This window comes from Coregonus lavaretus, assembly GCF_964263955.1.
Source record: "Coregonus lavaretus genome assembly, chromosome: 16".
Taxonomy (NCBI): domain Eukaryota; kingdom Metazoa; phylum Chordata; class Actinopteri; order Salmoniformes; family Salmonidae; genus Coregonus; species Coregonus lavaretus.
The window spans coordinates 22,120,610-22,191,841 of NC_140003.1; the positions used below are offsets into that span (position 1 = coordinate 22,120,610).

The following is a 71,232-nucleotide window of genomic DNA, read 5'->3' on the forward strand; positions in this document are numbered from 1 at the left end:
TGGAGTGGCTAGCTAACACAGCTCAGCGAACAAAAAGAAGCCCCTTAGGGGAGTCTACAGCCAATCATCAGCCATGAAGATAGCTGTGGAAGGGTGTTGCCATGGCGAGCTGGATAAGATCTATGAGACAATAGGCTATCTGGAGCAGAAGGAAGGGGTGAAGGTAGACCTGCTGCTGTGTTGTGGAGACTTCCAGGCTGTGAGGAACGAGGGGGACATGAAGTGCATGGCTGTGCCGCAAAAGTACAGGCAGATGCAGACCTTCTACAAGTTAGTTCCTTCCTATCACCTCATCTCTGCTCCCTCTCTGTCTCTCCTATGTAGGTCCAGGAGTTTTTCCTGACCCACACATGAACTGATCCTGGATAAACTCTGGAACCTACCTTACCCTGAGAGATGGCTGTTGACCTCTATGGCTTTAGACGCCATAGGAATCAACAGCCATGTGGGTTAAACACAACCCTGTCAGTACTACTTATGGTTCCTTTAGTTTAAGGGACAGTCTGTTGTATTTCTGATGTTTGTGTCTTGGTTGTTGCAGGTACTACTCTGGAGAGAAGAAGGCTCCGGTCCTGACCATCTTCATCGGGGTGAATCATGAGGCCTCCAACCACCTCCAGGAGCTACCGTACGGGGGATGGGTGGCTCCCAACATTTACTACATGGGTAACTCTGGATACAAAGTTAACACGCATATTACAAGTTCCACAGATTGACATCTCAAGGCCACCTGCCCATCAGGAAATTCAGGAGCAGTTTTCACTTGCTTGAAAATGTTATTGTTCATCTAATAATAACAGTGTATGTGGTGTTCCATCAGGTTATGATGGCATTGTGTGCTACAAAGGAGTAAGGATTGGCGGCTTGTCTGGAATCTTCAAAGGGCATGATTACAGGAAAGGTGAGGTCAAAAAGCACTAGTAGATATATCCTCCTGTCCCTGCAAATGCGTTGCAGCCCAACCATCTTTAACATTGAATCAATGTCCTTCCTTAAAGGGCATTACGAGTTCCCTCCATATAACCCAGACACTCTACGCAGTGTTTACCACATCAGGAACATCGATGTCTTCAAACTCAAACAGGTGACTACCACTTACAAGGTTAATATATCATTATGTCCCCCCCCCCCATTATATCATATATGTCATCATGCCTCCCCTATTTTGCCACTAGATCCAGATGACTGTGGATGTCTTCCTGACCCATGACTGGCCTCGTGGGATCTACCATTATGGCAGCACGGGGGAGCTGCTGAGGAAGAAGAAGTTCCTGAGACAGGAGGTGGGTCCAACACACTGGGTAGTCCTGCAGCTGCAGAGCTCCTGGCCCATCTGCAGCCTAACTACTGGTTCTCTGCACACCTCCATGTCAAGTTTGCTGCCCTTATGCAGCACCCGGTGAGCTGAACTGACTATGGTTATGTAGAGACTGCTGTGGATATTCAGAGATGTGATTATTTCTGTTTAATCAGAATTACGATTCTTTATCCTGATTGTCATTGTTGTGTTGCTAGGTCACGGAACTGATATTTCCTATGCAGCACTGGTTATATTGCTGCTCTGTTTTTCCCTACAGGCCAAAGATGATGCTGCCGCCCGCACTACCAAATTCCTCTCACTGGATAAGTGCCTCCCCTACAGGGACTTCCTACAGGTGAGAGAGAGAGAGAAGATGATGACACGTGGCATGGATGGCAAGTGATTATGGTCTAGTTTCATAGATTCAGATTAAACTTTCTCCTGAATTTATGGAGAATCTGTTCATCTTGGTCTGTGAAACAGCTTGCTTGAAAGTCCTGTTTTGTGCTAGTAAGGGCTATAGGTGTGTTCTCTATGGTGCATGTCTGAGTTGATGCTGACTTGTAGGGTGTGTGTTTCAGATCGTAGAGGTAGCAGACAGGCCAGGATCGTCCCAGGGTCTGGAGTATGATCCAGAGTAGCTGGCCATCCTGAAGGCTACAGACAGCCTGCTGACTGTCAGCCCTAACTACTGGAACCCTCCACAGAACAACGGCCTGCACACAAGGTCAGATACTCACTCTGTCTCTATTCCTCTCTCTCTCTGTCTCTCTCTCTCTCTCTCTCATACATTCGACACCCACTACACACCCTGCTATCTCACTTATACACTTCTCTCTCACACACATGCATACATACAGTGGGGAGAACAAGTATTTGATACACTGCCGATTTTGCAGGTTTTCCTACTTACAAATGATTTAGAGGTCTATCATTTTTATCATAGGTACACTTCAACTGTGAGAGACGGAATCTAAAACAAAAATCCAGAAAATCACATTGTATGATTTTTAAGTAATTAATTTGCATTTTATTGCATGACATAAGTATTTGATCACCTACCAACCAGTAAGAATTCCGGCTCTCACAGACCTGTTTGTTTTTCTTTAAGAAGCCCTCCTGTTCTCCACTCATTACCTGTATTAACTGCACCTGTTTGAACTCGTTACCTGTATAAAAGACGCCTGTCCACACACTCAATCAAACAGACTCCAACCTCTCCACAATGGCCAAGACCAGAGAGCTGTGTAAGGACATCAGGGATAAAATTGTAGACCTGCACAGGGCTGGGATGGGCTACAGGACAATAGGCAAGCAGCTTGGTGAGAAGGCAACAACTGTTGGCGCAATTATTAGAAAATGGAAGAAGTTCAAGATGACAGTCAATCACCCTCCGTCTGGGGCTCCATGCAAGATCTCACCTCGTGGGGCACCAATGATCATGAGGAAGGTGAGGGATCAGCCCAGAACTACACGGCAGGACCTGGTCAATGACCTGAAGAGAGCTGGGACCACAGTCTCAAAGAAAACCATTAGTAACACACTACGCCGTCATGGATTAAAATCCTGCAGCGCACGCAAGGTCCCCCTGCTCAAGCCAGCGCATGTCCAGGCCCGTCTGAAGTTTGCCAATGACCATCTGGATGATCCAGAGGAGGAATGGGAGAAGGTCATGTGGTCTGATGAGACAAAAATAGAGCTTTTTGGTCTAAACTCCACTCGCCGTGTTTGGAGGAAGAAGAAGGATGAGTACAACCCCAAGAACACCATCCCAACCATAAAGCATGGAGGTGGAAACATCATTCTTTGGGGATGCTTTTCTGCAAAGGGGACAGGACGACTGCACCGTATTGAGGGGAGGATGGATGGGGCCATGTATTGCGAGATCTTGGCCAACAACCTCCTTCCCTCAGTAAGAGCATTGAAGATGGGTCGTGGCTGGGTCTTCCAGCATGACAACGACCCGAAACACACAGCCAGGGCAACTAAGGAGTGGCTCCGTAAGAAGCATCTCAAGGTCCTGGAGTGGCCTAGCCAGTCTCCAGACCTGAACCCAATAGAAAATCTTTGGAGGGAGCTGAAAGTCCGTATTGCCCAGCGACAGCCCCGAAACCTGAAGGATCTGGAGAAGGTCTGTATGGAGGAGTGGGCCAAAATCCCTGCTGCAGTGTGTGCAAACCTGGTCAGGTCCTACAGGAAACGTATGATCTCTGTAATTGCAAACAAAGGTTTCTGTACCAAATATTAAGTTCTGCTTTTCTGATGTATCAAATACTTATGTCATGCAATAAAATGCAAATTAATTACTTAAAAATCATACGTCTCTCACAGTTGAAGTGTACCTATGATAAAAATTACAGACCTCTACATGCTTTGTAAGTAGGAAAATCGGCAGTGTATCAAATACTTGTTCTCCCCACTGTATTTGCATATGTATACTTACAGACCACCCCTCACTTACGCACCCACACCAACTGGTGTAATGTGCTGGTCATGATCTCTGTGTCTAACTACTTCTGTATGTTGTCCAGGTGGGACTTCAGTGCGTCTGAGGCAGCCATGATGGAGGCTGTGGGTGAACTGGGAGGTGAGCTGTCCATCCCAGACAACTTCAGCCTGACCGTGCCAGCCTACGACCCTGCCTGGCCCCAGCCCAATGCCCACCCCAGCTACAGCACCAACCCCCAGACCACCAAGCTCTGTGCCACCCTGGGCCTCACAGACATCTATGCCCAGGTCGGGGGACAGATGGACACAGGAGCCCCAGAGCTGGAGGATGATGATGTCCAGAGTGGGGATGAACCCAGTGAGTACCCTAGTGACACCTCAGGTCTGTCCAGCTCCAACCCTGATGAGATCACCATAGAGGAAGAGTGGGATGAAGAAGAGGGGGAGGAGGGAGGAGAGAAAAATGGTAAGGGGGAGAGCCCTGATGCAGTGGTGCCTGAGGGGGAGACAGGGAACGCAGGAGGGAGACGGAACTCAGGGAGCCTCTCTAGAGAGCTACCCCCCAGTCGCATGGTCCTGTCCATGCCGGAGCCCAAATCCCGCTTCTCCCTCATGCCTGTCCCTCAACCTGCCTACCCCCTCTCACTCCTCACCCCTGGAAGGGGAAAAGGAGGGGGAGGAGCCCCATTTTCGGATCCCCAAGCGCACCAGTGGGGAGAAGGGGGACCCCAGCAGTACAGGCAGCAACCCCAGGATCAAACGCAGGAACCAGGTCATCTACACAGCAGTCGACGACAAGGAGAGTGAGGACTAGGGCTCGAACTTGACCCAGGTTTTGGTGGGAACTGTTGTGAAATATACAAGATTCTCATGATCTTCTTTCTTTATTGATATTGTCTGTTAATGGGAACCTATTGTCCTTCTTGATTGCAAACCAACAGAGAGCTGTTTTGTTAGGAAAGGGAGAGCGGAGAATCCCATGATGGAAATTTCTGTTTTTAAGTCGTCTAATTTCTGTTTTTGTAAATAATGAAATTATGGACAAACGTTTTTGTTTTTTTTACTAACAAAAAACTAGTTGGATTTCAGACACATTTTACTGAGTAGTGTTGTAGTGTGGGTCAAGTGCAAAAGGGATGTTGTAAACAAATAAAAAACTATGTCGTGTAAAGAACGCAGGTTGGCATTTATTTTCATGAATCTTGCCCTGGAGGCAGAACTGAGCGATTTCCGCTAGAAGGGCCAGCTGCAAAGTCAAAATGGTCTATGTTGTACAAATTCATGATAACAAAAACTTTTTTTTTTGTCTTAATTTAAGGTTAGGCATTAGGGTTTGCAGTGTGGTTAGGGTTAAAATCAGATTTTGACTGTGTGGTGGTGCCAGCTAGTGACCACTCTGCAGAACTGCCTCCAGAACAAGATTCATAACAAAAAATGCTAACCTGTGTAAAGAACATGAATATGTTTGTACACTAAATCAGGGTTTCCCAAACTGTCCTGTTCAAGCCTAACCCATGACAGAGGAGAGACAAGTGGCACCACTGAACTAAACAATTTATGATACAAGCCCTCAGTTATAATTCACTGCACACATGGCGCAATAGCACAGCTTTATTGAACAACATTTTACAGATGAGGACTTCATGATCATTATTACACGACACTAACCTGTGATCATAGAATAAGAGTTAATGAATGAGTGACTCATTGATTTATCAATTAATCATGATGACAGCCCATGAAACATTTAGCTTTTGAATTAAGTAGAGCTCGTCGCATAGGTTGGTGTCCTTAGCTAGCGATTCATTCCAGGGTAATGATACAAGTACTCTAGTTAGTAAAATCAACAACAAACCGTTTCAATAAAATGAGGTGAAAAATATACGGTGTATTTGACAAGAGCTCCTTACAACCGTACAAAGAGCAGAATTACAGTGTGCAGTAAGAGTTAATGGTTACAAGCTAATGTTGAGGTCCAGGGAAATGCTTTACTTTGACTTTTTAGCTGGGATGGCTAACTCTGGAAATTCCTTTGGTCTACTGAGTTAAGTGAATCAGCTTTTAGTTTTCTTGCACTTTATTTGTAGAACAATCTTCAAAATGTTCTTAAATTTGATGTCTTGGTGCATCTAGGGAAAATCAGAATGCTGATGGAGGACCTTATTACTGATGAATAACCATGTTTCCATCGACAGTTTTTATGAGAGTTGTCATACCGTATAAAAAAAAGTCACAACAGCTGTGATGGTAGTTTCGGGACAATTTTATAAATGCTGACAGATAATTTGTTCGTTCGGCATGGTGGGATCTTTTCTGTGTCTGTAAAATTAATCACGCAAGAAATGGTGGTGGAAACACTTTTATGCCTAAATATTGATAAAATAACCATATCGAAGTAAACGTGTAGTCACGCGATGATATGGTGTGTGGTCCTCCCACTATGACTAGGAAATCATGCAGTTTATTAGGCTACAGATGAAATAATATATTATGAACTTCACAGGGTGGTGAAAGTGCACAGTGATCTTGATGCTTCTTTCCAATAAATATCGAGGGTCTTATTCTGGTGACATGATCGACGCTTGACTGCCGTTTAACAAAAACAATTATTCTCGCTCTTATCCATAATATCATAATGTAGACTAGCCGCTTATTCACCTAGCTAGTTCTTTTAATTTTTATTACTGTTTTTCTTTCTTTCTGCTTCCATTTTGTATTTATATTTTGATATGTGTATTTTCTGTCATTCAGGGCGCATCGGTAAAAGAGACCTTGGTCTCTGTATGACTCCCTGATAAAATAACGGTTAAATAAAATAAATACAACATTTCACCTTCTGCCAATTGAACACCCCAAAGCAAACCCAAAGCAAACCCAAAACAAAGAACATAGGGGAAAAAATGGGAGTAGGCACTTCTTGTTTTGTTTTTTAAACCCCTCGTAAGCACCCTTATTCTTCTTAGCTAAGCCTTGGACACACATGCTAAATCCCTATCCTGTACACCACAGACACTCCTGTAGATCTGAAACAATTGGAAAGGTGGAAGTAATATGGCAAAAAGAATCCACCCATTTGGCCAGGTGACACAACTATCATAATGCATTAACCTATCTGATCTTCAGATCTACATAAAATGTCTAGGGGTTAGGGGTCAATTCTGAATCGATCTCCAGTGCTTTGAACAGCATCAGCTCATTAGTCATCAACGTTAAAAGCGTTTGTTTACAATGTCTTCAATTACATCAACTCTTAAGCAGTAAGACACAGGACAAATTAGGAACAGCAGAACATATCATGTAGATCATGGCCCTTACATTCACAACATGACAGGCCAGATACCAGATGCAATGGTTTCCTACCTACAGGACTGCAAGCCTAGAGGGGTTTGAGTAGCCTGGTCCCAGATCTGCTTGTGCTGTCTTGCCAACTCCTATAGTCATTGTCGAGCATAGGGAGACAGATCTGGGACCAGGCTAGGGTTTGAGATCAATACCAACTATAAGTTATCACTACGAGGGGCAAGGAGTTTCTCCTGACCAGGAGAAACTGTGGCCATGGATATCACTAATTGTGTACTAGACAGTGGATTGATTGTTAGAAACAGTGGCTGTTTTCAGTGAAAGCCAGACAGACATGGCATAGAGCAGACTCACTCAGTCCCAACAGTAAATAAATACTGCACTCTGGGTTCTTCAGTGTATATCTACATCTGTGGGTGGAAGAAAGATAGATGAGGAGGAGGAGGGGCCTGGATGATACCAGACTGGCACTGGCAGCATGATGTTTCACAACACCGCTGCTCTGAGGAGTAATAATAATAATAATATAGCCTAGGAGTAAAAATAAATAAGGGCATCAGAAGAGACAATGAACCGTGGTTATCCTCCCTCCATCTTTTGGGATTGTGGGTAACCTGTGCCATCTAACATGGGTTATTCTATCTGTAGGGACTGGGGAGTATCTGGAATGGCTCAGGCCAAGAGTTGTGTTAAGGTTGTCCAGGCTGCCTAGGGCTCATGGCAGAGGAGGGTGATGAGAGGGCATACAGCTCTGCCCTGCTGTGTGGAGCACAAATGGGTATAATATACTCATCCTTCAGACTCCCTCGCTCCATCTGTCCTTTCTTCCCTCTCTGCCACTCAAGAACTGCCACTGCAGCGATTGCATAATCAAATGGAATCATGATTGAAATTAATCGAGACAGACAAAACGTAAAACAACATCCGCGATTAGTGCTTAATACTATACAAAGTGTTGACTCTCGCGCTCTTTTTTCCCCCTCTTCATGTCTGTCAGTCTTTGTCAGACCTCTCTCTCTGTCTTAGTCCGAAACCCCCCTGGCGTTGGTTGGTGAGGGAAACACTCCCAAAAGACAACCGTCCAACTCAAACTCCCTCTTTCTTTCTTGCCCTCTTTCTATTTCTCTGTCTGTCTGTGGATGGGAGGGAGGGTGGTTGGGAGCAGGGATGGCAGGATGACGGTGAAGCGGTCCTAGTTCCCTCCTCCTCCTCCTCCTCCTCCTCCTCCACCACAGCAGGATCGGGTGTTGTGGGCTTCAGGATCCTGTAGGTTCACTCCCCGGTGTCGCGCTGCATGTGTCGGATTCTGGGTGTCTGTTTTGGGCATCTTTTTAGCTGCAGAGACAGTGGAACACACTTTGTTAGAGGCCAATTATAATGTTTGTTATTATTATTTTGACCTAGTTATAACTAGGGCCGGGAGTTTTTCTTGGTCATGTGATGTGGTCATGAAAAACGTTTTGGGTTATTAGGCCAATAGTTAATTTGAATCGAAATGTTTATCCCTATAAGTTGCCCTATAGATTGTCGGGAAAAGATGGAAGCTCACCAATGGCCAGGAAAAGTTCGTTGACATTCATGGCGGTCTTGGCAGAGGTCTCCATGAAGAGAAGTCCAGTGTCTTCAGAATAGGTCTGGGCCTCCTGTCAGACAGGCAACACATAATGGAAAGACTCCATCAGGCAACCATCCATCAGTATTGGGAATCCCCAGTTAGAATTTAAATGTGGTATAGCATTAAGTCATTGTATAGTGAAGGCCATAACATGTTACAAAGTACACTACCTCATACTCCACTAGTCTCTTCTCAGCCAGGTCCGCCTTGTTCCCTGCCAGAGCGATGACAATGTTGGGGCTAGCCTGCCTCTGTAGCTCCTTCACCCAGGCTTTAGCGCGCTCAAACGTCTCCTACAGGAGGGCAAAATAGAGCATAGGAGAGGGACAGAGAGGGGAGAGGAGGTGAGAAAGAGGAGAGTCAGATACAGTGCAACATTTAAATAACATGGCTATGTTAACATGATAGAGAGGGCTAAAGCTTCGATACAGTACAATACATAAATTGTTTACTCCTAAAGTTAGCCCTGAGCATGCATCTTTGTGATGCGCTGATGACTGTACCGGCTTGGTGATGTCAAAGACCACGATGGCAGCCTGTGCGCCGCGGTAGTACATGGGAGCCAGACTGTGGTAGCGCTCCTGTCCCGCTGTGTCCCAGATCTCAAACTTCACCGTAGTGTCGTCTAGACACACAGACTGGGCCAGGAACGCAGCTGAGAGAGGGAGAGAAAGAGGATGTAAAACTCATGATGTAAAACTCAGTCCTTTCATCTCAGACAACTCTCCCTCCTTGATCCAGGAAATCTCTCACAGTGTTTTTAACAGAAGTTTATGCTGCGGTACTCAAGGAGCAGAGTTGCCCAACCATGATCTGGGGCCAACAGTGTGCCCGTCAACTCTCCTCTCCCCTTATTCCCCTCCCCCATCACCTCCGATGGTGGTCTCCTGGAACTCATCAAACTGTCCCTTGACAAAGCGCAGAACTAGGCTGGACTTGCCCACTGCCATGTCTCCCAGTAGGACCAGTTTAAACTGGCATATCTTGGTCTGGGGCAGCGTGCTGTTGGGCCGGCCACTCCCTCTGGTAGCCATGGTGATGGTGGAGGGTGAGGCCTCCCAGTGGTCTCTGGGATGTGAAGTCTTTCTCTACCTCTCCTCTCCTCTTTTTCTGTCTACAGATGAGAGAGAATGACAATAGAGGGAACTGTTATGTAAGGCATTGCTGGTAATGGAAAAAGGAAAGAGTGGCTCACATGACGGCAAGTGTCATTCAGTCTGGACAGGTGGGTAATTGTTTCAGTCTGGACAGGTGGGTAATTGTTTCATCTGTATGACATGATTATTACGTGATCTGCAATAATGCCCATCCACACAAATCTAGGGTGACTGACAAAAAACACAGACAGAGGATGTTTTGAGCTGCCTGACAGCGAAGTGTGACTGTCATATTTCATTGTGTGTCGCCCTCTTTGTGCTAGCCTGCGAAAGTGCTATGTAAATAGCATTATATACCACCATAGGAGTCGTGGCACGGTCGAAACTATTGGTCCAATTGATAGGACAAAATGGTAATGTCTGTCCTTTGCACCAACAACGGGCATATGTTGATCTCCTACTCCCCACTGTCACATGCATCCAAATTCTGTAATTTCCAACTTTGTTGCATGGTTATGGTTATAAAAAATGTCTGACTTGTGACTACATGTCAACTGCATGAACTTTACAAAAATCATGTGCACAAAAGGTCATACAGTTGCTTTTCACCAACTGCACCATACAGCATCACCTGCATTGTAGAAGGCACTATTTGTCAACCAATCATTAGGGTGTTTTTGTTTGACCCACGCAAACGTGGCTAAATATGTGACTGAAACTGGAACCAACTTTGCACGGATTCTACAGCTACAGGAGTACAAATGAAACGTGATATTTGAGGCCCCTCTAACCAATGAATTGTACGTTATATTTCCAGTTTGTGAGTGTGTGATATGGGGGTATAGAAAAGTGTCTTTAGACATTTATACAGACACACTTTAATAAACAATAGCAGCTATGTTTACACTGCTATGTTGATCAGAGCCTTGCTGTTGTTAAACCACTACCGTGTCCGACTTTCGGCTGTCACAGATGCACCTCCCCCGACTTCACTCGCGGACTTTCGTCTACAGTCGGCTTCATTAGGCTTACCGCTCGAACACACCCATTGTCCTATCAGGGTAATGACTGTGTTTTACTTTCATCACCACCAGAGATCAAACCACGTATGTGGCTTTGCCATTGTTAATTATCTGCTACGCATTTAGCTGTATATTTTATTATACATCAGGGAATAAGAGTTATGCAGGTATTGTCCGTTGTATCTGTTAACTGGTGCATCTCCGTATATAATGGACTCCGTTGTAGCCCAGTCATTTTGCTGCGGATGAGCCAATTCGGCTCTGGTTCGACGCCCGTCTCTTGCAGCCTTGCTGCTCCACGTCCCATGTAGCCTACACCCGGGGAGTAGGAAAAACATAAATACATACCAGTGACAGTATCGGCGCTGTATCTGAAACGATCTAAGGTCCCAGTCTTGACTGTTGACAATTTATCAGCTGGTGAAACGACTGTTAACGTTTCCTGCAAATTCGCGCAGTCGCAGTCAATGCCGCATTCTCGATTTTCTTAAACGGATAGATAACTGCATTCCCCCACTCTCCCAAAAAGTATTTCATTTCGTAAAATATTTTTCATTACATAAACCGCATCTATGGAAGCACATTCCCGCCACCAAAAAAAAAACATTTAAAATGTCGTTAAAAAGGTCGTTACCAATAAAACGCCTCAATAAGGCGCAGAGCGTTTGATTTGCCTCCTGGGGGGCGAAGTCCACCAGCTCGAGAACGGTGTAATTGCAGACCGCAATTCTAGGCGTTTTCTGATATGGGCGTTTCTTGATATCAAGTAATACCCATTGACGCTCGTCATTAGTGATGGGAAGTTCGGCTCTCTTTACTGACTAATCTTTCGACTCATTTCGTTCGTTTGAGTCAGTAACACCCAGAGCATGCAGGACCCCCTACCTGCGAACGATGAACTGAAAACTCGAAAGAGTCATGATTCTACTTCAGCAACATATTTTGTTTTTTATTCAAATAAGTTAGGGTTTTCTAAAGTAAAATTCTATTAAATTTAAATTTAATCTGGACGCATTTCGGTAATGAGAATTTGGGATGAATTTTATTTTATTTTAAACTAGGCATCTTATTCTTCAATATGATAGTTGATTATTGCAGATGCATAATGGTTTTCTAACTCAATTTGCTACTGCGGGCTTATTGGAGCTGTCATTTGTGACTGAGACTTGTATAAAGATGTGCTTTAAACAATGTACATTTGTTGATTCTGAGGCATCCAAATAAGATTATTTCTAGCATAGCCACGGGAAGTAGGGGTGCTGAAGCACACCCTGAAAAAAAAAGGTGCACTGGGCCTTTACTAGTCCTGTATTAGCAGACGGATATAACCATCTGTAGCGCATGACCAGCACAGAGACAATTTGTGGAAGAGACTCCAGTACAGAGCTGCAACTGGTCCCAGTTTAACCACTCCTGGCATAGATACAGGAAGACGCTGATAAACTGCTGCTCCAATAGAAATCTCTGATCAGGCTATTCAGCAGTGTCATGGTGGCATTGGCTACCTTGTTGAGTGTCTTGGTTTGGAAACCTCTCTGGCAGGGTCCTATTGTCATGGAGCTGGGAGACCTAACATCACCATGGACACAGCATGAGCAACCCCAGGGTTAGGTGAGACGTGATCTCTGACCCCTGACCCTGTGACCGTCACCTGACCCCTGGTCTCTCTCCTCCCCCTCCCCCTCACTCCCCACCCACACCTCTCTCTCTCTCGCTGTTCTGTTTTGTTTGAACCTTACCCACCGCTTTGTGTTGCCACTCTCCCTCACTCCCGATTTTAGCTTGTCTAGACACTGCTCAGTGTAGTGCTGTGTTGGTTTGGGATGCATCCCAATACTCTAGCACCGCTTCCTTTCCAGGGCTCTGTGTCTCTCTCTCTCATTGACCTTCAAGGGCTAGAGCTGAACCCTGCTAATCAGGTCTAACCCCTCTCTTCCTGTGTATGATGTAACTTCCTGTAGCTACAGTACCAGTGAGGAGATCCAGGAAGTTCGCAGTAAGAGTGACCCCATCACTATGCTGAAGGAACGAGTGCTGTCCAACAACATGGCTACTGTGGAGGAGATAAAGGTACACATACCTTCACCAACACACACACACACACACACACACACACACACACAAACACACACACACACACACACACACACACACACACACACACACACAAACACATACACACACAGGTGGTTCAAGTACTCCAATAAATGTTATATTTTTTCTTCCTTCCCTTCTTTCTTTTCTTCCTTCCGTCCTTCCTCCCTCCCTACAGAATATAGATGTAGAGATCAGGAAGGTGATCAAGGATGTGGCCCAGTTTGCGATCTCTGTCCCTGAGCCGCCATTGGACGAGCTTTGCAACCACATATTCACCAACGAACCGCACATGGAGGTCAAACTAAAGTCTGTCAGCTAGACACAAACACACACACACACCAAACTACAATCCATCAGCTACACATTCCCTCTGACCCTTTGATACACCAACCCATGCGGGAAAGTCTACTCCTCCTCTCCTCTTCTCCTACTCTCATTCCCTTCTCTCATTATTTCTCAAAACGCACAATAGGTGATGAGATCGTGACCCTGTAGGTCAGAGTTCAGTCTGTAGCAGCATTCCAAACCAGTTCATTACCTCTGATCCTGTGATGTCACTGGGATTCATTCACAATGTACTACATAGCGTATAATATGTAGTTTTATGTCAGAGTTGGTGTGTATTCTCATCATACTGAGGGATCTATCTGTGAATGGGAGGTGAATTGCATTGGGCAGGCTTTTGTTCCAGCCCAGCACTAGTGTAACTGGTGTGAAATGGCTAGCTAGTTAGCGGTGCGCGCTAGTAGCATTTCAATCGGTGACGTCACTCGCTCTGAGACCTTGAAGTAGTTGTTTCCCTTGCTCTGCAAGGGCCACGGCTTTTGTGGAGCGATGGGTAACGGTGCTTCGAGGGTGACTGTTGTCGATGTGTAAAGAGGGTCCCTGGTTCAAGCCCAGGTAGGGGCGAGGAGAGGGACGGAAGGAACACTGTTACACTAGCACACCTGATTCAACATATCAACCTCTCATCAAGACATTGATAAGCTGTATCAGGTGTGTTAATGTTGATACAGTATGTAACTTACAAAGCTTGCACACCCTCTGGCTTGGGGGGTCTGGGTTAAACCAAGTGTGTCATGAAAAGCGCTTAAAATAAAATGCATTATTTATTATTGTGTTTGTTGTTTGTTTCTGATGACACTGGAGAGGTCTGTGTGCATGAGGGCTAATAATGTACCATGCCAGGTAGGTAAGTGCATTTTTCCTGCTCCCTGCATCACCACAAATCTCAAAATTGACTAGTCATAATTAGTGCTTATAACTAGTGTTTATATATACAGTATTTATATACAGTGGAGATCAGTGGTGTCGTGGAGGGTAAACGCAGTTTACACACCTTTTTTATTTTGTAAGAGGGTTTACCCACCTTTAGTGGAAAAATTCATTGAAGTATAGGGAGAGTTGCTTTATTCACCACGGATGGCAGAGTTTACATCAATGGTAGAGATCATGTTTTAAGATTGTGAGGTTTCAAGATGAGGATAGCTGAGATCATGTTCACACACAACACTCTCTCGCTCTCTCTTTAGAGATGCTGTCTTGGTAACTTTCTCTATCTCCAGTGCACTCATTTATCAACCGTGTGTACATTTCTTACTAAATTCTGCCATACGTGGGGATTCTAGGATGTGTGTGCGCCACAAAATATTAGGATTTATCAAACTGTCGCACGCAATACATAGGCATGTTTTCTTTGATATATCAGAGCCATATTATATTTGTGCGCTCGTGAACTAGCGCTACAACCCGGCTTGGAAAACGCCCTCCATTTACCTTTTATGGTAACAAAGAAACGCCCTCACTTGTTGTATGAAATGCATGCCGCCTATAGTGAGTACCAATTTATTGAACAATTTAAAAGTAAATGCTGCCTGCAGCCCACACTTCTATGCAAAAAAATAATAATTGTTGTTCAATATTTTGTTTATCAATACATGATTGCGTTTCTATCTCCTGCCTTAGTATAGGCTCTAAGATTAAATAGGCTATACTGTCATAGGCTACTGGTCTATTTACTTTCGAACATGGTTGGCTATTGAATGAGCAATTCATAAATGGTAGACTAATATTTGTCGTGGAGTGGGAATAAACCAGTCATGTCTGAAAAGGAAAGACATGCCCTGCAATATGATTATGATTTAGGCCTATATAATAAAAGTAAAATAAATATATTAGGCAACATGCTGCTATGCGATCTAATTACCAACGACAAATGCATCTGTTTATCATTAGGCCCAGGGACGGCCTGTTCAATAGGGCGATATGGGCGACGCACTGCCAAACGGGAAAAGGAAGGGATTTTTTTTCTAATCAATTATATCACGGCAACAGTAGTTATCAGTGTTGTAATCTATACGTCTGATCTGCCACAGTGCCACACTGCCACTAAATGTCGAATCAGGCTAAAGTCGTGCTTCAAATGGCTCCACCCCCTTTTGGGGCGATTTCAGTCAGATTGAAAATCGCCCAGAACTTCTGTCATAGACTCCCATGTAAAATCTATTTTTTTCAAATTTCAGAGCCTTCAATACAATCTCAATGGGTGTCTGTGGGCTTGCACTTACGCGCTTTCGTCATACGTTACGTAACCATGAACGTAACTGAGAAAAGAGTGGATTGTTTGAAAGAAGTTCCTTTTTGTCGGCGAACAAATGAAGATAAATTGGCAACGAAACAATTAGGACCTCCCAGACCAAATTTAATAATTCAACAGGTTTCTACTAAAGGCGGAAAGTCCTACACCCGAGGATTTTCCAAAAATTGGTACGAACGAAAAAAGACATTGCCACTCACTCAACTGGATGAGGAGGGATACAGGCTAGCTGTCCGCCGCCACAACGATGAGGTTAGTGTTGATAATCACAAGTTTACTGGATGTGGATATGGTGTAATAAAGGCAGTTTATTCAGAGGTAAATATATCTGGAATCGCGTTCACGGACCCGTTCGTCAAACTCTTAGGGAGCTATAAATTAAGCCCCATTACTTACCATATCAGATAAGAGAAATTGCTGCAGCTACATATATTTTACATCCTGGCCCTACATAGTTCACTATTTGCATCACTTACCAAAATATTACATGTGGTCATATATGCTTGGAAAGTGGAGATGCCATAGAACGTCAAAAAAGTAAACATTGCTGGAGACACATTGCCGTTTTGGAGAAGACATCGCGTTTGCTAGCGAAGAGATTTGTTGTGGCAAATGAACTTGGGCTGGGAATTGCCAGGAACCTCACGATAAGATATATGCATCAGCATTGCGAGTCTCATGATTCTATACGTATTGCGATTCGATACTGTGATTTTATTGCGCACCATATGTCTGTTGCAGAGGGATCAGAAAGCCATGAGAACGAGTTTTGATCAGTCATGGAAATAAAAGTGCTGAAAACAAATTGGCTCCCAATGTGAAAAGATTGAGAACAAGCTATGAAGGAACAATAATGGTGTTTTGGTGCAGGTACAGCCAACTAGCGCTAAAATATTGCGATATTGTCAATACAGTATATCGTAAAGTATCACTATGTAACTCGATTTCTTTCACCCCAATCCCTCAAATTAACGGTAAATAACTGAATTGTTTGCCCCACATTTAGCTAAGATGATTAGCTAGCCAGCTAAAATGTTTTAGTTAGTTAGCAGTCGCATCTACAATAGTTTACTGTCAATAACATGTCTCCAAAAATGACGTGGTGTCTCCAATTGTGTTGACATTTTACAATTGCAATGCGCATCCATGAGTATCCACTTTCTGTAGCTCAGCTGGTAGAGCATGGTGCTTGTAACGCCAAGGTAGTGGGTTCGATCCCCGGGACCACCCATACACAAAAATGTATGCACGCATGACTGTAAGTCGCTTTGGATAAAAGCGTCTGCTAAATGGCATATTATTATTATTATTATTATTATTATTATTATCTGAAGAGAGCCCCGAAACATTGTGTGCAGACATTTTATGCAATAAATGAAGTAGGTTCAATCTAGTAGTTCTGATCTTCTGATTGGTCCTGATGAGTTGGGCGAGGTCCCCTGCAGGCTACTGTCACTGTTGCATTGGCTCTGAGTCGGGTTCTCTGTCTTCAAATGTTCAGCCTAAGAGAGGGGATTTTTGTGTGTGTGTGTGTGTTTAACAGTGATGATGTGTGTGTGTGTGTGTTTGTGTGTGTGTGTGTCCTCAGAGCAAGAACTCGTGAGTTGGAAGAACTGAGAGGCCTATGGCGTGGGTGTTGTCCTTGGCCACCTGCTGACAAGGCTGACAAGATAGGACCCTTTTGTCCATTGTTATTGGATAGGAACAGAACTTATAACCAGCTCCTGACCTAAATAGATCTTAGCACAACATTTTACTCAACATATCATATTCCATATTCACTATAACAAATATATTTACTACGACATTAGCAAGAACCGCCACATCCTCAGCCGGCTAATCCAGTGTGTGAAGTTTTGCGGAGTGTTTGAGTTAGCTTTGCGAGGCAAAGATGAAACTGAGGGCTCCACCAACCCTGGTAAGCCAACACTTTTGAGATCAGTCAATAAATGCTTCTGGTATTGACTTATATGCTGCCCCTGTCTTCATGTTGTTGCTGGACATATCTTTTTTTAAATGTGTGTAGGTCACCTAAATCATCAGAAAAATTGCCCCTCCTGAGAATTTTTTCAGGAGCCGCCACTGATTAGGCCTATGTTTTAATTATGACTTTGTGGCTGTGGAAGCTAGTGATGACCAACTCTGAAGTCACCCCATTGAAGTTCAAATGTAAAATGGTTAAAGTAAGGGTAAAGATTAGGGTTAGTTATGGGTTATGGTTAAGGTCAGGGTTAGGGTTAGGGTAGGGAGAAGCACAAGTCAATTGTCCTCTCAGAGCATGTAGTCCGTTTGAAATGTAAGCTCCACCCTCACCATTGAGGCAACCAATCACATCATTTCTGCCTAGGGGGCAGATCTGCCTCCAGAACAAGATTCATGTATAAAAACGCTTACCTGCCTCTGGCGGGGATGGTGGTGCTGCCTGCAGGTCTTTTGACCTCACCCTCTCACCGTCCCCCCCTACTCACAAGGCAGGCAATACGCTTGACCTCATCTTTACTAGATGCTGTTCTTCTACTAATCTCACTGCAACTCCCCTCCAAGTCTCCGACCACTACTTTGTATCCTTTTCTCTCTCCCTCTCCTCCAACACTACTCACTCTGCCCCTACACAGATGGTAATGCGCCGTCGCAACCTTCGCTCTCTCTCTCCCGCTACTCTCTCCTCTTCCATCCTATCATCTCTTCCCTCTGCTCAATCCTTCTCCCTCCAATCTCCTGATTCTGCCTCCTCAACCCTCCTCTCCTCCCTTTCTGCATCCGTTGACTCTCTATGTCCCCTATCCTCCCGGCCGGCTCGGTCCTCCCCTCCAGCTCCGTGGCTTGATGACTCATTGCGAGCTCACAGAACAGAGCTCCGGGCAGCTGAGCGGAAATGGAAGAAAACTAGACTCCCTGCAGACCTGGCATCTTTTCACTCCCTCCTCTCTACATTTTCTTCATCTGTTTCTGCTGCTAAGGCCACTTTCTACCACTCTAAATTCCAAGCATCCGCCTCTAACCCTAGGAAGCTCTTTGCCACATTCTCCTCCCTGCAGATCCTCCTCTCCACCCTCTCCGAGCTGGGCATCTCTGGCGCGGCTCACTCTTGGATTGCGTCCTACCTGACCGGTCGCTCCTACCAAGTGGCGTGGCGAGAAGCTGTCTCCGCACCACGTGCTCTCACCACTGGTGTCCCCCAGGGCTCAGTTCTAGGCCCTCTCCTATTCTCGCTATACACCAAGTCACTTGGCTCTGTCATATCCTCACATGGCCTCTCCTATCATTGCTACGCTGACGACACACAACTAATCTTCTCCTTTCCCCCTTCTGATAACCAGGTGGCGAATCGCATCTCTGCATGTCTGGCAGACATATCAGTATGGATGACGGATCACCACCTCAAGCTGAACCTCGGCAAGACGGAGCTGCTCTTCCTCCCGGGGAAGGACTGCCCGTTCCATGATCTCGCCATCACGGTTGACAACTCCGTTGTGTCCTCCTCCCAGAGTGCGAAGAGCCTTGGCGTGACCCTGGACAACACCCTGTCGTTCTCCGCTAACATCAAGGCGGTGACCCGATCCTGTAGGTTCATGCTCTACAACATTCGGAGAGTACGACCCTGCCTTACACAGGAAGCGGCACAGGTCCTAATCCAGGCACTTGTCATCTCCCGTCTGGATTACTGCAACTCGCTGTTGGCTGGGCTCCCTGCCTGTGCCATTAAACCCCTACAACTCATCCAGAATGCCGCAGCCCGTCTGGTGTTCAACCTTCCCAAGTTCTCTCACGTCACCCCGCTCCTCCGCACACTCCACTGGCTTCCAGTTGAAGCTCGCATCTGCTACAAGACCATGGTGCTTGCCTACGGAGCTGTGAGGGGAACGGCACCTCCGTACCTTCAGGCTCTGATCAGTCCCTACACCCAAACGAGGGCACTGCGTTCATCCACCTCTGGCCTGCTGGCTTCCCTACCTCTGCGGAAGCATTGTTCCCGCTCAGCCCAGTCAAAACTGTTCGCTGCTCTGGCACCCCAATGGTGGAACAAGCTCCCTCACGACGCCAGGACAGCGGAGTCACTCACCACCTTCCGGAGACATTTGAAACCCCACCTCTTTAAGAAATACCTGGGATAGGATAAAGTAATCCTTCTACCCCCCCCCCCCCCCCCCCCAAAAAAAAATACATAAATAAATAAATAAATTGTAAAGTGGTTATCCCACTGGCTATAAGGTGAATGCACCTATTTGTAAGTCGCTCTGGATAAGAGCGTCTGCTAAATGACGTAAATGTAAATGTAAATGTGGTGTTTGAGTTGAATTTCCCAGACGTCGCCTGGCGCAAGGCTGCTCTTATCAATAACAACACTCAGCTGAATAGGGGCTGGATACCCTTTCATCCTGACCCACACTTACAGTATATATTACACTACACACAAATAAACACATGCACGCATGCATGCACGCACAGACACAAATGCAGAGTGTGAACACTATGCCTAGTGCTGGCCTCTGATACATCTAACAGCTGTGTGTGTGTCCATGGTGGTCAGTACCATCTGCTCGGGGTGGGTGTGAGAGAGGAGCCCCAGGTGGAAGAGTCTTTAAGTGGGGCTGATCTGGAGTGTCTCTACCCTGCTACTGTCTGAAGTGGTGCTCACCTACATGGAGACACAATGGTGTGAATGGAGTGGAGTGTGTGTGTGTGTGTGTGTGTGTGTGTGTGTGAGTGCCTAGGCATGCTTTTGTTTGTTTGTTTGTTCATGTGTGTAAGGGTGGTGGATACATGGTATCCATGTTAGAATTAAGTGTAATTGTACTTATTCTCTTGACCCAGGTCGGATGCTGTTATTGGCTGGGCTGCGAGGCTCCTCCCCCAGTCATCGTTTGATGTAGGAACAGATCCACCCCCACAACCCCTTTAGTCAAGTCAGCAGGACCACTTCCTGAAGCTCAGCTCCACCTTGCACATGCTCAGACACTACCCAGACACAACTGCACAGACATACAGGTTCCTGGACAGGGCAAGTATGGTTGACTGAAGGTTACTGCTGCTTCCTAAAGCAGCCATATAAAAATAGCGTACCTCTGTATTAGAAGTGTTATTAAGTGTGTGGGCTGTGTGTTGTCTACAGGGCTGGGAACAGTGTGTGTGTCTGGATATGAATGAGTTCTACCTGGGTCTGATAACAGAGAAGGAGACACGCAGAGCCTGGAACCATTCGATGCGTTTGAGTTGAGTTACTCTAATCTAAGTAGTCCTGCAGTCTACTTTTGTTTCAACTCGCTAGCCATCAACCTCCCCATCAAAGATATACACTACACTGTCACACAAAAAAAGTATTTTGACCATCTTTCCAATGTCCCTGTTTCTATGTATTTCAGGAGTGGCACCAGAAGTGTTCTCACTACTTCATCCTCTCTGCCTCTAGAGGCTCTCTAACCAGCCTCGCTCTGCTCAGCCACCCAACACGTATGTTGGTACCCACACTGTAGTTACAATGTACCTATCATGTTTTTGTCTCATACAGTGTGGCTAGTCTTTTGTCTGCTGCTGTTTGACATCAGTGGCGATTTTAGCATGTAAATCTTGTTGTGGCAAAAAAAAGAAAAGTGGGATGCATGCCAGCAAAGCCACTACACAACACAACACAACACTAAACAATATATTAATTGCACTATAACGGTGACAAATGGTGCCCACAAACTGTTAGGGCCTAAATAAAGCTGTCCCAACAGCAGAGTCCCAACAGCAGACCCAACACCTTACCGCTGCTACACCTGGCTATCAGCGGAGCCTTGTCTGGCAGCGACACAGTTCATTCAGTCTCATTTACTGCCTTTAAAAAAAACATTGCTGATATGGCTGACTTGCTTAAACAAATGTGGTTTCTACTGACAATTGAGATGTACAAACTATGGCATAAGGGGACGACAAGCAGATAAGAGGCAATCCGTAATTTCGATTAAGACATAAATGAGCGAGCTAGAACGGATGTAGTCAATATAACTATTTGTTCAGCACTTTTGAAATGTACAGCGACAGAATTCAGAACATGGGCCGTTCTTACAGTGTTCTCCCTGTATACCAAGTCAGAACCGTAGGATAAAAAAGGGGGCATATAAGCAGACAATGAAAGCTCTTACAATATTCAATGATTACATTTCTCAAAACAGGTTATAGGCTACATGTGCACCACCCAGTCAGAACAGTAGGTGAAATTTAGAGGTGAAAATATACCAAATTATTAGGGTGAGGCACATGGGCTACTAACAGCTTACTACACAACATACACTTAGTATTACTTTCTTAGCTACGGTATACAAATCTTCCTGGCATATTACATCATTTATGCAGCAGCATACAATACATTTTTGGACTCACCTTGTTGTGCTGTGCTCACTTGAACAGGAAGGTACGCGACGGTCCTTCGAAGCAAATTTTGTCATCAAACTTTGTCATCAAAGTCTGGCATTCTCTGGATTTATGGTGCTTTCAAGACTACTGGGAACTCGAAAGAAGAAAAAAGTTGAATCATGATGACGTCAGTGATTTTCAGGTCGTAGCTCTAGAAAGAGGCCCGAGTTCCGGACTTACAATTGGATAAAAGTTCAAAACGTATTTTCTCAGTCGTAGCTCGTTTTTCCCGAGTTCCCAGTTGTCTTGAACTCACTAAAGTCCGATTTTGCAGTTCCGAGTTAACAGTTGTTTTGAGCGCGGCATAAATCATGCTTCAGTGACAGTACAGCCAATGTTGAAAGTTTATAATTTTAAACTAGGAAAAGAGACCCTTAATCTTAGACTTGGGACCACACAGCCACCACTGAATAGCAGGCTAATGATTGCTTTGCCATGCTTGCAGTTAGCCACTGATTCCTTCCAAACCACTAATTGTTGAATTTGCGATTTCCAACTTGTTGTGTAATGTTTATGTCCAATGGCCGATGAGCAGCGATACGTTTTATCTATAATTTCTCTTCATTATTTCTCTTCAAATGACAAGGATTAAAAAGGATTTGCCAGTAGATTGTCGACTTGATTCATGATGATGACTGCTAGCTAAGATTTTGAAAGTATGATGTTGACATGATCAGTCCAGTCAAAGCTACTGTAGATATAACGTGATTTGACATCTTTTTATCTGTGGCCAATGACCTTGAGCCTTCTTGGATGGGCACTTCTAATGTAACTCTATAGCAGCACCCAAGGGGCTTGAATTTTCTAGCTCTACCCTTAGACTTGGCGGTGACAGAACACTGAGCCAATCACGGCGCAACGCTCCGTATTTTCTGCTGGCTTGCCCCACCACAGAAAGCACTGAGCTAGGCTGAAACACCTACATTTTGGAGCTGCCTTACTCAAGAAAACAAAAAAGAGACCATGTTTGTATGCGGCTTTATTAACTCAATTATATATATATATTTTTTACATTGTTTGCAAACTGATATGTGACACGTATTAATGCCCCCCCCCCAAAAAAAAACTTTTATTTTTGCAAAAAATGTGGGGCTCAAAACAGGTGGGGCTCTGCCCCACGTGCCCTGAATGATGGGTCGCCATTGTTTGACATTCATTTCCCCCTCAGGGATTAATAAAGTATCTATGTAATACATAGATTTTAGTGCCACTTAAAGTAAACGGTAACCATTTATTCTTCCATTCTGTCTTTTCATTTATTGAACACTAATGCCAGTATCATCACAGAGAATACTGGATGTCTGACGTGTCCTCTCCTGTGTCTACCCCCCATAGTGTCTCCCATCCCTCACCTGAAGCTGGTGCTGAGCCGCCTCCCCTGGCTGTGAGACCCCTGGGTGGTTGAGCTGTGTGTGGAGGGTTTGGGGGGTGGACTCTATGCCCCTGGGTCCTGGGCTGGTGCTGCTCAGTGGGCATTCAGGCTTGGGGGTAGAGAGGCTACTACAGCCAGTGTCCTCATCAGAGTCAAGGGTGGCTGGAGATGTGCCTGGGTGAAGTCATCCACTGACTGGCGTAAGAGGGCTCAATGGATTTGGTCAATGGTACTATTAGGGCACTGAGTTTTACAGCAAAAAAACTAAAAAAAAATTCTGACCATGAAAAATTCTGGGCTCTAGGTATAGGCTATAGAGGCCGGAATTTTTATTTTATTTTAATGTAATTAAAAAATAAAGAAAAAATTATGGGGGTAGATCAGCTTTAATATTGCAGATAGATTGTAACTTCCATCAATGTAATTGTCTGCATCACTTCCAATCCCCCATATGTTTTTCTTTTCTCGCAAATATATATACAATATATATATATACACATACATACACATACATACATATATACACATACATATACATTTCCTTTTTAAAAAGCTTATACATACTATATAAATTTTATGGACACAATCAATTTTACAATAATTCTATTTTGTTTGTTTTTACTCCTGAACTTCCTCTAACCTCAACCTCTCCGATCATTTTCATGATGGCCATCCGGTTTGCTTCTATATGCCATATCTTTCTAACTGTGCTCTTTCACAAAAGCTCTCAACCTATAACGTATATACTTATTATGGACACAGTATGCTTACATTATTAGTTATCTTGTTGTTATTAGTTGTTGTTAGTTGTTATTAGTCCCATCCTTCAACTCAATTCAACACCACCCATCTATCTCTTAACACCATCCATATTGGATTTCTATTTGCCATATATTTTTCAACTGTACTGTGATGTTTTACAAAAGTTCTGAACCTTTCTATTCTCATTGTTTTTACAGATTGTAAATTGAAAATATATTTTTTTGCTAAAAGTATTATTATATTATTGATCGATTGACTATGACTTTTCAGATCACCCAGTAATGCTATCTGCAGGGTTAGCTCCAGGTAAATATTGCAATCCTTTAGCCATTCCTGGACCTGTGTCCAAAAACAAGCTACAAATGGACAGTACCAAAACAAATGATCTAATGATTCTGTCTCTTCGCAACAAAATCTGCAGAGCTGGGAAGATTGTATCCCCCATATAAATAACATTGCATATCAGTTCATAAACACTATGCCATGGGCTCGGTACGTCAAAAATCTCTTCCCAAATATTTTGCAATCTATATGGGACGGCTGTCAATCCTTTGGTCCTTAAATGAAACTGGTATACTTTGTTATTTATCACAGTTTTCTTTAACCAATTATGTTCTTTAATGCAAGGCCGACAGACAAGTTCCTTACATTATCCCCCTTCCACTTTCCTCTTCCATTTTTGCGGTAATGCTGCAATTATTTGGTTGTAATTTTGTGTAGAGCAGACATTTCCATATGTTTTGTTAGCTGCATGTGCGACATAACTCCACCAGTCCTACCGATGATATCATTTACGAAGATTATACCTTTTTTAAATATTTTGTTCAAAAAAAGAGGTTTTTTATCAATTTGAGTTTAACCACAATATTTGTTGCATTATTTGTTCTGTTGTTTCTGGAGGATTCAATTGAAATTGCAACCAACTTTCTATGGCTTGTTTTAGAAATAGTGATATTTGGGAGATGATTTCTTTTTCAAATAACTGAAAGTGTGAGGTTGTAATCTGAATAAAGGGAAAAAGGCCATTCTTGAACATTGGGTGAGCCAATCTTACTAATTTGCTAGAGAACCAGTGTGGATTTAAGTATAACTTTTGTATGACTGAAGCTTTTAGTGATAGGTCTAATGCTTTAATATTTAATAATTTATGTCCTCCTAATTCATATTCATTATATAAATAGGCCCGTTTAATTTTGACTGGCTTGCCGTTCCAAATAAAATTGAATATTTTTTTCTCATATAATTAAAAAAACTGTTCGCTAGGCGTAGGCAAGACCATAAGCAAATAGGTAAACTGGGATAATACTAAAGAGTTAATCAAGGTGATTTTTTCACAAATTGACAGGTATTTACCTTTCCATGGTAGCAAAATCTTATCTATTTTTGCTAACTTTCTATTAAAATTTGAGATCATTTATTTCATTTGGGATATGTATTCCGAGTATATCCACATTTTATTGGTAAACTTTTTTATTGGTAAACTTTTTAGTGATCCAATACGTAATATAGTACATTTATCATAATTTGGTTGTAATCCAGAGAGGTTAGAAAATATATCTAGATCCTCTATGAGGCTGTGGAGGGATTCAAGTTGTGGATTTAAAAGAAAACATGAATCATCAGTGTACAAAGACACCTTTGTTTTTAAGCCCTGGATTTCTAATCCTTTGATATTATTGTTGGATCTGATTTTAATAGCTAACATCTCGATGGCCATAATGAATAGATATGCCGATAGTGGACAACCTTGTTTCACTCCTCTTGACAGTTTAAAACTTTCTGAGAAATAGCCATTATTTACTATTTTACACCTAGGGTTACTATACATGATATTAACCCTGTCATGAACCCTGCATCCTGAGTCGGTTCCTGCCTGTGTTGCCATTTTTCTGCTCGGAATCTCCAGTTTCCTGAGGGTTCGTGAACGCTCCCGGCCTGGTTGCCGGGCGACGTTGCTAGGCGGGAGATCTCCCGATTAACCGCACATGCATCTCATCAGCGGTCTGCACACCTGGTCCTGATCTTCACCCTTCTTAAGCCCTGACCTGACATCCATTCCCTGCCGGATCGTTAGCCATGAACATCAATCTCCCAGAACCTTCACCCAACCCCTGCCTGGTTGTCGGCGGCTGCCGAGCCATTCTTGGATCTACCACTGCACCTCCACCAACTCATCTCCGCCGTCCGCTCTGTCCCCTGGATTATTCTACATCATTTTTTGAATCTGTTAAATAAATACTCACCTTCGTTTCAACTCACCTTGTCCTGGTCTGCTTCTGGGTTCTGGCTTAGTAAACCGTGACAGAACGATCCGGCCCGAAATGAACCCAGCGGACCTGGACTCTGTTCGCCATGCCATTACCCATCAGGAGAAGATGTTGGGACAACATAGCACGGCGCTACAGGAGATAGCTTTGTCCGTTCGGAACTTTTCTACCAGTCTGACGAAGATCCAGGCTCAGCTCAGTTTGCCGGTGGAGAATCCACGACCGGTTTCACCCATCTCGCCTGCCGCTTCTGGAGCTGTGCCCTTCCGTGAGCCCAAGGTTCCGACGCCTGATAAATATGAGGGGGAGTTGGGAAGATGCCGTTCTTTCCTTATGCAGTGTGGATTAGTGTTCGATCTACAGCCCCACTCTTATGCCACAGACAAGGCTAGGATAGCCTTTGTCATTGAGTTGCTGCGTGGTCGAGCTCTGGAGTGGGCTTCAGCCGTTTGGGAACAACAGGACACCTGCATGGCCTCATACCAGGAGTTCACGGCCGAGATGAGGAAGCTATTTGACCATCCCGTCCGAGGTATGGACGCAGCTAGGCGCCTGTTTTCGCTTCGCCAAGGAACTCGCAGCGTTGCCGACTTCGTGATCGAGTTCAGGACTTTGGCTGTGGAGAGTGGGTGGAATGAGGAGTCTCTGCAAGCAGCCTTTTACCAGGGGCTGTCGGAGCAGCTCAAGGATGAGTTGATCTCCTATCCGGAGCCTAGTGACCTGGACAGCTTGGTAGCCTTGTCTATTCGGGTGGATAACCAAGTTCGAGAGAGAAGGAGGGAGAAGCAATGGGGCCCGTCCACTTGTTCCCGGCGGTCGTCAAACTGCTCGGCTCGCTAAAGTTGGGAGGACTTTTAGCGAGCCAGTTTCAACCTCTCAATACCTCTGTCAGACCCCGTTTCCCGGCTACCCTCATGAACAGGAATCAGAGTCTAGCGATTAACGCTTTCGTCGATTCAGGTGCCGATGGAAGCTTTATTGATGCCGAAGTGGTGGAACAGCTGGGGCTTTCCAAGGAGCGATTACCGGAAGCCATTGAAGCTACCACTCTGAACGGCAGTAGTCTGGCACGTATCACGATGAGGACTGAACCGGTTAAGATGCTGTTGTCAGGGAATCATTCTGAGGTGATCTCATTCTTCATTCTGCCTTCTTCCCATGTTCCTCTGGTCCTTGGATACCCCTGGCTGAAAGAACACAATCCCCCGTTCGATTGGGTGACTGGCAAGGTAACTAGTTGGAGCCTTGAGTGTCATGCTAACTGCCTCAAGACTGCCTGTTCCCATTCTGTTCCCAGTCAGGTGATTGAGGCTAGACCCCCAGATTTGTCCCTGGTTCCCGAGACATATCACGATTTGGGGGAAGTGTTCAGTAAGCAGAGGGCTCTGTCACTCCCTCCCCACCGACCATATGACTGTGCCATAAACCTGTTCCCTGGAGCTGTCTATCCCAAGGGACGGTTATACAGCATCTCCCAACCTGAACGTGAGGCTTTGGAGACCTACATCAAGGAGTCCCTAGCGGCTGGTCTCATTCGTCCCTCATCATCACCCCTGGGGGCAGGATTCTTCTTTGTGGGTAAGAAGGATGGCTCTCTTCGACCGTGTATTGATTATCGGGGGTTGAATGATATCACGGTCAAGAACAAGTGTCCCCTGCCCTTGATGAGCTCTGCCTTCGACTCCTTACAGGGTGCTACTGTGTTCACCAAGCTAGACCTACGCAATGCGTATCACCTGGTCCGGATCAGAGAGGGGGACGAGTGGCTGACGGGTTTCAATACACCGATGGGTCACTTCGAGTATCAGGTGATGCCGTTTGGACTGACCAATGCTCCAGCAGTGTTCCAGAGTATGGTGAATGACGTCCTGAGAGATATGATCGGTCTCTTTGTGTTTGTTTACCTGGATGACATTCTTATCTTCTCGAAGGAACCTTCCAGCCACGTCCAGCATGTCAGGCAGGTTCTGCAGCGATTGTTGGAGAATCGCCTGTTCGTGAAGGCCGAGAAGTGCGAATTTCACGCCCACACTACATCCTTCCTCGGGTACATCATCTCCAGGGGAGAGATTAGGATGGACCAGGAGAAGGTTAGGGCGGTTCTGGAATGGGCCCAGCCCGGTACGAGATTGCAGCTCCAGAGGTTTCTGGGGTTTGCGAATTTCTATTGCAGATTCATCCGGGATTACAGCCGTGTGGCCGCTCCTTTAACTGCCCTGACTTCCAGTACCAGGACCTTCAGTTGGAACCCTGAGGCGGACCGAGCGTTCCTGGATTTGAAGAGGCGATTCACCAACGCACCGATTCTCTCTCAACCTGACACGGCCCGTCAGTTCGTCGTGGAAGTGGATGCGTCTGATGTGGGGGTTGGCGCCATCCTGTCCCAGCGATGCTCCACTGACGGGAAACTCCATCCCTGCGCCTACTACTCTCGTCGTCTTTCGTCTGCGGAGAGGAACTACGATGTGGGTAACCGGGAGCTTCTCGCGGTGAAGCTTGCCTTGGAGGAGTGGCGCCACTGGTTGGAGGGGGCGGAGCAACCGTTTATTGTCTGGACCGACCACAAGAATCTTGCTTACGTGCAATCGGCTAGACGTCTCAACTCCCGTCAGGCCAGGTGGGCTTTGTTTTTCGGACGCTTTAATTTTTCCCTGACGTTCCGACCTGGGTCTAAGAACGGCAAGGCGGACGCCTTGTCCCGGATGTTCTCCAAGACGGAGGAGAGTGGGGCCAAGACCGAGACGATTCTTCCCCGGAACTGTGTCGTGGGAGCAGTTATGTGGAGGATTGAGGAGGAGGTTATGGCGGCCCTTCGGACGCAGCCCGGTCCCGGTAACGGTCCACCCGGTCGTTTGTTTGTACCTGAGTCGGTTCGTTCTGCTGTCCTCCAATGGTCCCACGCCAGCAAGATGGCTTGTCACCCTGGCGTGGCCCGGACGATGGCGTTACTTCGCAGACGATTTTGGTGGCCGGCCATGGGAGAAGATACTCGGAGGTTTGTTGCTGCCTGTCCAGTGTGTGCGCAGAATAAGAGTGCCAACCGGCCCAGCTCTGGACTACTTCACCCCCTCCCTATTCCCCGGCGACCATGGTCGCATCTGGCCCTGGACTTTGTCACTGGGTTGCCCTCTTCTGAGGGGAACACGGTCATTCTGACTATCGTGGACAGATTCAGCAAGTTCGCCCACTTTGTGCCCATTTCCAAGCTTCCCTCGGCCTCTGAGACGTCCGAGATCCTGGTTAGGGAGGTTTTCAGGGTCCACGGGTTGCCCAGTGACATAGTTTCCGACCGTGGCCCTCAGTTTACCTCTGCTGTCTGGAAGTCTTTCTGTTTGGCCATTGGAGCTACAGTCAGTCTCACATCTGGTTTTCACCCCCAATCTAATGGTCAGGCAGAGAGAGCCAACCAGAAGATGGAATTCACGCTACGCTGCCTTGTCTCCTCCAACCCCACCTCCTGGGTCTCTCAGTTGCCTTGGGTTGAGTATGCCCACAATACTCTCCCTACATCTGCCACTGGGATGTCTCCCTTCCAGTGCCTGTATGGCTACCAACCTCCCTTGTTTCCTTCTCAGGAGAAGGATCTCTCAGTGCCCTCTGTTCAGGCCCACATTCGTCGTTGCCACCGGACCTGGCATCGGGCCAGAAAGGCCCTCCTTAGAGTTTCTGACCGGTATCAGCTCCAGGCGAATCATCGCCGGATTCCCGCCCCCACCTATACCATCGGAGATAGGGTCTGGTTGGCCACACGGGATCTTCCTCTGCGGACTGAGTCTAAGAAACTGTCACCGAAGTTCATTGGTCCGTTTGTGGTGGAGAAGGTGATCAATCCTGTTGCGGTCCGACTCAAGTTACCTAGAACGCTCAGAGTCCATCCCACCTTTCATGTCTCCTGCCTCAAGCCTGTTCTCCTCAGTCCTCTGTTACCCCCTCCGCCTCCTCCTCCTCCCCCTCGGATGATCGGAGGTGGTCCTGCCTACACGGTGCGCCGCATTATGGATTCCAGACGGCGGGGCCGGGGTTTCCAGTATCTCGTGGACTGGGAGGGGTATGGTCCTGAAGAGAGGAGTTGGATTCCTCGGCAACAGATCCTTGATGCTAACCTCCTTCGTGACTTCTACCGCCTCCATCCTGGCGCTCCGGGTAGTCCGCCCGGTGGCGTTCGTCGGAGGGGGGGTACTGTCATGAACCCTGCATCCTGAGTCGGTTCCTGCCTGTGTTGCCATTTTTCTGCTCGGAATCTCCAGTTTCCTGAGGGTTCGTGAACGCTCCCGGCCTGGTTGCCGGGCGACGTTGCTAGGCGGGAGATCTCCCGATTAACCGCACCTGCATCTCATCAGCGGTCTGCACACCTGGTCCTGATCTTCACCCTTCTTAAGCCCTGACCTGACATCCATTCCCTGCCGGATCGTTAGCCATGAACATCAATCTCCCGGAACCTTCACCCAACCCCTGCCTGGTTGTCGGCGGCTGCTCCGCCGTCCGCTCTGTCCCCTGGATTATTCTACATCATTTTTTGAATCTGTTAAATAAATACTCACCTTCGTTTCAACTCACCTTGTCCTGGTCTGCTTCTGGGTTCTGGCTTAGTAAACCGTGACAAACCCATTTTATAAGAGATTCTCCAAAATGGAAATGCTCCAGGCATTTATATATAAACCTCAGTCGCCTTTTCGAAGTCTGCTATGAATAGCAGGCCTGGATTCTCAGATTTTTCATAGTGTTCTATTGTTTCCAGTACTTGCCTTATATTATCTCCAATGTATCTTCCATGTAAAAAACCTGTCTGATTAGAATGAATAATGTCCGACAATACCTTTTCAATTCTATGAGCTATACATTTTGCAAGAATTTTTGCATCACAACACTGAAGTGTAAGGGGCCTCCAATTTTTTTAATGGACTGGATCTTTGTATTTTCCACTTGTATCCTGTTTCAGTAATAATGAAATCAGACCTTCTTGAGTGTCTGATAATCTACCATTTACATAGGAGTGGTTAAAACATGCTAATAACGGTCCTCTGAGTATATCCAACTGGTATGCCATCCAACCTGGCGTTTTCCTGGACTTAAAGTCTTTAATTGCATTCAGAAGTTCCTCCTCTGTAATTTCACCTTCATATGGGTCTTTCTGTACGGCTGTTAATTTTACATTATCAATAGAAAAAAATCTCTACAATTAGCTTCAGTTAGAGGAGATGGAGACAACTGAAACAAAAACATATACTTAAAGTATTTTGTTTCCTCCTTCAAAATATAATTTGGTGAATCATGGGTGACTCCGTCATTTGTAACCAGTTTCAGTAAATTCTTTTTGGTAGCATTCCTATGCTGAAGATTAAAAAATAATTTGGTGCATTTTTCCCCATATGCTTTATTTTATAATATATTACACTTGATCTTTCTTGAATACGTTTCTCCATTTATTTTTGTTCTTCCTCTAATTTATTCTGAGCCTCTATGTTACAGTTTTTATTGCTATCTATCTGTTCTGTTAGATCTTCTATTTCCTTTGTTAGTATGGACTCTGACCTAAATTGCTTTTGTTTTCGAGATGAGTACTGAATTGCATGGCCTCTAAAGGCACATTTAAAGGTGTCCCATACAATAAGGGGATTTGCTGTACCTATGTTATGTCAGAAAAAATCAGTTATAAATTCCTCTGTCCTAGTTAAAAACAAGTTATCATCCAATAGGCTTTGATTAAATTTCCAATATCCTCGCCCACGTGGAAATTCAGTAAGAGTAATGTATATGCCAATTATATGATGGTCCGACCGCATTCTGTCCCCTATCAACACTTTTTAAACTTTTGGTGCCAACGAGAATGACATAAGAAAGAAGTCAAGACGACTAGCTTGATTGAGTCTCCGCCATGTATATCTCACTAGATCAGGATATTTAAGCCTCCATATATCTACTAGTTCTAATGTATCCATGACATTCATGATTTCCCTAAGAGCATGAGGGTGATTGTTTGTAGTGTGATTTCCTTTACGGTCCATTGAGCTATTTAAAACGGTATTATAATCTCCCACCATAATAATAGAGTCTTGAATAGCTTTCAGGGTTGATAATTTATTATATATATATTGTCAAAGAAGTGTGGATCATCATTATTTGGTCCGTAAAGGTTAATGAGACATATCTGTTTATGGTCCAATAACATATTTAAAATAATCCATCTACCTTGCGTATCTTTTTGGACAATTTGCACATTCGGATCGAAATTACTGTTAATTAATATCATCACCCCTTTTGAGTTTCTTTGCCCATGGGAGAAGTATATTTCGCCCCCCCATTCCTTTATCCACGCAACTTCATCTAGAATTGTTGAATGAGTTTCCTGTAAACAATAGATATTATATTCCTTCTCTTTGAGCCATGTAAATATTGTTATTCTTTTGTTATTATCTGCTAAGCCATTACAATTATAACTGGCTATACTTATTTCACCATGTACCATAATGAGATACAAGTTTCAAAACTATTTATCTGTTTGTAAATTGACCCATAAAAAATACCATAGTGATTGAGTGTCCATATAGCTGTACCATGATATTTGCATTGCTACTAAGTATCCCTCCAATTGTTCTCCACTAATTCCCCCGCTAAAGCCCCTCCCCGTCCCAAGTTGGGCCGTCATCCCAGTGATCGGCATACCACTCCCGTCCCTCCGGATCCCTAGGGCCCCGAGAGGCCAGGACCCATCGGAGTTGTTCCTGGTCAGGTTCTGTTCTCCTCCCAGGTATCCGACTGTATCACACAGTAACATCTGTGCCTGGGTGGGGACCTGTGGTGTTTAGTGGCTGCTCCTCCCCACTCAACCCAATCAGAACCCTCCTCAGAGTGACCTATGACAATGTGACCTGCCTGACCCCGTTGCCCATGACAACCAGGCCTCAGTGAGGTTCTCCTTGAAGGAGATGAACTGTAGTGGCAACCCGCCTCAACCAAGATGGAGGCACACTGACCATGGGTGAGTACTCTTAAACACTGATCTTAATGGTCCAATGCAGCCATTTTTATCTCAATATCAAATAATTTCTGGGTAACCTTACTGTGATTGTTTTCAGTTAAAATTGACAAAAATAAACAAAAATCGTTTTTTAGCAAAGACCAATTTCTCAAGCAAGAATTCTGCTAGGACTGTCTGGGAGTGGTCTGAGTGGGGAGGGGAAAACTGAAAACTAGCGGTTATTGGCAGAGGTCTGGAACTCTCTTTCTTATTGGTCTATTAACTGATGTCACCAGGAAGGCCAAAACTATTTTCAAACAGCTCTTACACTAAAAGGGCATTACCCACTGGGCACAGACGTCAACGTCTATTCCACATTGGTTCAACGTAATTTCATTGAAATGACGTGGAAAGAACGTTGATTCAACCAGTGTGTGCCCACTTGGTATCATCATTTTCACAAATTCACAGTGTTATTCTACCCTCATTGTGTGGAAATATACACTAGAAGTCAAACGTTTGGACAGACCTAGTCATTCAAGGGTTTTTCTTTATTTTTACTATTTTTTACATTGTAGAATAATAGTGAAGACATCAAAACTATGAAATAACCCATATGGAATCATGTAGTAAACAAAAAAGTGTTAAACAAATCAAAATATATTTTATATTTGAGATTCTTCAAATAGCCGCCCTTTGCCTTGATGACAGCTTTGCACACTCTTGGCATTCTCTCAACCAGCTTCACCTGGAATGCTTTTCCAACAGTCTTGAAGGAGTTCCCACATATGCTGAGCACTTGTTGGCTGCTTTTCCTTCACTCTGCGGTCCGACTCATCCCAAACCATCTCAATTGGGTTGAGGTCGGGGGATTGTGGAGGCCAGGTCATCTGATGCAGCACTCCAACACTCTCCTTCTTGGTCAAATAGCCCTTACACAGCCTGGAGGTGTGTTGTGTCATTGTCCTGTTGAAAAACAAATGATAGTCCCACTAAGCCCAAACCAGATGGGATGGCATATCACTGTAGAATCCTGTGGCAGCCATGCTGGTTAAGTGTGCCTTGAATTCTAAATAAATCACAGACAGTGTCATCAGCAAAGCACCCCCACACCATAACACCTCCTCCTCCATGCTTTACGGTGGGAAATACACATGCGGAGATCATCCGTTCACCCACACCGCGTCTCACAAAGACACGGCGGTTGGAACCAAAAATCTCCAATTTGAACTCTAGACCAAAGGACAAATTTCCACCAGTCTAATGTCCATTGCTCGTGTTTCTTGGCCCAAGCAGGTCTCTTCTTCTTATTGGTGTCCTTTAGTAGTGGTTTCTTTGCAGCAATTCGACCATAAAGGCCTGATTCACACTGTCCCCTCTGAACAGTTGATGTTGAGATGTGTCTGTTACTTGAACTCTGTGAAGCATTTATTTGGGCTGCAATTTCTGAGGCTGGTAACTCTAATGAACCTATCCTCTACAGCACAGGATACTCTGGGGCTGCACTGGGTGATGCCCACTTCCTGTGTCTTGATGGCCAGCGTTGGACTGAGGTGTTTTTTTTACTCTGCTGTTCATTATATTATTACCTCCTGCATTGCCCAGCTGTGGGGAACATACACCAAATAAATACAATATCACAGAACTTTGACTGTGTTTTTGCAGAAACCTATAGAGGGCGCCGCACCTGAGCCTCGCTTCTCCCATTCAGCCTGTCCATATGAAGGAGGGGTGGTGATCTATGCAGGGTTGGGTAGAGGAAGTGTTCCACTGGGGGATACAGTCCTACTGAGGCCCACCACCACAGGCTTCTGTTGGGAGAGACTACAGCTCCAACCCACTATAGTGCCCAGATGTGGAGCTTCAACAACTCAGATACAGAAAAACACAGTCTAGTGGCTGATTCCTGATTGAACAGTATCATGTTACTTTGTGTTTTGCATATTGTTTAACATTGAGTGAGTTCATGGATAGAGAAGTTGTTTCAGACACTGTAGTCATCCTCTAAATGTGCCCAGGATATTGTGCTGCTAAATCAAAGGGTTGTTTTAACACGGGCACCATCCTCCATTCTTTCCAAATATTCCCAATGTGCCCATGTGATTGGTGATCGGCTGATGTTGGTGGGAGGGGTTTGGCTTCAGGACTCGGGCGTGCCAGGGGTTTCGGTTACAGACCTGACCACAGGGGGCAGTGTGGAGTTCAGCCTGGACACTGAGTAGGCTTTGACCTGTTATATTACATCCATGTTTTCACTGTAGTGCACACAAGGTCACAGACAACACAAACAAAATTGATTCAATGTACACACACACTGTACATTGAATACATAAAATAAATACACAAAATAGATTAACTGAGTGCCAACTGCCATCTCTCTCTGCCCTCCCCTTCTAGTCTGCTGTACCCTGGCCTCTTATGCTGCACTCCTTCTGCTCAGAGCTCCTGGGTGACTCTGATCGGTCAACAACAATGGCTCTGATTGGTGGTGGAGGAAACTGCTTCTCAGTTGGGACTCATCACAACCCTCACCCCATCACTGTAGACCTGAAACCTGTTCTATGACTATGAGACATGGTCGCTAGAAGTATTCTTTGTGAGGACATTTTTGTAAAGTATCGACTTAGTAATGGAAAGCTGGGTCAACTTCTGGCACTGGAGCGCATATGTAGAAGTTGATGTCCCTTTGGCCTGTATCAGTTCAGGGTCATGCATTTTAGACAAAAGAATGCACCTGCTACCTTCCGTCTCCACACATTCACTGACACAGACACACAGAAAGGCCAACATTTTCAGATCTGCTTACCAGACAACTTTTTATTTCAGGAGAGAGACCTCAGTAAAGTCACGATCAAAGGGCTCGTAGTAATAGGATAGGCGTTATTCAAAATCAAGAAGTATTAGGGTTATTCAAAGTCCATATTATGTATGATAATAGATGAGGTTGAGGTTGGTGTTGAGGTTGTTGTTGTTGGGGTCAGGAGGATCACTCAGTGAAGCGTCTGAAGGACTGGACAGTGGGGCTGACTGCACCCCAGTCACCAGGCTTCCTGTACTCTCCCTTCTCCAGGAAGTACTGGCGTCCGCGGTAGTTGGGGTGCTCGTAGAAGACCCACCAGCCATCCAGGACCTTGCAGGAGTACACCTCCCTCCAACGGTACTTCTCCAGGACTGAGGGGCAGTCCTCGGCGGCCTCGAAGGCCTGGCCCGCAAAGTCGTCCTTCTCATACAGCTGCATCTTGTACTGGGTCCCACAGGTCTACAGGGGTGGGGGTGGTGGGAATGAGTGATCGTTGTGGAGGCGAGGGGTTAGTGTAAGGGATTGGGAAAGAAAGGGGCGGGGATGTGGGGTAAGAGAAAGGGGGAAGGAGGGATATATAGGGAGATGAGATTCATACTCAGCAACTTATGGTTTATTTTGGGGGCTAGGATGTAAGGATAGTTAGTAACACACAAGGTTTGTAAAGTATTGTTGTGTGTTTGTCAATGTTCTGGTCGACCCAAAATGCATTTGTCTACCAATCCATCACCAATCCAATGTTTTTATACTCTTGAGTTGGGTCCGAAACTGAAAGGACCATCATGAGAAAATAAACATATATTTTTTAAACATTGCCTGCTGTATTTTTTTCACTTCTGTTGTTTGGACCATTTATGGCTTCCTGCGTTACAGAGAATATTTCCACCACCATATTCTGCACCATAGTTGGAACATTTATTGATTCTACAGTAGAAGTATAGGTCTGATTCTGCCTGCCAGCTCTAGGTCAGCCCATAGCGATCAGTGCCACGATCAGTGCTACAGTGGGGGAAAAAAGTATTTAGTCAGCCACCAATTGTGCAAGTTCTCCCACTTAAAAAGATGAGAGAGGCCTGTAATTTTCATCATAGGTACATGTCAACTATGACAGACAAAATGAGAAGAAGAAAAAATCCAGAAAATCACATTGTAGGATTTTTAATGAATTTATTTGCAAATTATGGTGGAAAATAAGTATTTGGTCAATAACAAAAGTTTCTCAATACTTTGTTATATACCCTTTGTTGGCAATGACACAGGTCAAATGTTTTCTGTAAGTCTTCACAAGGTTTTCACACACTGTTGCTGGTATTTTGGCCCATTCCTCCATGCAGATCAACTCTAGAGCAGTGATGTTTTGGGGCTGTCGCTGGGCAACACAGACTTTCAAATCCCTCCAAAGATTTTCTATGGGGTTGAGATCTGGAGACTGGCTAGGCCACTCCAGGACCTTGAAATGCTTCTTACGAAGCCACTCCTTCGTTGCCCGGGCGGTGTGTTTGGGATCATTGTCATGCTGAAAGACCCAGCCACGTTTCATCTTCAATGCCCTTGCTGATGGAAGGAGGTTTTCACTCAAAATCTCACGATACATGGCCCCATTCATTCTTTCCTTTACACGGATCAGTCGTCCTGGTCCCTTTGCAGAAAAACAGCCCCAAAGCATGATGTTTCCACCCCCATGCTTCACAGTAGGTATGGTGTTCTTTGGATGCAACTCAGCATTCTTTGTCCTCCAAACACAACGAGTTGAGTTTTTACCAAAAAGTTATATTTTGGTTTCATCTGACCATATGACATTCTCCCAATCCTCTTCTGGATCATCCAAATGCACTCTAGCAAACTTCAGACGGGCCTGGACATGTACTGGCTTAAGCAGGGGGACACGTCTGGCACTGCAGGATTTGAGTCCCTGGCGGCGTAGTGTGTTACTGATGGTAGGCTTTGTTACTTTGGTCCCAGCTCTCTGCAGGTCATTCACTAGGTCCCCCGTGTGGTTCTGGGATTTTTGCTCACCGTTCTTGTGATCATTTTGACCCCACAGGGTGAGATCTTGCGTGGAGCCCCAGATCGAGGGAGATTATCAGTGGTCTTGTATGTCTTCCATTTCCTAATAATTGCTCCCACAGTTGATTTCTTCAAACCAAGCTGCTTACCTATTGCAGATTCAGTCTTCCCAGCCTGGTGCAGGTCTACAATTTTGTTTCTGGTGTCCTTTGACAGCTCTTTGGTCTTGGCCATAGTGGAGTTTGGAGTGTGACTGTTTGAGGTTGTGGACAGGTGTCTTTTATACTGATAACAAGTTCAAACAGGTGCCATTAATACAGGTAACAAGTGGAGGACAGAGGAGCCTCTTAAAGAAGAAGTTACAGGTCTGTGAGAGCCAGAAATCTTGCTTGTTTGTAGGTGACCAAATACTTATTTTCCACCATAATTTGCAAATAAATTCATTAAAAATCCTACAATGTGATTGTCTGGAATTTTTTTTCTCAATTTGTCTGTCATAGTTGACGTGTACCTATGATGAAAATTACAGGCCTCTCTCATCTTTTTAAGTGGGAGAACTTGCACAATTGGTGGCTGACTAAATACTTTTTTTCCCCACTGTATATGCTGGTATTGAACTCCTTTGGCAAAGCCCTTAGGTCCTGGGTGAACCGTCACTGTCCTGTGCCTGGCCTCATTGGGATTGGGATGCCTAATACGCCCATCTGACGAACAGTCAGATGTCCTGTCTATACCACTTTTGCTGTCACTATAGTGGCTATTCTTGGTTTTTCTGTTGATCTATGAAATTACTATTACAATGTATACCCTACCCCGTGCATTGAAGTGAAGTGTACAGTGTTCTGTGTTCTAATTAAGCAAAATGCCATATACCACACACCCAAGGGGTGCCTTATTGCTATTATAAACTGGTTACCAACATAAATAGAACAGTAAACAAGTATTTTTGTGTCATACCCGTGGTATATTGTCTGATGTAGACACGGCTGAAATGCTGTTTCAGCCAATCAGCATCCAGGACCCAAACTACCCGGTTTATAATACAACATACGGTATACCCCATTCAGACAGTTCAGCATAGACCTTACAGACATACCCCATCTAGATACTGTTATGGAAGAAGCATAATGATATCTCTTTGCATTCACTATAATGTTCTAGGACTGAGGCAGTGGCTGACTTACAAAGTGGATCATCTTGCAGGAGCTGAGGCGGTCGTTGAGGCCCATCCAGCGCAGGTATTCAGGGTACTCTCCCCTGGTTAGAACATACTGGTAGCCCATGTAGTTGGGCCTCTCGTACACCACCCAGGCTCCACTCTCCACACGGATGGAGTTACAGCGGCTCAGGTAGGAATGGAAGTCGGTGCAGTCACTGTCACACTCATAACGACGGCCCTGGAAGTTCTTATCCTCGTAAAAGACAATCTGGACGAGAACAAAACAGATCAGAGTGGAGTGAGTGGGTTGAACTTAGGTTCATATGCTTGATAAAAGCTCTGGACTGCACTGTAGGACACCTGTAGGTACCTTTTTACACAATTAATGGCTTTTCCCAACCTACCAAAGAACATGTCAATCCACTCACCACATTCCTGATGCCTTTCTTTGCAGCTAGGGCTATTTCTATAAGCCATAGATGTGGGTAAGCTCATCCGTTTGAGTTAGTCTTTCCATCACAGAATAACTCCAATGTAAATATTTTTGATGGCACTTAAACACCAAATCGAAGACTATATTTCTAATAAAATGTGTATTTAGTCCAGGCAGAGATTATGTCCGTTTTTGCAGGACACCAGTGCTGACAAGCTTTTACCAGCATTCCATTTCACAGATGGTATTGAGCTGTGCTGTCTGGCAATAGTGCCCTCCACTTGTATGTCAGGCATCACACAAAATACTATTACACTGGTATTATTACACATACATTACAATTATACTATTACGTTATTATTACTATGGCAATGGCCAGCAGGATAAATCAGCCAAGTTTGACAGAAAATATCAAAATGGGCCATCCCATAACTAAACCAAACACACCACAGAAAATCACTGCTATGCTACTGCCACCATACAATCACTATCCTGTCCACTATATTATTAGAGCATGTTCTGATGGAGCCAGTGACAGCCCAGAGCCAAGTGGCCATATTCCTGTTACTCACCCTGCCCATTTTGGACATTGTATGTGGGCTAGGCTTGATAGATAGCGGTGGTCTGCTGGTCTCCTAAAAGTCTGGATGCTGGATGCCTCTGGTCCTGCCACCCAATCCCTTTTATATACCCAGCCTCCCAGTTTTTTAAACAGTGAGTGGAACAATCGCTTTGTCATGAAAATGAGATCCAAAAATTGAGTCAGTGATTCTAGTGCTATTCAGTTTTTCCAGAAAAGTGAAGCGGGATTACGGCATAATGACAGCATGGTGAGAGTGCCCATTGACCCCCTCTCTGCTGGCTTGCTGAAATGCCCCCCAACTCACCTCGCCCCCCATATCCACCACAACACACCCTCCCTACATGCCACCCTGCCAGCTTGCTCCTCTCACCCCCACCTCCAGCCTATGCCCAATGTGCCTACCACCTCATGCCAAGAGTTTACCAAATGTGCCAAATTCTGCATAGATGCAGAGATATATTGTGCTCCCATTGATTAAAGTGTCACAAGTTATCTCCAGGCGTATTCATGTCTTCAACTAATCACAAATGGGGAAATAGGTATGTGGGTGAACTTGGAGGCATTCATTAGACATTTGAAATATGCAAGGTCCATTACACTAGAAGACAACCAAGAAGCATGAAAATCTGTCAAGTGTGCAGGCCAATCACTCTTCCCTTCCTCCTCGAGGGCCAATGAATGAACAAAAGAGACAAAGGGAGGGATTCGGAGGTGATTTGTGCAACATCTGCTCCCCCCCAGTCTTAGCCAAAAATAGTTTATCTCTATACATTTTGACTGTGCTACAGCTAATTGTAATGGTTTGTGATTAGTCCAACAGTATAACTAAACATTAGCTGAGGCGATATACAGTGGGGGAAAAAAGTATTTAGTCAGCCACCAATTGTGCAAGTTCTCCCACTTAAAAAGATGAGAGAGGCCTGTAATTTTCATCATAAGTACACGTCAACTATGACAGACAAAATGAGAATTTTTTTTCCAGAAAATCACATTGTAGGATTTTTAATGAATTTATTTGCAAATTATGGTGGAAAATAAGTATTTGGTCAATAACAAAAGTTTCTCAATACTTTGTTATATACCCTTTGTTGGCAATGACACAGGTCAAACGTTTTCTGTAAGTCTTCACAAGGTTTTCACACACTGTTGCTGGTATTTTGGCCCATTCCTCCATGCAGATCTCCTCTAGAGCAGTGATGTTTTGGGGCTGTCGCTGGGCAACACAGACTTTCAACTCCCTCCAAAGATTTTCTATGGGGTTGAGATCTGGAGACTGGCTAGGCCACTCCAGGACCTTGAAATGCTTCTTACGAAGCCACTCCTTCGTTGCCCGGGCGGTGTGTTTGGGATCATTGTCATGCTGAAAGACCCAGCCACGTTTCATCTTCAATGCCCTTGCTGATGGAAGGAGGTTTTCACTCAAAATCTCACGATACATGGCCCCATTCATTCTTTCCTTTACACGGATCAGTCGTCCTGGTCCCTTTGCAGAAAAACAGCCCCAAAGCATGATGTTTCCACCCCCATGCTTCACAGTAGGTATGGTGTTCTTTGGATGCAACTCAGCATTCTTTGTCCTCCAAACACGACGAGTTGAGTTTTTACCAAAAAGTTATATTTTGGTTTCATCTGACCATATGACATTCTCCCAATCCTCTTCTGGATCATCCAAATGCACTCTAGCAAACTTCAGACGGGCCTGGACATGTACTGGCTTAAGCAGGGGGACACGTCTGGCACTGCAGGATTTGAGTCCCTGGCGGCGTAGTGTGTTACTGATGGTAGGCTTTGTTACTTTGGTCCTAGCTCTCTGCAGGTCATTCACTAGGTCCCCCCGTGTGGTTCTGGGATTTTTGCTCACCGTTCTTGTGATCATTTTGACCCCCACGGGGTGAGATCTTGCGTGGAGCCCCAGATCGAGGGAGATTATCAGTGGTCTTGTATGTCTTCCATTTCCTAATAATTGCTCCCACAGTTGATTTCTTCAAACCAAGCTGCTTACCTATTGCAGATTCAGTCTTCCCAGCCTGGTGCAGGTCTACAATTTTGTTTCTGGTGTCCTTTGACAGCTCTTTGGTCTTGGCCATAGTGGAGTTTGGAGTGTGACTGTTTGAGGTTGTGGACAGGTGTCTTTTATACTGATAACAAGTTCAAACAGGTGCCATTAATACAGGTAACGAGTGGAGGACAGAGGAGCCTCTTAAAGAAGAAGTTACAGGTCTGTGAGAGCCAGAAATCTTGCTTGTTTGTAGGTGACCAAATACTTATTTTCCACCATAATTTGCAAATAAATTCATTAAAAATCCTACAATGTGATTTTCTGGATTTCTTTCCTCAATTTGTCCGTCATAGTTGACGTGTACCTATGATGAAAATTACAGGCCTCTCTCATCTTTTTAAGTGGGAGAACTTGCACAATTGGTTGCTGACTAAATACTTTTTTCCCCCACTATACAGGGTCTCTAGGAAAGTATGCTATTCAACAATAAAACATAAAAGGCACGTCAAGGCAAAAAACAAATTGTTTATTCATGTCTAAAGAAAAAAGAAAACTAAACTAAATTATGCTCTTAGAAAACATTGAAAATAATTTCCATTGTAACGTGTAGGTAGGCCGACATAGTGCAATTTAATTGAAAGGCAAGTCACTGAGAACTAAGCCACAGCAGTAAGGCATAAGGCATTATAATAACAATAATAACAGTAAGGCATAATAACAATAATACAATCTCATCCATCCACACTGCCCTAAGAAGCAAAGCAAAGGACTAACAAGGAAGGGAAATACCTGGTTACCTAGCAACGTCAGCATTCTCTGGAGCATGCTTATTTTAATAGTACACAGATCTTTGCTTTAGGTCCACTGTCCCTTGGCCCATGTAACAGAATATAACTGCTCCCTCTTCTCATAACACTAATGTGTTCTGCCATCTTCTTAGAGGTGGCTATTATAGTCTACAGACCACAGTACCCATCCGAGGGAGGTACTAGCCTGGTCCCAGATCGGTTTGTGCTCTTGCCATTGCTCATTGTCAAGCCAAACATTTTTAAACAGTTTGTCATGACAATGAGTGATAAGGAGTTGACATGATAGCACAAACAGATTGGCACTCAGGTGCTAAAGGTATTACATTTCTTGGAATTTGGCACATACCTTTAAATTCATCACACCCTCTCTCCTATGCTACCAGAAAATACATATTAACTTAATATCATATTACATGTATACATGAATAAATCATTCCCCTATACTGGACAAGGTCAATCTCTGAATTTAACAGAGAGTTCAATTATTCCCTCTTATTTCATTGGTACAGTACACACTACAGAAGAACCAGACTCTAGACAGATCTAACCTGAGTGGCTAACAATAGGTACCCTGTAATCGTACCCCAAGTACTCTAGGACCACTGGCTTAGTCCTGATTCTCTACCATCCCCACCACTGTTAAATCCATGAGAGTGAGTCTGCAAGGGAAGAGAATCTGGACGCACCACAATCTCAACTAGATGAAGGAATGCAGCAGTGGGAGGGCTATACAGCATACAGTGGACTAGAACAGAGCCAGAGGTCTATACCAGGCCATCCTCCTGCAGTCTAGTGATCCTCAGATGAAATCCAGGCCTGCCTGGAACTGTGGACAGCATGCAAACAAAGGGCTTAGAGCTACCAGTGGCTGTGAGGCAAACAGCTGACTGTGAGGCAAAAGCTTCTTTGTATGGGGCTCTCTATCAACAAGAACCCCAAAAGTCAGCAAGGCAAAGGGCGTCCTCCCCACTGTCCGTCAAGATGTCTCTTCCTGCCTGGTGTCATTTGGCCTGGCCTCCAGGCTGTCGCTGTCTGAGGGGTCCTGGGATATGACGCAAAGGGGGATAAGTCTGTCCAGCTCCTGCCTGTGTCCCGACTCCAACAGCCACTCATGGAACTTCTGCTCCACCAGGGCCTGGAACTGACACCGCTGCTCCCTGAAAACAGACCACTTACTATAGGAACAAGAGTAACAGACAGCCAGAGTTATGTGCACTTGGGCCCCTCCTTTAGCTCCTCATTAAATCGCTGTATTTATTTTTCAATCATATTAGTGCACACAACTGGGGTCACTTGTTATGTAAAGTAAACCACACAGTACAGTAACATCAGACATTTCGAGTGGCTGCTTCATATTCACATTGATCCTGGAAACTGGGAAGCACTTCATATTTCCATTCTCTGAGCGCTGGTCAAATTTCCACTACTGATAAATCTAAGCGGTAGAATGGCTGACCGGTAGTGTCTGTTTGTCTGTTCAGGTGGGCATCCTTCACCGTCTTCTGCCAGTCCTGTACGCTCTTCTCCCTCTCCTCATGGGCCTTCTGGTACATCGATGGCAGTCTGCCTGGCACTTCACACATGTCCCCCTCCATTCTAAAAGGGCACCACCAGGAGGCAGAACACATCAGGCGGCAGCAGGCGGTAGGAGCCAGGGTCTGGGGTGGTGCCCTTCACACCCAGCAGTAATGGCTGGTCCCAAGCGTTTGGCACCACAGCTAAACCCACACTCGCCATGTGATCCTCCAGGGAGGGGTAGTGTATGGAAGGGGCCCGAGGTGAGAGCAGTGTTCCCAGGGAGGAGTAGGGTCCGGGTGGGGTTGAGGCCGTGGATGGTGCAGTAGGAGGAGGACCCTATGGCCAGGCGGCCAGCCACACACACCACCCTGACATTCTCACAGCTCTGGATGTGGATACTGGTCTTGATGGGAGCCAGGACTGCCGTGCTGTTATGACACTTGTCCAGGCTCACTGACCTGAAACACACACACCACAGGGAATGTAATCTCATCTGAGCTAATGGACATTGTTACAGTATAGCAATATTAAAGGAACTGTTACGAAACCAATAACTAGCGTACTGATTTTGCTGCCCTTGTTATGTCTAGGGGACTTAGGCCCAGCTAAATGGTCTGTAACCTGATTTGATGTGTGCATAAATGTGGGAAGTAAGCGTGTGCGACTAAGTGACAGCCACCTTACCTTAGGTCCAGGGCCAGCTCCTTCTTGACCTATTGGTCGGCCAGTCCAAGCGGATTATTATTTGTTCAGATGAGGATGAAACATAAATATGTACAAAAAGGAAAACTACAAAAAGGCATGCCCAACTGAAGAGGTTAACTAACACCATGAAACAAACAAAGGCCGGCTGAGAGGCTTCTGGCCTTCTGTCTCCCAGGGTGACAATCAATCTTGATCGCTCGCCCCTAAGGAATTATCAAGGCTTCCTGGCAGAACAGAGCCCTTGACTCGGTTGTTCCGGGCGAACAGAAACACAGTCAGTCACACAGACACAGACACACAGCCATGCCTCAATCCTGATAGCTCTCTACTTTTCCCACAAAAAAAGGTGCTATAAAACAGTCACAAGATAACTCACTAACCTCTATAGACATACTAACACGCCTTCTTTGACAGTAACATCTAAATTAATGATCCACATAAGGGTTTACTTTAGGTGGTAGTAACCTACCTTGCTGAGCCCAGACCAGCTTCTTCCCAGACCTCAGGCAGGCTGATATCCCAAAGGGGTTGAGGACCAGGGCCTGTCTGAGCCACGCCAGCAGGGGGTGCAGGGAGAAGGAGCAGGTGAGTTTGGAGTATGCTGCCTGGGCATGGAGAGGGGCTCTGGAGAGCAGCTTGTGGATGGGATGGACGGCCTGGCCGGGGTACACCGAGTCCTCCAGCAGCAGGCTGAGGCCCTGCAAAGAAGAAGAAAAAAGAAAGAAATGACTTTATCATCCAATGTACACGGATGTCTAACAGATACAGTGGCTTGCGAAAGTATTCACCCTCCTTGGCGTTCTGCTTATTTTGTTGCCTTACAACCTGATTTTTTGGGGGTTTGTATCATTTGATTTACACAACATGCCTACCACTTTGAAGATGCAAAATATGTTTTATTGTGAAACTGCTCTAGCCCCTTCAAGTTGGATGGGTTCCGCTTGTGTGCAGCGGAACCCATCCGAAAGTCCCCTGTAGCTCAGTTGGTAGAGCATGGCGCTTGCAACGCCAGGGTTGTGGTTCGTTTCCCACGAGGAGCCAGTATGAAAATGTATGCACTCACTAACTGTAAGTCGCTCTGGATAAGAGCGTCTGCTAAATGACTAAAATGTAAATGTAATACCACATATTCTCAATTGGATTGAGGTCTGGGCTTTGACTAGGCCATTCCAAGACATTTCAATGTTTCCCCTTAAACCAATCGAGTCTTGCTTTAGCAGTATGCTTAAGGTCATTTTCCTGCTGGAAGGTGAATCTCCGTCCCAGTCTCAAATCTCTGGAAGACTGAAACAGGTTTCCCTCAAGAATTTCCCTGTATTTAGCGCCATCTATCCTTCCTTCAAATCTGACCAGTTTCCCAGTCCCTGCTGATGAAAAACATCCCCACAGCATGATGCTGCTACCACCATGCTTCGCTGTGGGGATGGTGTTCTTGGGGTGATGAGAGGTGTTGGGTTTGCGCCAGACATAGCGTTTTCCTTGATGGCCAAAAAGTTCAATTTTAGTCTCATCTGACCAGAGTACCTTCTTCCATATGTTTGGGGAGTCTCCCACATGGCTTTTGGCAAACACCAAACGTGTTTGATTCTTTTTTTCTTCAAGCAATGGCTTTTTTCTGGCCACTCTTCCGTAAAGCCCAGCTCTGCGGAGTGTACGGCTTAAAGTGGTCCTATGGACAGATACTCCAATCTCCGCTGTGGAGCTTTGCAGCTCCTTCAGGGTTATCTTTGGTGTCTTTGTTGCCTCTCTGATTAATGCCCTCCTTGCCTGGTCCGTGAGTTTTGGTGGGCAGCCCTCTCTTGGCAGGTTTGTTGTGGTGCCATATTCTTTCAATTTTTTTATAATGGATTTAATGGTGCTCCGTGGGATGTTCAAAGTTTCTGATATTTTTTTATAACCCAACCTTGATCTGTACTCCACAACTTTGTCCCTGACCTATTTGGAGAGCTCCTTGGTCTCCGTGGTGCCTCTTGCTTGGTGGTGCCCCTTGCTTAGTGGTGTTGCAGACTCTGGGGCCTTTCAGAACAGGTGTATATATACTGAGATCATGTGACAGATCATGTGACATTTAGATTGCACACAGGTGGACTTTATTTAACTAATTATGTGACTTCTGAAGGTAACTGGTTGCACCAGATCTTATTTAGGGGCTTCATAGCAAAGGGGGTGAATACATATGCACGCACCACTTTTCCTTTATTTATTTTGTAGAATTTATTGAAACAAGTTATTTTTTTCATTCCACTTCACCAATTTGGACTATTTTGTGTATGTCCATTACATGAAATCCAAATAAAAATAATTTTAAATTACAGGTTGTAATGCAACAAAATAGGACAAACGCCAAGGGGGATGAATACTTTTGCAAGGCACTGTACTTGGCTTCTGCTTTATTTCAACCCCTCCGAAAGACACATACACATTCAGAGGTTGTAAAGTTGAGCAGAAGGTACTGTTGTTTACTGAAAAGGAAAACAATTTGTTGTAAAAACGATACGAAAACATGGGTGTTATGGACCCTTTCACTGTTTTAGGCAAGAAGATATAGTTGAAGATGAGTGTATCCCGAATGGCACCCTTTTCCTTATATAGTGCACCACTACAGGGCCCATATCGCTCTGGTCAAAAGTAGTGCACTCGGAAAGTATTCAGACCCCTCAACTTTTTCCGCATTTTGTTACGTTACAGCCTTATTCTAAAATTGATTAAATTGTTTTTTTCCCCCTCATCAATCTACACACCATACCCCATAATGACAAAGCGAAAACTGTTTTTTAGAAATACCTTATTTACATAAGTATTCAGACCCTTTGCTATGAGACTCGAAATTGAGCTCAGGTCCATCCTGTTTCCATTGATCATCCTTGAGATGTTTCTACAAATTGATTGGAGTCCACCTGTGGTAAATTCAATTGATTGGACATGATTTGGAAAGGCACACACCTGTCTATATAAGGTCCCACAGTTGACAGTGCATGTCAGAGCAAAAACCAAGCCATGAGGTCGATGGAATTGTCCGTAGAGCTCTAAGACAGGATTGTGTGGAGACACAGATCTGGGGAAGGGTACCAAAAAATGTCTGCAGCATTGAAGGTCCCCAAGAACACAGTGGCCTCTATCATTCTTAAAATGGAAGTAGTCTGGAACCACCAAGACTCTGGAACTGGCCAAACTGAGCAATCGGGGGAGAAGGACCTTGGTCAGGGAGGTGACCAAGAACCTGATGGTCACTGACAGAGCTCCGGAGTTCCTCTGTGGAGATGGGAGAACCTTCCAGAAGGACAACCATCTCTGCAGCACTCCACCATTCAGGCCTTTATGGTAGTGGCCAGACGAAAGCACATGACAGCCTGCTTGGAGTTTGCCAAAATGTTTTAAACAAGAGTTCACCTATTCATTGGTGGCTTCTGGTCTGCTTTTCAATATTACAGTATTAGATTAAACTCGTATCGTAACTAACTAGCTGTTGTAAAAACATTTATTTCACTGCCTCTTGCTCAAATGCAAATGTTTGTTGTTGTTTGGCTCTGCTGTTCTCATCTGTTGTGCCCGACTAGACAGAGTGAGGATTGCACGCAAAATGCACTTACTGTGGCACATCAAATCAGGCCAATAGTGTGCAACACTGCAGCCCGCAACTCGAGGCGTTCATGAATGTGGGCATTCCTGCAGGAACGCCCACCCTTCGAGCCCCCACCCCCTCCCTTGGGTCAAAAGGGAAATTGAGTACCACAGTATGAGTCATAATACCCATATAACCTAGCAGTAAAACCCGGAAATGGTTCCAATCGTTTTTCCACCATTAATTTTTCCATTGGGGATTTTAGAACTACTTCATATAAGGTCTGTGTTTCGTGTAGGCTTACCCTGGCGTGACGAATTGATAACCGCGCAAATCTCCCCCGGACAAGGTAACTTTTATCAATATATTTGCCTGTAATTACCCCCCAAAAATGAAATGTTAATTAGCCGCTAATGTGGTTATCATACAGAACTACACATCCTGTCGCAAGCTTTGACGTCATCACTCAAAGCGCAGGGTAGGAAAAACCTCCACATTTCTCCATGCAAACTCTCATCGACAAGTAGCAAATAACCTAGCAAGTAAACATTATAGCCTTTTTAGTTTATCGTGTGAATAATTGATATTGTGTATTTCTCGTGTGTATTATTTTTTAAAGCATTTTTCAAGTTGCTTTTGACATTTCTTACAACAAATGCATTCAAATGCATGTGGCACTTAACATCCTTAGTATTTTTAAATTACTCGAATTTTGCATGCCCCAGGTGCCCTCGTTTTTTAACAATGTTCAGTACAGACAGGGAGGGTAGCGGTTGTTCTGGCTCAGGTTCAAGGAAACATGCCATTCCACTGAACCTGACCCGGAGACGGTTCCTTAGCCACTGAAGTTCTCCTCTGTGGGCTCTCAAGACAGATGGGTGTAGTCTTCGGCCGGGTATAGGTCCTCCACTGACTGCACATGGTTGGGCACGGCTGACTTAACTCCACTCGCATTCCACATCCATACGGCGATTTTGTGAACCGCCAAAATAGGCTGGATGGCTACACTTATGAGCTCCACGGAGGCATTCACATGTGGTAGAGAGAATCCCCTGGTCACCTATAGAGACCTGCCAAGAGGAAGGATGTTAAGTGCCACATGCCTTTCAATGCATTTGTTGTAAGAAATGTGCTATATAAATAAAGTTTGATTTGATTGATGACATTACAGCTGTAGAATATTTAATAAACTGTATTTTCACGAGGACAAGTGAAGTGTTTCCATAAACTTTTAATTGATAACTTGGGATTGTATCACTACCCCCCGAGGCGCTGCTCCAGCAGCGGGGCGCCGCCGACCTTCGGGACGACCCCGGAGATGCGGTGCGGGTCGGTCGGGACGACGCCTGTGGAAGTCCCGAATGAGAGAACGATCCAGGACGTCCCACGCCAAAACCCAGCACCGCTCTTCGGGACCGTACCCCTCCCAGTCGACCAGGTACTGGAGAAGCCCCCGACGATGCCGAGTCCAACAGGCTGTGAACGAAGTATGTCGGGGCCCCCTTGACATCCAAGGGAGGGGGAGGTGCATCGTGGGGTCCAGCAATAGCCAAGGGACCAGCAGCCACCGGCCTGAGGAGAAATACATGAAATGAGGGTGAGATACGGTAATTGACGGGGAGCTGTAATCTGTACGTCACCTCATTGACTCTCCTCAGGACTTTGAACAGCCCCACAAACCGCGGGCTCAGCTTCCGGCAGGGCAGGCGGAGGGGCAGGTCCTTTGTAGAAAGCCAGACCCTGTCACCGGGGTGAAAGACCGGGGCCACACTGCGGTGACGATCGGCCTGCGCCTTCTGGCAGAGGACGACGTGCTGGAGACGGGTGTTTGCTGTGTTCCATAACTCCTCGGCGTGCCGGAACCAATCGTCCGCCGCAGGAGCATCGATCTGACTCCAGTGTATGGGTGCCAGGGCCGGCTGATAGCCTAGAACACACTGAAAGGATGTGAGGTTAGTGGAGGAGTGACGGCGGGAGTTTTGTTCGTATTCTACCGAAGGCAGAAACGCAGCCCACTCCCCCAGGCCGGTCCAGACAGTAACTATGAAGGTACCTACCCAGTTCCTGATTTACCCTTTCCACCTGCCCATTAGATTGGGGACGGTACCCGGAGGTGAGGCTGACCGTGACCACCAGTTGTTCCAGAAGGCCTTCAAGACACGTGAGGTGAGCTGAGGACCACGGTCAGACACGATGTCCTCCGGGATCCCGTAGTGCCAGACTCCACGGTCTGCAGGGCCATAGGGAGACCAGGCAGAGGAATCAAACGACAGGCTTTGGAAAACCGGTCCACAACGACCAGGATGGTGGTGTGACCCTCCGAGGGGGGAAGGTCTGTGACAAAGTCCACGGAGAGATGGTACCAGGGTCGTTGTGGAACCGGAAGCGGTGGAGTTTGCCATAGGGGAGGAGTCTAGGTGTCTTGCTCTGTGCACAGGTGGAGCAGGAAGAGATGTAAACCTGGACATCCCGGGCCAAGGTGGGCCACCAGTACTTGGCGGAGAGATAGTCGATAGTACGGGCTATACACGGGTGCCCCGACACATGCGGTGTGTGCCCAGGCGAGGAGACGGTCCCGCACATCAGAGGGCACGTACAGTTGAAGTCAGAAGTTTACATACACCTTAGCCAAATACATTTAAACTCTGTTTTTCACAATTCCTGACATTTAATCCTAGTAAAAATGCCCTGTTTTAGGTCAGTTAGGATCACCACTTTATTTTAAGAATGTGAAATGTCAGAATAATAGTAGAGAAAATAATTTATTTCAGCTTTTATTTCTTTCATCACATTCCCAGTGGGTCAGAAGTTTACATACACTCAATTAGTATTTGGTAGCATTGCCTTTAAATTGTTTAACTTGGGTCAAACGTTTCGGGTAGCCTTCCACAAGCTTCCCACAATAAGTTGGGTGAATTTTGGCCCATTCCTCCTTCTCAAAAAAGTACGATCTTTGTCCCCATGTGCAGTTGCAAACCATAGTCTGGCTTTTTTATGGCGGTTTTGGAGCAGTGGCTTCTTCCTTGCTGAAACGCCTTTCAGGTTATGTCGATATAGGACTTGTTTTACTGTGGATATACAGTATTTCACAAAAGTGAGTACACCCCTCACATTTTTGTAAATATTTGAGTATATCTTTTCATGTGACAACACTGAAGAAATGACACTTTGCTACAATGTAAAGTAGTGAGTGTCCAGCTTGTATAACAGTGTAAATTTGCTGTCTCCTCAAAATAACTCAACACACAGCCATTAATGTCTAAACCGCTGGCAACAAAAGTGAGTACACCCCTAAGTGAAAATGTCCAAATTGGGCCCAATTAGCCATTTTCCCTCCCCGGTGTCATGTGACTCGTTAGTGTTACAAGGTCTCAGGTGTGAATGGGGAGCAGGTGTGTTACATTTGGTGTCATCGCTCTCACACTCCCTCATACTGGTCACTGGAAGATCAACATGGCACCTCATGGCAAAGAACTCTCTGAGGATCTGAAAAAAAGAATTGTTGCTCTACATAAAGATGGCCTGGGCTATAAGAAGATTGCCAAGACCCTGAAACTGAGCTGCAGCACGGTGGCCAAGACCATACAGCGGTTTAACAGGACAGGTTCCATTCAGAACAGGCCTCGCCATGGTCGACCAAAGAAGTTGAGTGCACGTGCTCAGCGTCATATCCAGAGGTTGTCTTTGGGAAATAGACGTATGAGTGCTGCCAGCATTGCTGCAGAGGTTGAAGGGGTGGGGGGGTCAGCCTGTCAGTGCTCAGACCATGCGCCGCACACTGCATCAAATTGGTCTACATGGCTGTCGTCCCAGAAGGAAGCCTCTTCTAAAGATGATGCACAAGAAAGCCCGCAAACAGTTTGCTGAAGACAAGCAGACTAAGGACATGTATTACTGGAACCATGTCCTGTGGTCTGATGAGACCAAGATACACTTATTTGGTTCAGATGGTGTCAAGCGTGTGTGGCGGCAACCAGGTGAGGAGTACAAAGACAAGTGTGTCTTGCCTACAGTCAAGCATGGTGGTGGGAGTGTCATGGTCTGGGGCTGCATGACTGCTGCCCGCACTGGGGAGCAACAGTTCATTGAGGGAACCATGAATGCCAACATGTACTGTGACATACTGAAGCAGAGCATGATCCCCTCCCTTCGGAGACTGGGCCGCAGGGCAATATTCCAACATGATAACGACCCCAAACACACCTCCAAGACGACCACTGCCTTGCTAAAGAAGCTGAGGGTAAAGGTGATGGACTGGCCAAGCATGTCTCCAGACCTAAACCCTATTGAGCATCTGTGGGGCATCCTCAAACGGAAGGTGGAGGAGTGCAAGGTCTCTAACATCCACCAGTTCTGTGATGTTGTCATGGAGGAGTGGAAGAGGACTCCAGTGGCAACCTGTGAAGCTCTGATGAACTCCATGCCCAAGAGGGTTAAGGCAGTGCTGGAAAATGATGGTGGCCACACAAAATATTGACACTTTGGCCACAATTTGGACATTTTCACTTAGGGGTGTACTCACTTTTGTTGCCAGCGGTTTAGACATTAATGGCTGTGTGTTGTGTTATTTTGAGGGGACAGCAAATGTACACTGTTATACAAGCTGTACACTCTCTACTTTACATTGTAGCAAAGTGTAATTTCTTCGGTGTCACATGAAAAGATATACTCATATTTACAAAAATGTGAGGGGTGTACTCACTTTTGTGAGATACTGTAGATACTTTTGCACCTGTTTCCTCCAGCATCTTCACAAGGTCCTTTGCTGTTGTTCTGGGATTGATTTGCACTTTTCGCACCAAAGTACGTTCATTTCTAGGAGACAGAACGCGTCTCCTTTCTGTCTGTAAACAATTGTTTGAAAAATGACTTGTCATGCACAAAGTAGATGTCCTAACCGACTTGCTAAAACTATAGTTTGTTAAAAATAAATTTGTGGAGTGGTTGAAAAACGAGTTTTAATGACTCCAACCTAAGTGTATGTAAACTTCCGACTTCAACTGTAGATACGTTCCTCGGGACAGTGGGCAGGTGAGGGCTCCTGTCGCAGGGCTCGACGGATGTCCGCGTCCACATTCCACACGACAGGAGCCACAATGCGGGACAGGGGAATAATGGGTGTCACTTTCTCCCTCCGATCCTCTGTGACATGCACCTGGGACAACGCATCGGCCTTAACGTTCTTTGATCCCGGGTAAAGTCAAACCTGGCAAAGAATAGGGCCCACCTGGCCTGACTCGGGTTCAGCCTCTTCACTGCTCGAATGTACTCCGAGTTCCGGTGGTCCGTCCAGACAAGGAATGGGTGTTTAGCACCTTCCAGCCAGTGCCGCCATGCTTTCACGGCCAACAACTCACGATCCCCCACGTCATAATTCCGCTCCGCGGGAGACAGCTTCCATGAGTAGAAGGCACATGGATGGCGTTTAGGCGGAGATCCAGTGCGTTGGGAGAGAACAGCCCCTACTCCAACCTTGGAGGCGTCCATCTCCACGATGAAGGGCAGAGACGGGTCAGGGTGAGCCAGAACAGGTGCGTTAGTAAAATGTTCCTTGAGTGCACGGAAGGCTTCGTTGGCCTCCCCAGTCCAGCGCAGCTGTCGAGGACCTCCCTTCAGGAGGGAGGTGAGAGGGGCCACCACTGTGCTGAAACCCCTAATGAAGCGCCTGAAATAGTTGGCAAAACCAAGGAAGCGCTGCACCGCCTTGATGTTGGATGGAACAGGCCACGACCGTACTGCACTGACCCTCTGCTCTTTTAGCTCCACTCCCGCGGTGGATATCCGATAGCCCAGGAAGGAGACCGCCTGCTGAAAGAAAAGGCACTCCTCCGCCTTGGCGTACAGGTGATGCCCTATCAGCCTCTCCAAAACGGACCTGACATGTTGCTCGCGTGTAGTGGAGTACACCAAGATGTCGTCTATGTACACCACTACACAGCGACCCAACATGTCTCTAAACACCTTGTTAATTAATGATTGAAACACAGAGGGTGCATTTGTCAGACCATAGGGCATTACCCTGTATTCGTAGTGCCCGGTGCTGGTGCTGAAGGCGGTCTTCCATTCATCACCTTCTCTGATGTGCACCAGGTTGTAGGCACTGCGTAAATCCAATTTAGTAAAATACTTAGCACCGTGCATCTGTTCGATCACAGTGGGTATGAGAGGCAGGTGATAACTGAATTTAACAGTAGCCTTATTCAGTGTCCGGTAACCGATACAGGGGCTGAGACCTGTGTCCTTCTTCTTCACGAAAAAGAAGCTGGAGGAGGCCGGAGAGGTGGACAGACTGATGAATCCTTGGGCCAGCGCCTCCTGGACGTAGCCCTCCATAGCTTTGGTCTCTACATGCGAGAGAGGCTAGATGTGCCCCTGCGGGAGGGTAGAACAAGGCAGTAGGTTGATAGTGCAGTCCCATGGGCGATGAGGGGTCAGGCACGTGGCACGAGTCTTAGAAAAGGCCACCTGTAGGTCCCAGTATTCCTCCGGGATAGGGACGTGGGTGGCCTGGTCCGGACTTTCCACGGAGGTGGCACAGATTGACACAGAGAGACACCTCCCCTGACACTCCTGCGACCAACCCAACAACCTCCTCTCTGTCCACAATATACTGGGGTTATGCAACTGTAGCCAGGGGAAACCTAAAACTACGGGGTGTGCAGGAGAGTCTAAGATAAGGAATGTGATGCGTTCATGGTGGTTGTGATTAACTGTGAGGGAAATGGGAATCGTGGTCTGGCGCACCAGTCCTGTTCCTAGGGGACGGTTGTCTAGGGCATGGACTGGGATAGGGGGTTGTAAAGGGACTAGAGGAATGTGTAATGATAAGGCCATTGACCGGTCTAGGAAATTGCCTGCAGCACCTGAGTCAACTAGGGCAGGACTCAGTGGGGGACCAGGATAGTCAGGGAAGGTAACAGGGAGGAGGACGGACTGGGTGGACAGAGAGGAGCAAGGCACGTCCACCTGGGAAGGTGCAGGAGCGCTCCTCGGCCTGTCGCTTCCTCGCCTGGTTCTCCTTCTGGGACAGGTGTTCCAGGGGTGGTCCGACTCCCCGCAGTAGGAGCAGAGACCCTATTGACGGCGGCGTTGACATTCCGCTGGGGGAATGTGCGTCGTGCCCACCTCCATGGGCTCAGTCTCGCTGGAGGTTCCTGGGAAAGACCCGAACCCCCTGGATGGGCGACAACGGGCACGCAGGAGATTATCCAGGCGGATGGCCATGGCGATGAGCTGGTCCAGCGTGAGGTCCTCATCGCGACAGGCCAGCTCGGTCTGGACGTCCGCCTGTAGCCCGCTGCGGAAAACCAGATGGTACTCCAACGCTGTCCTGGACCCCTGGCGCAGACGGAGGAGACGCTCACCTCCCTCTCGGCCCTCTGTTGGGTGGTTGAAGACGGCACGGAAAAGTTGGGCGAAGCGCTCATAGGACTGCACTTCTGGACCGTCCCTCTCACAGACGGCGTACGCCCACTCCAGAGCCCGGCCTGTCGGCACTGAGATCACCAAGGCCACCTTGTCCCTCTCAGAGGCCGTCCCGGCATGACGGGCAAGGTGGAGGTCACACTGTAGGAGAAACCCCCTACAGTGAGCTGGGGTGCCGTCAAACCGCTCCGGGAGGGGCAGGTGGATGTTGCTGATCGGACCGGTTGATGTAGATGGTGGTGGGGTGGCTGGAATGACCGCGGGGAGCTGGGAAGGTGGTGGTGTAGCCTGCAGTTGGCGTATGGCCCGGAGCACCTCATCCATGGCAGTCCCAGGCGCTCCAGGCAATAGTCGTGGTGGAGGAGCTTCGTTCCTACAGCGGAGAGGTAGGAATGTCCTTCTGCTTCCTGTTTTCTTGGGTTGTTCATTCTGTCACTGGTGTAGAGAGGAGTAGGCAGTCGCAGGTTTAGAACTACATAATTTATTTAAGCAGCATAGATCAAAGTGGGACGAAACCCAAATGCTGTTGTGCTCAAAATATATCTTCATAAACAAAAAGGCACAGGGTGAACCCAAAGTGCAAAATCAAAAGTACTCAGGAAATAGTAGGAGAGATTCCTCTCAGGAAAACAAGTAACATTTACAATGACCGACAAAGACAAATGGCAGAGGGAGTATATATACAGTGATAGAGTGGGGATTGGAACCAGGTGTGTGTAATGATGACGAGACAAGTCCAGGGTTGATAAGTGAAGGGCGTTTGCCAGCAGTAGGTTCGGCAGCAGCTAGAAGGCCGGCGACGCTGAACACCTGAGCTGGACAGGAGGGGGAGCAAAAGCGAAGGCTGGTGTGACAACATATCAATCATATAGTGGGAAGGATGCATGTACCACTCCGAATAAATAAATACTATGTCTTTGAAGATTTGTCTCTACCCATGAAACTACAATACAGGTTGGATGTCTAAACAAAGTCAATTCTGAATGTCAATAGATTTTTAGATTCATTCTCATCAATGACAACATCCTAGAACTGATGTATCACTCATCTAAGTCTGGTATCCGGGGTAATCTGGTTAATGATTATATAATTGATTAAGTGGCTCTTTCCTTGTAGAATGTTGACAGCTGTATAGAACACATTGTATTGCTAAGATGTTCAAACTTAACTTAATAGCTACACTCACTGACACAGGATAAACGTTATCCCTCATGCTGACCCTGACCAAACTGGTAAATTGCCCCTCACTATAGCTGCACTTCTCCAAATGGCCAGACGTATAGATGATGTGCAGGAGCTTCGTGCAGGAATTTGTAGTCTTGCTGAGGTCTTCTCTGTTGCTAATTAGCGTTTCAATTTTTTTCAGTAAATTGAGGCAAATATATTGATAAAACTCACCTTGTCCGCGAGAGAATTACACGGTTATCAAAACGTCACGCCGAGGTAATCCTATACCAAACACATAATTAATTGGAAGTCTCTGTCAAATTCACTATGTGAAAAATGAATGGTGGAAAAACTATTGGAACCATTTCCGTGTTTGACCGCCAGGTTTTTATGGGTATAATGATGCGTCCACTATGGCGGACTATAAAAGTATTATCTGAGTTTTTTTGCCCCTGCCTACTGCAGTCCTCCTTCCTAGCTAGCGGGAGCGTTACCAGTATGCAGGCTCCCGCCTGCCCTCACCATCGTTAACAGAACTGTGGGAAAACAGTGCCCGAAATCCTAGAACAGCAGGCAGAAGGCTGGGGCGACACCGTGTGCTAGCTAACTTGCTAGTTAGCGACACCGTGTGTTAGTTAACTAGTTAGCACACGGTGTCGCTCCCGCATGCTGTGTACCGGAGAAAACTGTGCCCAACAGGCGGAGGACACTGTCTACCGGTCATCCCAGCCTCCCACTAGCACAGCAGACGGGAGGCTAGGGCGACACCGTGTGCTAGCTAACTAGTTAACTTGCTAGTTAGCGACACTGTGTGCTAGCTTACTAGTTAGCTAGCACACGGTGTCGCCCTCGCCTCCCGCCTGCGGTGTACCGGAGTCCTCCTTAGTTTAGGACTAGCTGGCTAAGCTAGTACACAGTGCCCTTCGCTCCCGCCTGCCGATCGCCGTCATTTATTACGAGAACGGCTCGTAATAAAATGGCTGGAACGGCGCAAATGGAATGGTATCAAACACCTGGAAACCATGTATTTGATACCATTCCACAGATTCCGCTCCAGCCATTTGATACCATTCCACAGATTCTGCTCCAGTCATTACCATGAGCCGTTCTCCCCAATTAAGGTGCCACCAACCTTCTGTGATGCCCACATATAATAATATAATATGCCATTTAGCAGACGCTTTTATCCAAAGCGATTTACAGTCATGTGTGCATACATTTTTACATATGGGTAGTCCCGGGGATCGAACCCACTACCCTGGCGTTACAAGCGCCATGCTCTACCAATTGAGCTACAGAGGACCACATACAGGAATTGCGGGCCGCAATTGCACCCTTCTCAATCAGACAGAAGGGAGAATATTAATAGATTATTGGAGATATTGCTGAAATCCGATGCACATCCTACATTTATCCACTAAAAAAGATATTGCAAAGATATAGCAAAAGTTTACACCGGCTTTTGTTGCTGTAGCTAAAAGCCAATTTATGCTTGATCAGAAAATGTGGTCAGACTGTATGGAGGGTGTGACGGAATTGTGGAGCGTCTGGAAGGCATGCAGAGGCCAAATTGAGCTCTGTACCGCATAGCCGTGCGCCTCCCAAATGTTGTAACAATGTGGAGGGCTCCATATAGCGCGGTATAGCTCCGCATTGTCATGATTGGTTGACGGTAGGTGGGGGCGGGAGGTCCTGTATAAACAGCAACTCACTTCCTTGACAACTTCCTTCACAACAGCTCTGCGCTGCTCCACGAAGTGCAAGAACTACAGTATGAATGCCCAGAGGCGGAATCACCGTAAACGCTGCATGGCCAATGCAGACAGCTCATTGACCATGTATCCCCTTTAACCGTAGGCGGGCGGGCTCGGACGAGAGGCGGGACTTCCGGGTAGCAAGTGGGCGGTTCTGATTTGACAGAAGGAAGAGGGCAAGTGACAGAAAGGAAGCCAATATCAAAAGCCGGGTTGTTCTGTTGGTTTCTTGAAGAAACTGGGATCTATGGCCGTTAAAGGGATGAATCTGTGCAGTGTTTGCTGTCTTGTCCTGTATTTTGTTGCGGCAGTGCTTGCAGGGTAAGTACATGTTTCTATATTACCCGAACACACCGATTCTGCAACGGTCGAACGCAGTGTCGCTAGCTGTTACACATGTTTCATTGTGATTGGTCTACGCTTCTGAACCCCATTCTCCATGTGTAAAAGGGCTAGTTAGCTACTAGCTGGAGGAGGAAAATAAGCAATCTCAACAACACTATAAATAAATGTATTGTCCGATAGGGTAGTCAACATCACCCTTGCCTGATTATTTGTTTCCAGTATCGTGAATCGTGTGTAGGTTGTGTCATATTAGTCAAGGGAATTAATGCCATCTCAGGGAAGAGTGGGCTAGCTTGCCCGCTGGCTTTGTACTCTCAAAAGAGAGCAGTTGATATCAATCTGAATCGTTCTGGGTGATTCCCATTTAGAATTTTTTACTTCATAAATACAATACACAAGCAAAAATTATTACAGACAAACTACACTTTTGTGAACCCTACTCCACTTGTCCCTATCATGAATGGAAAATACTGTATCTACAAGAGTCCCTGTAGCTAGATTCCCCCTCGCATTTCCACCTTTCTCTACAGGCGAGATTTCTACAAGATCTTGGGGGTGAGCAAGTCGGCATCTGTGAGGGACATCAAGAAGGCTTACAGAAAGCTGGCTCTCCAGCTTCACCCTGACAGAAACCCCGATGACCCTACTGCTGCTGACAAATTCGCAGACCTGGGGTCAGCCTATGAGGTAGGAAATTACCCACTGTATTTCCCTGTATCTTATATAACTTTTCTGCCAATGCTTTGAATGGCCCTTTTTGTTTTACCAATAAATAATGATGTCTGATTTGTGGCATCAGAAACAATGCTCATGTCATTAAGATATTTAAAAGATCTGAACGGAAACTGAGTTGCGTTTTAAGAGATAACGCTAGCTCTTTATTGCTTTCTCTCCCAATAACCTTTTTATAATTCTAATTTAGCAAGGGTGTATATTAGGGTTTTCGTTCTATTTCATTTGCGGACGCGCTCGAGGCACCGATACAAAAGTATTTTGTAGGAAACTGATGCAACCTATTTGGTTGTTGTTGGTAACCTAACGTAGCAGGCGTAAAAAGACGCCTGAGCGGAGTCCCTACATTTGTTTTTCAGGGGTAAAGGAAGTTAGGTTGAAAATACTGTATCCCTGAAAACCGCGGAGTGTCGTTGGCAACGACATAAGCCTTTTGATTGGCCAAGAAGACCGTGTGGCTGCCTCTGATTGGCTCATATTGTGGTCTGCTTGCTCTCATGAAAACATGACGTGGAGAACGCGGACCGGCTCAGTGACAGTTTCTATGATGTGCACCAATATTTTATATATATTTTTATATTTTAGTCATTTAGCAGACGCTCTTATCCAGAGCGACTTACAGTTAGTGAGTGCATACATTTTTCATACCAATGGCATCATGAGTGACAACTAATCCCATAACAAAATCGAAAGAGATCAAATTTGGACAATTGCATGATGATGAGCTATTCGTTTTTTAAAAATTTGATATTAAGTGTTTGCAAGTAAAGTTTATACAATGTTGCAAATTCACTTATGCAACGAAACCATTTATTTTGTTACTTTAATTAGTTAGTCCCTGATGTTGTGCTGTTTAGGTGCTCTCAGATGATGAGAAGAGGAAGCAGTATGATGCATACGGAGAGGATGGTCTGAAAGAGGGTCACCATGGTTCTCACAATGATATCTTCTCCAGGTAGGTTGACCTAATAGTAGGTTTACCTAATTACCATAAATACTGTATATGATGGAGTCACACATTCATACATATACCTGTGCTTAACAATACCTAATGAGCGTTCCATTAATTTATACTACTAGGCACTAGTGTTGTAAAATAATGATGTCTGTATTCCAGTTACAAGCCATACCCTATATGCAATTGTAGGCCTAAGCATGTGAGGTTTAAGAATCAAAGAATGCCTTCGGCATCACTGTTCTCTCACAACCCATCACCTCTTACAGTTTCTTTGGGGACTTTGGCTTCATGTTCGGAGGAAACCGGCAAGGACAACAGGACAGGAACATTCCCAGAGGAAATGACATTGTACTAGACCTGGAGGTCACACTCGAAGAAGTGCACTCTGGGAACTTTGTAGAGGTACTATTAATCACTGATGGTGGTCTGTGATATATTGTATACGATTGGTGTGCTTCACCAGTCCTACTCTAGTCCAACACATACCTACCACTCTCATCATATCACCTATATGTACCTCCCAGGTTGTGCGCAACAAGCCTGTAGCCAAAGAGGCCCCTGGGAAAAGGAAATGCAACTGCAGACAGGAAATGAGGACGACGCAGCTCGGACCTGGACGCTTCCAGATGACCCAGGAAGTAGTGTGTGACGAGTGCCCCAATATAAAGTGAGTCACTGTCCTATTGGCTGAGACTGATAACACAGGAGACAATGGTCTTTCTTTACATGCTCAGTAATAAAGATAATAGTTTCATAATAATGGTTATGATTTGACTCTCTCAATGATCCCAGGCTGGTGAATGAGGAGAGAACTTTGGAGGTGGAGATTGAACAGGGAGTGAGAGATGAGATGGAGTACCCTTTCATTGGAGAAGGTAAGCTACTTACTCAACTGTCAGGATAACATGGGTAACAAGGGTAAAATCATTGTATATAAATAATATAATATATTTTACAGGTGAACCTCACATCGACGGAGAGCCAGGGGATCTACGCTTCCGCATCAAAGTTATGAAGTAAGAGCAGCATGCATTTCCTTATTTCAGATATTATATAATGATTCTGACTAGGCGGATCTATCCTTCTGAGTCTAATACCTTTTTCAGTACAGCTCAAACTGTCAAGTGAATACATTTCTGTTATGTAAAGATTTTGGGAATGTACTCTACTTGCGTTGTCTATGTCTTGGCCCTTCTGTTTATATCTATTTGTATGCTTGCTTTATGCAAATGCATTCTCACTCTGTTAGTTAGCCTGTTTCTATTGTACAGTAATATGTTGTCAGTGGAAGCTGTTTTATTGAATAATTATTATTAATGTGTGTGTGTGTGTGTGTGTGTGTGTACTTCCAGACATCCAGTGTTTGAGCGTCGAGGAGATGACCTGTACACTAATGTCACCATCTCCCTGGTAGAGGCTCTGGTTGGCTTTGAGATAGACATCACACACCTCGATGGACATAAGGTGTGTAAAGGCTCCTACACATCTATCCAGCTACAGCCTACTAACTAGCAATGATGCGTTGGGTCGTTTTCCCCCCAACTCAGGCCAACTGTCTGTGGCCGATTCTACATGTTTAATCAGGACCAAAAACAAGATTCCCAGTGGAGACCAAGAAATAAACATGAACTGTTTTTCCAACATGTAATCAAATGTAATGGCCAATTTCCCCGACCCAAATGAAGCTTATTCCTGGACTAAAAATAACTTTCAATGGATATTCTCCATTGAGCATGCTTTTTGTCCAGAGTAGGCTTAATCTGGGTTTGGAATGAATGATTGATCCAAAATTGACCCATCTTTGAATCAATAACAACCTCATTGACTTGTGACTGCCCCTGTGACAGGTTCACATTGTGAGGGACAAGATCACCAAGCCTGGTGCTCGGCTGTGGAAGAAGGGAGAAGGCCTGCCCAATTTTGACAACAACAACATCCGTGGATCTCTCATTGTCTCTTTTGACATCGAGTTCCCACAGACACAGCTGGATGACAATCAGAAAGAGGGTAAGGAGGAAGTTGATAAACATGGGGAAAGGGTTTTGTAATGATCTATTAGACTTGAGGATGATGTTGAGTTGCCATTGATGGTATCAGTAAAAGGTAAACTGCATGTTGCATATCAGGTATGGACTTTGTTCTTCCATAAAGATTATGCATATTAACAATGTACACAAGACTCAGAGGCGCAGGACATGCTCCTGCAAGGCGGGGGCGGCCTCAGAGTTCTAGGGTCCTCGGCTAACACCCCAATATTTCAAATAACAAATGTACAAACCATAGGCGACAAATACATCACAATAAATTGTCTTCGAGCCTTAGACTTTATGCCACTGACAAGAAGACAATGAAAGTACTGATTAACTTGTCAGCTATGAATGGTTCTGAAACATGTCATAATTATGATCATAATGCTTAGTACTTTAAATTGGGCCTTGCTTTTGTTGTTCTCAGGAGTGAGGGGGATTCTGAAGCAATCGTCAGTACAGAAGGTTTACAATGGACTACAGGGATACTAACACACCAACAGACAGTCTGGACTGAGTTCTGTGACACACACACACAAAGGAGCAAGCATAGGGGTGTATTTATTTTTTGATTGTTCTCAGGATGGGTTGATTTTGTTTTGTAATATTCTACATTCTGAAGGTGGCTTGATGTTGTTCAGTTTCTTTTAAAGAAGTCCTTGTTATATTTAACATCAATGGGTCGAAACAACAGCGTATTTATCCTTTTAATTTGCTTGCCCTTGCCCAATTTGTTTTGATTTTACTTCCACCATAATTCCCCCTCAAATTACAAATTACTTCTTTGCATCAATTTGGAGAGTTTGGATCTTTTAATGTCAGCTATTGTCATCCACTATCACAGACATCTTGGATCATTAAAAGTCACATTTCCAATGTTAAACCCATCACACCTGACTGAGCTCTAGAAGAGGAGCTGGACTGGAATCAAAGTCAACAACTTCTCATGGACATCAGCAAGACTGGAATACTATTCCCCTAACAGTTTTATGAATGTAGTACTGTACTAGGCCATTTAATTTAACCTCAAGTGATTTTGACCCCTCCGACACTTCAAACGATTCTGTAATTTAACCCAGTTTCCTTTGTATTCCTGTTCAGTAATGTCTTAAAACACTTGTAAATAGGAAAGAACAAACAACATTTTAGTTGTTTTGCTTTCGTTGAATTGGATCGTATGTTTAGATGTATTCTTTGTGGTGCAAGGTCTTGAGTTAGCATTCTGTCTGCTGAAAGAAAGGCCACTTTGAGAGTGTGCTTCTGGAGCTGCCTCATCAGCGTCAGGGTGGCAAGGATATCATCCTGGTCTGGAGACCCCATCTCCAGCCTGCCCTGCCTCCCACCACCATCCACACCTCTTGCTCTGCCTCTCCTCTCAGACTATGGGTGTGTCTGAAATGGCACACTTTTCCCTATACAGTGTGTTACTTTTTGACCAGGGCCCATAGCGTTCTGGTCAGAAGTTGTGCACTTTAAAGGGAGTAGGGTGCCATTTCAGACACAGCCCTATGTTCTCTGGACTGCTCTGCCTGACAGAAAGAGACTACTGTAAATAACGGGACGTGTTCCAGTGTGCTACAGTACAGACGGGAAAATGTACTTTTCAATGAAGTTTATAATAAATAATGACTTGGTCAAATAACCTTACATACAGGTTACTTTATGCTTTAAACAAAATTGATGGAGTGAATTTTCAGTGGTCAATTGTCAAGGGTGTAAGATATTTTATACTGTGTGCGTGTGTACCTGCGCTGTCTTGCCTGTCTGGAGCATCACTGTCCACCTCATTGTCATCAAATTGACATCTCTATCGTGCACATCAGTAAAGGGGAGTAACTGTAGTCTCAATATATTACCAGTAGAGGGCAGCAAGTGTAAAGCATGGCAGCAAAGGGTGTCTGCTGTCACCACTTTGATAATAATAAATAATAATATGCCATTTAGCAGACGCTTTTATCCAAAGCGACTTACAGTCATGCGTGCATACATTTTTTTGTGTATGGGTGGTCCCGGGGATCGAACCCACTACCTTGGCGTTACAAGCGCCGTGCTCTACCAGCTGAGCTACAGAGGACCACAGGGCTGTAACCTCAGCTGGGCCACTCGCTCTCGCTTTCTATATAGATCTCGCTCTCTCCAGGCCAGCCCTCAACACCTCAGACACCTTGGTTATGTGACTGCAATAACATGATTATTATGGCATTGGCTTTAAGGATGAAGTATTGTGAGTGATCAGTGGATGGTTGTTTGGCTATTGATGGGCTATTCCTTCCCTCTAGCATTAATTATGGTTTCACTGCTGTGATTGTCTGACTTAATTGGTGACATTACAGGGCTGTAGTGTTGTGAGAAATGTTGTGTGTGTGTGGTCCGTTCGTCACTGTTAACCCCTCACTCACTTCTCCACTCTGTATCTTAATCTGACCTCTGTGACCGAGCTGGTTCCACTTACTCTGACTGTCTGTCGCTGCTCTCCTAAACTCCAGGGGCCGACTGACTCAGGCTACATCCCAAATGGCACCCTATTCCCTATATAGTGCACTACTTTTGATCAGGGTCCATAGGGCTCTGGTCAAAAGTAGTACACTACATATAGGGAATAGGGTGCAATTTGGGATGTAGAGTCCATCTCAACCGCGTCACTTTGTCTCCATACCAGACCTGCCTCCCTATCCCTCCCCTCTGCCTTTCTTACCCACTACTTCACCTCTGTGGGGGGAGGGTTGTCAGGGTGTCTGCTAGGGTGCGGCAGGGGATGTCCGCTCAAATCATTTCAGTATGGTGATTTTTATAGTGTGGTGATATGCGCGTCTGTCCACCAGCATACAAGTTTGTGTGTGTGTGAATACATGGGAGGTCCTCCTGTGTGTGTGTGTGTGTGTGTGTGTGTGGAGGTGCATTCCCCACAGCTTCCCCCAAACTGATTACCCAATATATCTCTATCAGGTAGTAAATCAGGTTTATCATGCAGATATAGCTTTTTTATTTATTTATCCTGTCTTACAATGATGGCTTGGTGTCCAAACTGTGCAAAACTGTATCTGTGTGCAGTCTGTATGTATAATGAACTCCCACAGAGATAGCAGGGCTGTGGTATTGGGAGTTTCCTCCATATCCCACCACACATCCCTTAGTCATTATCACTCTGGATGAGACCCAACAAGCAGGGGTGGTTGGTGATTAGGGTGTATAAAGGCTCTGTGTTTTACCTCTCATTAGCACAACATACAGCGCTCTCATGCTACATACAGAGCCATATAGGAAGAGACCCAACAGAGTTTATACATCTTCACCTATTGTTACGGCCATTAAAGTGATAATTCACTCCAAAATCACATTTTGCCGAGCCTCAAAGTTTCAAGTTTCATGTAGTCTTGGTGAGACAAGCGTAAGTCCCACAATAGATCCAGCTAAATACATATATATGCCTGCAACCCAGATGAATGGCACGGTCTACGTTCATCATTTTAGATGGTAACTATCTTTCCTATTCATTTAGGAATGTGAATTGACAAACATTGATTTTGGAATGGTGAACTACCCCTCTGAGGCACAAGAGGGGAGCATTGCCTCGATGGGCTGACGTACCTCCTCTGGACCTCAGCCAGTCTAACCACAGTACAGAGCTCTGTGGGGACGCGAGTAGAGAGTTGGTGTAGCTCAGTTGGTAGAGCATGGCGCTTGCAACGCCAGGGTTGTGGGTTCGTTTCCCACGGGGGGCCAGTATGAAAAAATGTATGCACTCACTAACTGTAAATCGCTCTGGATAAGAGCCTCTGCTAAATGACTAAAATGTAAATGTGTAGATAAGCGCAGCGATCATACTTGACTCTGAGAGTAATGAGTCTCTAAGTGTAGCCCTGGGGTTAAGAGGAGCACATGTTGTGATGTCTAACTGCACAATCCACGAGCCAGGGAAGTGGTAGGGGAAGCGGCGAGCAGAGGCAGCGCCAGTGGCTGTGTTGACCTGTACTGACTTGGCAGTGTGCTCAGCTAATGGAGCCTGATCCTATAATAATAATAATAATAATAATAATAATATGCCATTTAGCAGACGCTTTTATCCAAAGCAACTTACAGTCTGTGGGGGACTGGGGTTTAGGAGGGAGGGTGTGTGTGTGTGTGTGTGTGCATGGGGCTGGGATTTAAGAGTTTGGAGGATATTGGCTCAGTATGGTAGCAGTGGGAGAAGTAGTAACCAAAAAACAGTAATGATGACATGTACTAAAACTCTCTGAGTTATGATAACTTTTTTGAATTCCTCTTTTAATTTAATTTTGAACACCCTGGGACAGATTTACTAGTCTTTATTTCAGAGGGAATAGAAACAAAATAAGTTACACTTTTAGTGTTTTACATGGCCTTGTTTTTGTATCTTTATTCCCTTCTTAAAATAACAAGTGCAAAAGTTGTACTGGTGCAAACATTTACAACATCTGGCCGTCTGTCTTACTTATATGGAATCAATTGTCACAGGAAATATTGATGAGTTATTATGCCTGAAAAAGAAGCACCCTCTTCCCCCAACCCCACCTACACACAGAGCAATAGCAGGGATGAGTTCAACAACAGACATGTCATCTGTTTCATCTGTGTGGATATCAATGCAGCACCAACATCTGTCTCGGAAGGGGGGAACGAAGAAGAGAAAAGGGCACCCGAAGAAAAAGAAAATGGTGACTGACAAAGCCTACAATTTGTGGGATCTGAGCATAAAGCAAACAAAAGGCAGCTTTTGTAAGGAATAATGCATGTCAGCCATGTCCTCTGCTCTTCCCACTGTAGCTTTGAACACGGCTGGGGACGGCCGTAGCTTCACTGTGTTTGTCGTGTTGCTATATAAAAGCCAGTCACCTCAAAGGGAAAAGCCTCAACTATTCAACAGTGAACTGTGGGGATGTAATTATGGGAAATGCGGGCAGGAAAAGTGGTTTTAGTTTTTTTTACATTCAGCGACTAAGCACTTCTGATACTGAAGGAAGAGCTGCTGTTTATCGAAATGCTCTGGGCTAAACATAGTCAGCTGTCATTATGTACAGTATCTTTGCAGTGCTTGACTTGGGCAGGAGCTCACCGGAACTGAGTATTGGCACCTCAAATGTTTTACTGCTTCAGCTCCTGTTCCTCTTATAGAATATTAGCTCAAATGTATTGCGGAGCTCCTGCACCTAAATATAAACAGTAAAGGCACCCAAAATGAGTAGAGGAACCTATTTCAGTCAAGTACTGTAACTTTGTCTATCCTTCCTATTCCCCCCTCAAACATTTATTTATTTCTGTCCCAATTTTGTAGTCTAATGACCCATTATGTCCTTTGAAGGGACCGTTGCTGGGTCTCTCTCCCAGTCTCCCCACATCCTCAGGAAAGCATAGCAACTAGCAAGGCAGAGGAGAGGAGGCAGTCTCTCTAGGGCCTGTAGATGATAAACAGTGGTATGGACCACCTATCTTGATGAAAGGGCATTGTTAGTGCTATTCGGGTTCCTTGGGACGTCGCTAACCTTAACCTCTACCCTAACCATAACCCTTACCTAACCTTAACCCTTACCTTAACCATTTTACATTTAAACTTCAATGGGATAGGGATGTCCTTAGGCATAATCACTCATAAATGATCAAACTGAATGAATTTGACTGTACGGTTTTGCACTCAGCCAATACATAGTGTTGGGTAAAGGTTGAGGGAAGAAGAAAGACTATCAAGGGTTTGAAGGCTTTGTGGATTCAGATTCCCTACAGGACACTTCTAAACATCAGGCAGGACCGGGGGCCCGGTCCATATGAATGGGGCCATATTCGATTTTTGATTTAAAATATATACTGTATGTGCATATGAAATGCTGTAAATATATATTAGTGTGGGCTATGAGGGCACTGGGTCAAAGCAGTCTTTGTTTGGGAGCTAGCTAGTGGAGGGAGCCTCTCTCTGGGCCCTCGGCTCGGCGGTGCCCGGCCCTGTGGTGGCGGATCACAGTTAATAACTGTGCGGTGGGCTGTCAGAGGCACTTAGCCTGACATTGGACAGGCAGGGGCCTCGAACAGAGCCTCTCCTCTGCCTGGCCTGTGGCTGCAGGCAGGAGCACCCAGGCATGGGACCAGAGAGCAGAGAGAGCAACCTGGCCTGGGGTGGGACAGAGGTAAAGAAACGCTGGTCAAAAAATGGAGATGGAGAGACCTATGCGAATGGATCTTTCATATATGTAACGGTGTGTGTGTTGGAGTGGTTGAATTTGTTTGTGGACTGTTGGCTGTGGCTGTATATTGTTTGGCCTGGCTATCCATTTTGGCCTGGCTATAATTTCCTATTCATTAAAAATACCATTACACATTTAACACATTTAATGTTGCCTAAACATTCTGAATGAACCTGCAATGCAGTTTTAAAAAAATCTGTGATTGATTGAATAGCGGGCCTGTGTTGTGCCCTGTTGTTTCCACAGCCCTTTCATTGCCATAGCACTTTAGTCACTCTTGTCAACAATGACTAACCTGCAATCTGGCATTAGATCAGATGCTATTAGGGAGGAATATTATGACTGAGTAAACAGGGATGACGTGGACTTTGAGTCATCAGCGGAACATGCAGATTCTTCCATCACTGCCTGTCCTGTTTAACTGGAAATAAAACCCACTCCCAAGATGAGACCTTTCTTCATTGGACCAAGCGGTCCTTTGAAATCATCTTCTTCCAGAGTACATGCATGATGCTTTATGAGAAAGGAGCAGATAACAGCTAATTATAGCTCCTGCCTGCTCTGCAGTGGGTCAATTAAGGTCTGATATTGATGGGCTGAAACAGTTATGGTGCTTAAGTGTCCACCCAACCACTCACATTAGACATGATTCAGTGGAGGGAACAGAAAGCTCTGTTAGTCTTAAGGATTTCGCCCTGAAGATAAATCTACCTATCTCTGATTCCAAATGAAGATGAGAAGAGAAGCACAACTTGACCTGCAAATGGTGATGCTCCATTATATCAATTACTGTACATCTATGAATAATGAACTGCAAGTGAATCTCTTATCTTCATCGTGTGTGAGGTACAGCCGGTTTTTGAATATACAGTGGGGAAAAAAAGTATTTAGTCAGCCACCAATTGTGCGAGTTCTCCCACTTAAAAAGATGAGAGAGGCCTGTAATTTTCATCATAGGTACACGTCAACTATGACAGACAAATTGAGAAAAAAAATCCAGAAAATCACATTGTAGGATTTTTTATGAAATTATTTGCAAATTATGGTGGAAAATTAGTATTTGGTCACCTACAAACAAGCAAGATTTCTGGCTCTCACAGACCTGTAACTTCTTCTTTAAGAGGCTCCTCTGTCCTCCACTCGTTACCTGTATTAATGGCACCTGTTTGAACTTGTTATCAGTATAAAAGACACCTGTCCACAACCTCAAACAGTCACATTCCAAACTCCACTATGGCCAAGACCAAAGAGCTGTCAAAGGACACCAGAAACAAAATTGTAGACCTGCACCAGGCTGGGAAGACTGAATACGCAATAGGTAAGCAGCTTGGTTTGAAGAAATCAACTGTGGGAGCAATTATTAGGAAATGGAAGACATATAAGACCACTGATAATCTCCCTCGATCTGGGGCTCCACGCAAGATCACACCCCGTGGGGTCAAAATGATCACAAGAACGGTGAGCAAAAATCCCAGAACCACACAGGGGGACCTAGTGAATGACCTGCAGAGAGCTGGGACCAAAGTAACAAAGCCTACCATCAGTAACACACTACGCCGCCAGGGACTCAAATCCTGCAGTGCAAGATGTGTCCCCCTGCTTAAGCCAGTACATGTCCAGGCCCGTCTGAAGTTTGCTAGAGTGCATTTGGATGATCCAGAAGAGGATTGGGAGAATGTCATATGGTCAGATGAAACCAAAATATAACTTTTTGGTAAAAACTCAACTCGTCGTGTTTGGAGGACAAAGAATGCTGAGTTGCATCCAAAGAACACCATACCTACTGTGAAGCATGGGGGTGGAAACATCATGCTTTGGGGCTGTT

At 45.4% G+C, this 71,232-nt stretch overlaps 3 protein-coding genes and 2 pseudogenes across 6 annotated transcripts in view; 3 read left to right on the top strand and 2 right to left on the bottom strand.

Moving 5' to 3' along the window:
- LOC311143927 (lariat debranching enzyme-like) overlaps positions 1-4,648 on the top strand; it is a 4,658-nt pseudogene extending 10 nt beyond the window's left edge. Inside the window, exons 1-8 of the transcript XR_014615553.1 lie at positions 1-270; positions 542-666; positions 821-901; positions 999-1,084; positions 1,176-1,399; positions 1,578-1,655; positions 1,882-2,027; positions 3,832-4,648. The exon at positions 1-270 is cut by the window's left edge and continues 10 nt beyond it. The product of XR_014615553.1 is annotated as a lariat debranching enzyme-like (transcript). The remainder of the gene's footprint in view (positions 271-541; positions 667-820; positions 902-998; positions 1,085-1,175; positions 1,400-1,577; positions 1,656-1,881; positions 2,028-3,831) is intronic.
- A 2,325-nt stretch (positions 4,649-6,973) lies between these two features.
- LOC311143928 (ras-related protein Rab-5B-like) lies at positions 6,974-11,248 on the bottom strand. Of its 2 annotated transcripts, XM_084179808.1 has the most exons (6): positions 11,131-11,248; positions 9,535-9,777; positions 9,167-9,318; positions 8,834-8,956; positions 8,598-8,691; positions 6,974-8,383 (listed from the first exon to the last, which is right to left on the bottom strand). In XM_084179808.1, exons 2-6 carry the CDS (start codon positions 9,695-9,697, stop codon positions 8,241-8,243), a joined length of 675 nt encoding a protein of 224 aa, XP_084035934.1. In that variant the 5' UTR covers positions 9,698-9,777; positions 11,131-11,248; the 3' UTR covers positions 6,974-8,240. The 2 variants fall into 2 exon arrangements, with proteins under 2 accessions (XP_084035934.1, XP_084035935.1); XM_084179809.1 differs by lacking the exon at positions 11,131-11,248 and having other exon boundaries at positions 8,158-8,383; positions 9,604-9,770.
- A 1,125-nt stretch (positions 11,249-12,373) lies between these two features.
- LOC311143434 (tRNA wybutosine-synthesizing protein 4-like) lies at positions 12,374-35,795 on the top strand (annotated as a pseudogene). Its single transcript has 11 exons — positions 12,374-12,393; positions 12,744-12,852; positions 13,055-13,189; positions 20,007-20,132; positions 20,291-20,477; positions 20,589-20,689; positions 20,839-20,926; positions 23,207-23,255; positions 34,714-34,783; positions 35,249-35,446; positions 35,628-35,795. The product of its transcript is annotated as a tRNA wybutosine-synthesizing protein 4-like (transcript).
- A 421-nt stretch (positions 35,796-36,216) lies between these two features.
- Positions 36,217-40,219, bottom strand: LOC311144114 (gamma-crystallin S-like; the record flags this gene model as incomplete). Its single annotated transcript, XM_084180087.1, has 3 exons — positions 36,217-36,489; positions 39,222-39,464; positions 40,202-40,219. The coding sequence occupies 3 exons, from the start codon at positions 40,217-40,219 to the stop codon at positions 36,217-36,219; spliced, it is 534 nt and encodes a 177-aa protein (XP_084036213.1).
- Positions 40,220-59,308: 19,089 nt separating this feature from the next.
- LOC311144100 (dnaJ homolog subfamily B member 11-like) lies at positions 59,309-64,860 on the top strand. The gene is made up of 10 exons (XM_084180070.1): positions 59,309-59,472; positions 60,027-60,183; positions 61,086-61,183; positions 61,453-61,588; positions 61,711-61,853; positions 61,979-62,061; positions 62,145-62,202; positions 62,539-62,650; positions 63,034-63,193; positions 63,641-64,860. The coding sequence occupies exons 1-10, from the start codon at positions 59,399-59,401 to the stop codon at positions 63,703-63,705; spliced, it is 1,086 nt and encodes a 361-aa protein (XP_084036196.1). The 5' UTR covers positions 59,309-59,398; the 3' UTR covers positions 63,706-64,860.
- Positions 64,861-71,232: the final 6,372 nt, after the last annotated feature.

Bases quoted from the DNA above. Each gene is read 5' to 3' on its own strand.
- LOC311143928 (XM_084179808.1), bottom strand. From the start codon at position 9,697: ATGGCTACCAGAGGGAGTGGCCGGCCCAACAGCACGCTGCCCCAGACC. The intron at 9,319-9,534 runs GTGATGGGGGAG...TCCCTCTCTCAG, and splicing joins CCAGGAGACCACCATCGGAG to CTGCGTTCCTGGCCCAGTCT. The intron at 8,384-8,597 runs GTGAGCTTCCAT...CTGTCTCTGCAG, and splicing joins CGAACTTTTCCTGGCCATTG to CTAAAAAGATGCCCAAAACA.
- LOC311144100 (XM_084180070.1), top strand. From the start codon at position 59,399: ATGGCCGTTAAAGGGATGAATCTGTGCAGTGTTTGCTGTCTTGTCCTG. The intron at 60,184-61,085 runs GTAGGAAATTAC...TGTGCTGTTTAG, and splicing joins ACCTGGGGTCAGCCTATGAG to GTGCTCTCAGATGATGAGAA. The intron at 63,194-63,640 runs GTAAGGAGGAAG...TGTTGTTCTCAG, and splicing joins GGATGACAATCAGAAAGAGG to GAGTGAGGGGGATTCTGAAG.